Source organism: Zosterops lateralis, assembly GCF_965231275.1.
Source record: "Zosterops lateralis genome assembly, chromosome: 2".
Classification (NCBI taxonomy): Eukaryota; Metazoa; Chordata; class Aves; order Passeriformes; family Zosteropidae; genus Zosterops; species Zosterops lateralis.
Window position 1 is genome coordinate 63,200,597 of NC_139763.1, and position 69,079 is coordinate 63,269,675.

The following is a 69,079-nucleotide window of genomic DNA, read 5'->3' on the forward strand; positions in this document are numbered from 1 at the left end:
TTCAATGCAATCATCCTCTCTTCACAAATGTGAAGCTAAAGTTAGACCCAGGACAGACCAAGGCATTACCTTGCTCCCTCTTCACCGGGATGTCTTCTGTAAAGAGAACACACATCACAACTATTTGGAGCAGTTACCCACCAGCAAGGGAGGCCAGGTGGGATTTTAGGTGGGACAGCACTTCAGAAAGCGGAGTGACCTGGCTTCAGCTTTAATTTTAAGAAAGGACAAGGAAGTGGTTGATAAACAAGCAAAGGGTAGCTGGGAGATGCCTTGACTTGTGAAGATGAATGCTAAAAATTGAAGAAAAGTTATCTGCAATGAAATGTGAAGAGAGCAGGAGCAGCTAAAAGAAGGGCTGGGAAGAAGGCACTGTATTTCTTTTATTGTCCCCCATCACTCCACAGCATATGTATCTTTTGCTCCCCCTTTATTCTAGTTGAATTGGAAATAAATGAGCAGGAACTATGTATCCTCATCTGTGTGCTATGGTTAAGCAATACAGATCCCTGATTCCAGCCAGGACACCCAAGCAACTTCATCACAAAGATATGAAAGAAATGAATATGCGATGGTGAGGTCAAGCATATGAAAAAGAAGATAAAAAACACTCATGGTACCACACCATCTAGCAGAAAACTCAAGCACACACTGAGAGGGACAGGTCATGTTCAACTGTGGGTCAATTGCTATAAAAATAAGCAATTCAGATCTCAATGGCCCAGTCTGTGCCAAGTCTTAGGTCAGGGAAGTTAAGTAATCATTTTCCCTTGAAACACAGCCTGTGACTTCAAGAACAAATAGACAGCACTAGTGTCTAGCAGCTTAGCTACTTACAAAAAGCTTGTTGGGAAACTGGCATCTTTCTTTTGACCTGAGGATTACACCAACAACTGCTGTGTAACCTAACAACTTAAAAAAAAAAAAAAAAAAAAAAAAAAAAAAAAAAAAAAAAAAAAAAGTCAAACTAGGAACCTTTACTTTAAGACACAGCCGTACATATTTAGGCGAAAGACTTTTTTAACTTAAAAGAATCTTCACAACATACCTATTCCAAATGACCTTTGAATAAACAGTCTTTCTAATGGGTAGAGCAACACATTTCAAGGCGATCTCTCCACAGCTACACAAGCATCCATACAGCTGCTCAGGCCTCCTCCCCAGAGGGAAGGAAGAAAGAGTGGGGTGAACAAAAGCAAAAGATTTCATGAGTCAACATAGAGACAGTTTAATAAGTACTGCAAAGGCAGTCTCTCACCACCTCCCACAAGCAGACTGATGCCCAGTCATGGAACAACAGTCAGCTTGGAAGACAGAATCTTGACAGAGAGATGTGGGGGGAAAGCAATCAATCGACAAAGCAACACAGAGGATCCATAGAGGAAAGCTGCCAGAAAGCAGCAGGGAAGTCAAAGGAAAAGGACAAGCAAAGGAGAGTAGTGTGCTTTAAACACATAGAACATACAGTGGAGCTTCTATAAATGCAAGGAACTAACACCAGAAAACTATAATATGGGAGAGGTTGGGGGTAGAGAGGTTTTTCCTGGTTTTCTTTTTTAAAGTAGAATAGTATCAAGCTGTCACAGTGTCTAACAGAGAGCTCTGCTGTACTGGCATTAGTTTCCTTACAAGAGTACCAAGAACAGGAGCCACTTTAAATCCATTTTCTTTGAAATGGATTTGCTCCAAGTGATTTTGTTTCAAGGACCCAGCCTGATTAGAGGTCATGGCTGCAATTCTCTTGGAGGAAAGGAAATGGCAGGTGTCAGAGGTAATCATGTGTGATCTGCAGACACTGTTCATGGGGCTGCTCCAAACTGCAATAGAACTGTCATGACAATGATAGGTTGAGGTCATGCCAGGGAGACCAGGAGGGCAAAGGGTACATCAGTCTTGTGACATAAATGAAGGCACCATTCAGTATCCCACAGTTGCATGTTGCATCCAATATAGCTCTTTTTATTTTTTTTCTTATTTTTCTTGCTTCTATTGCAAGGACAATCCAGCAGCTCACTTACCTTTGGGATCACAGTAAATTAAAGGGAATATAAGGAAAACATCAGAAGCACACCTGCTATTTTCCTGAACAAGTTATACGATTAGTTCAGAGAAAAGGAATAAGCAGCTAGTAAATACTGAAAATCACTGCTGGAGTTTGCCCACCAGAAAGCAGCTTTAGGCCTTCCATTAACAGCCAACTTTGCAAGGACCATGAATGCTGCCCACCACCCAGCCATAGTGGGTAGATCCAGCCAACCCAAGCAATCAGGTCACAACCCATACCTGGTGTGACTCCTTTTATTAAAAAGACTTGATGTTGCCTAGTTCAGGAACGGTCAAAAGTGTAGAAAAAGAAGAGGAGAGCTCTCTCACTGCTAACTCATGGGACTGAGGAGCCCCAAATCTGGCTTTGTCTTTCATGAATGATGTTATATTCCAGTGAACTCCATTCTCACTACAGCCTGAACTTCCCAAGCGCTGAGAGCACACTCAATGCTACCAACAGCTCTGCCAACCCACGCCTGCTGCAGGCAGCACTTAATTGGGTAACAGTATTAGTAGGAGCAGAGAGATACAGCATGCAAATAGATAAACTATTCGCAAATTCCTATGTATTAATCTCAGCACGTTTATACATACATATGCATAGACATATATGCACACACACAGTTATGAAACTACTGGCATGTTCTCACTCTCATAATTTGGATGAAGTATAAAAACAACAGTACAAATACAAATAGTAGTTTCACGTTATTTGCAGGTTGTACCCACTCAGATCCCTTCTGATTTCCCTTGAATGTTGCAGAAACTGGCCATCTTCTTTTGCAAAGAAAAGGACAGACTAGTGAATATTTCTATCATCAGCAGCAGAAGCTACAGCAGGAGAGAAACTGCAGGAACGCAGATAAGGCCCGTCAGTGTTTTTGAACTTGAGTGCAGATGGAGACCAAACAAGATCATTTAAGTCCAGAGCACAAGTCCAGAAGAAAGTGAGAGTAAGGAGAGAAAAAAACCTTTAAAAATAATTTTTAAAAAATCCCAAAACAAACAAACAAAAAAAAAAGCTGTGAATTTCCCTTAAGGAAACTGAATTATCAGAAATGTTGGAAAGTTCAGCACACAGTGCCTTAGGCTCTCTTCCTGCACTCTGAATTTCTGCTTTCCTAGAGCCAAGGAGCTAATTACTGCCTGTGAAACCCAAGACACTGTCCTGAAATAACCTGTTCTGCAGACAGGTAAGACCACAACTCTTTGTCAGGGAACAACTATCCCCATTGCTGTACATCTATCACTTGCACATTTGCTCTGTCTCTTAGACAACTGTAAAATTTCTTCTATTTTAACACATGAAATTTGGAGTAAGGTAAAAACAATTAAACAAAAAAACCCTTCCTCAAAAATCAATTCTCAGTAACTTCTGTCCTTTAGATTTTATTCTTGTGAGTAAAATTTTTACTGGCCTCATATCAGCCACTACAACTAAGCAGCTTTACTCCTCTGTTCCCTGTTCCTTATGGTAAAAAACAGAAGTGCCCCAGGATTTCCTGCTCATGAAAGTAAGTTGCTCAGTTGTAAATGGAAGAGGGGAAAAAAGTCACAAACCAAGCAATAGAATTATGTGCATGGGCCCTTCACTAGGTTCTTGCACTTTAACATATGCTTGAAGAAAATATTCCACTATTTTCACTATAATTTATAGTGAAATATTTTCACTATAATTAAGCAATTTAAAATTGCTTAATTATGACATACCATATCTTACAAAATTAATGATCTCAACTGTGTTTTAAAAATGTCATTTGGTTTGCAGGGTGTTTCAGCTTTTCACCTGAACTGAAAATAAACGTGCCTAATGCAGAACACAAACTCCAGGGTACAGCTACTGCCAGTTTTGAGTGGGTTTTGTCTCATTTATGACTACCTCTGACTAACAATACTCCAAACCCCAAACCACTGCTGAACAGGAGAGTGTATTTGTGAGGCATCATTTTTATTTATCTGTATCTAACACCTTTCTGAGGCATCCCTTACTATGTCAGCATTTCACCTGACCTTGAAGTCAGGCCCTGTTATGCAGAACAGCAGTAACTGAATTTCAGTGATATTTACAATTCATTTTAAGTTTTGCAGCCAGTATGCACCAAGGCTACCGATGTCTATCCAGGCAGGCTGGAACAGCCAAGCTTCAAATTAAATCTAGTGATGAACTCCTCCTTTCTCAGGTGTTTAGTACTTCAAGTGCCAGGCAACTTGCTGGGTAGAACAGTTGGTGTCTCCTCCTCCTCCTCGGCCCCAGCCTCTGTTCACTAGGGAGGTCAAGCTGCACCTTTTTCTTTTTCCTATCTGCCCTCACAAGATGAAAACCATGTAACACATACTTCTCCAAACACTGGCCAGTACTGACATTTTCTTACACTGCAGCTTCCCTCAGCTGGGGTACAGCAGTTGAAGACAGCACCTGCAGTGATAGCCTCTGTTAGGCAAAGAAGTTCATCAGGCAGACTGAAAGCAGGATTTAGAAGCAAGCCTCGGTAGACTGAGGCACAGGTTCCTCACTACAGAATAGCAGCAATTCACCACCTTCTGCCTGCAGCCCCTACAAGCTTAAAAGTAAGCTGCTGCTTCATGCACATCCTACACTGACTTTCTCCTTTGTTTGTATCAGCTTGACACTTAAATTTAAGTACTTATTTTTCAATAGGGTAGTCTTAGCTTGCAATTAAGCTTCCATTAAAGCCAGGGCAACACTTTAATCTGCACATGGTAAGAAGCCAGCTAGCTATTTGAAGTTCAGCAGTTTCACTTCCATGAATCGGAGTTTTCCTCCTTGCCACAGGGAGTTTTTCCAAGGTGTTAATATACAGGCCTTCCCCCATATTAAATGCATTAGATCCATTAGTAGTTTGAAACACAGCTTTATTCCCAACTCCTCCTGAGCTTCCATTTTTTACACTTTTCTTCACAGCTGTTCAACAGTGGAATATAGCATAAGAATTGTTTTAACCAAATTTGACTGCATCCCCCAACAGTATCAATACTACCACTACTTAAAATTCTACTGTGTTTTTCCATGAAGGTCAACTATTTCACCAAAGCATCACAGTAGAAAGTGGATGAATACAGTAAATAGAATTGGTGGAGGAGAAAAGACATTTTGAAAAATGTACACAATATTTTAGGAAGCAATTTAATACTTAATATTTAAGAAGTAAGTTTGACCCTCGCCAGAGCTGTCTTCAAGCACATTAGCCACAAAGTGCCCTGAGTCCAACACTCGGAGTTGCTGTGGAACACAGGACCAGCTAATTTTTGAATTTCAAGACTGGTACATTACATTACTCTTTATGAAAAGACATTTGCTTTCATGATATTTCAAAAACAGTTACAAAAGTCTGCACTGGTAACAACTGCATAAAAAGACAGCAAATCATCTAATATAAACTAATGTTATTAAAATTCCTGCTCCTCTGAAGCTCTCATCTGTAGGAAGTTGTTCACACATTTTTCATGTTGTGATTACATTGTTAGGAATTTTGCTTCTGGCTGTACAGATTATTTTTAGCAAGTCTCCGTTCCTACAGACCTTTTGATTATTAACATTGCAACATAGTATGGGTAAGGAGGTTGTCTATAAGGCTTTAAACAGATTCCAATACATTAACTTTGGGCCTTGAAATTATCAATTAAATACCAAATGAACTAACATTCCTTGTTTGCAACATGCTTTGCTTTAGGCAAAACAGTCTGAAGAATGTTTAAAACATACAGGTAATTAAAAGGTCCCATAGCACTCTTATACCTTAACTAAAGCAATCTCCATATGCCTAGCTAGTTTCAAGATACTTACCACAAATGAGTCAATCCTTAATGCTGTTTATTCACTGAAATAAATGTGAAATAAAGAAGAATGTTTTGAGACCCATCACTGGAAAGGGCCATGCCTGACACCTATACCCCATATGCTGTCCTGGTCACAATCTTCCTTCCTTATTACTGGTCACACACTTCCCATGTCTCTCATCCTGTCTGTAACACCACCTGCAGCCCCTCACCACCAGTTCCAAAGGGAAATTCCACTTTTTCCAGTTAGGAAGTATTTGGACTACAAATATCCCCCACCTATTCCACATCCATTGTTAAAGGAATGCTATGGACTTTAGAAATGCCCTAATTGCAAAATACTGCTTTGACAAGTCTGCTACCTCTAAATATATTACTGAGAACATCTGTATTTTACACTCCTCTCAAAGATGGGCATGACTTGGCCTTGGCTCCCTCTCCCCTACTCAACTACATTTCACAATTCAAACAGGGTATAAGCAAATTCTGGATCAACAGCAGGATCTAGTTTTGCCTCCATTCCACTACAGATTTGAGTGAAAAGATAATTTCCATTTAACATTAGCAATTCAGAAAGATTTCAAAGTAAATAGAAAAAAGCTAGAAGCAAACCTACATGCTAAAATTTAATTATATTCTCTAAATTATTCAATGCTTAACAGATGTATTCAAACTAGTCATCTCTGTAATTCAATTCAAGGCTACTGAATAAAAGCAATTCCAAGCACATCCACAAGCCTAATTTAGCATGCTGGATCAACAGCACACAGTATTCAGCTGTGAGAGAACGGCTAGGATCAAAAATAATCCAGTTTAAATTTGCAGAGAGTTTAACTTCTGCTGATTTTCTTTACTACTGCCAAAAAGATTATTGAAATACACTATGCTAGTATAAAGTTTTTTGATTTAATACCCCACTTCTTCATAAGCATACTATTGGTTTTCTTACATTTCATACAATCCTTTGAAGTCCTTAGTTCATAACTGTATGATTTCCTACTCTGAATTCCCACCACAGAGGTGGCTTCATTATTTCCAGATAAAACTACAATAACATTTCAAACAAAAAAGCCTACGAAATACAAACAAAAAATGAATGCTCATTTGGAAACTAAACAGTAAATGGATCATCATCCAAGTTCCAAGTTCAGTGTAATGTGAAAATCAAGTAAAGTGACAAAAATTAATGGTTATTTGTTAGTAGAAGCAGTATTTCCCCAAGAAGCAATTTCCTGCATATTTATTTGTGCAGAGATGAGGTATATTTTAGCAAGATATTATATGATGATATCTGTCCAAGCTTTTCAACAAGAGTTCACCTGGTTTTAATCATACAGTGCATTTCAGGGAGGAAAAAAATTAACATGTGTGGCACTACAACTTTATTCCTAAAAAGGTTTTAGTTTGCTGTCTTAAATTACAGCTGTATCCCTGACTAAATGCAATTTATCAAAATGGTAACATATAAAAGAAAGACAGTAAAAGTTTGGGGAGATATTTTATTAATGTACAATTTTATTAGCGATGTACAATAGACATTTTAATTCTCTATTTATCCTGTCTCCTTGAAGCTCGGTAAATGCTTGTTTGTATATAAAACTACACAATGCTCTTTCGTGAGGACCAGAAATTGTGAAAATCTAAGTGCTACAGTATATTTTGTAGTGATTTAACACGTTGTCCAGAAGAGTTACCAGCCACTTCAATGAAGGACTTCTAAAAATATTTCTGATCAAGTTCAAATGCATCTGTTCATAAATAATGATTGGTTTGCTCATGTCCATTATACTGCTAAGTACAAGTGTCTCCAACATAAAATACCGTTTCAATACATTCTTCCACATGGACAACTAGATAATCCAGTCATATTTACTTTTAACCAAGGCTAATACAAATTTACAAGTAAAGTAACTTCAAAATTTATTCAGAATAATTATTTTTTTCAACCAGAAGCTTTGCTTTGGACAACGCAGAAGTATATTGCAAGTGACATTCTGCAGCAGAAGCTGGAGGCTTGAGAATAACAACTAAGAAAGACTAAATATCAGCAATACACACTTTTACAAGAATTCTGACCATTCTGAATGTTAACATTAAAGACCAGATGCTTCAGTTTGTGCGCCTGTCAATCAAAACCTCCACACAGAAGAAAAATTAAAAATTTCCCACAGAACACAGTATTTCAGAGAACTTGTTAGACACTGGCATGACATTCCCCAGATCAAATTGGCAACTGAAATTTAACATCCACCTGAGCTTGTTTTGCTAAGTTTACTATTTCAGACAGCTTCACCACCTGAAAAACAGAAAACAAAAACTTAATTTCAAAACAATCCTAACTTGACTGAGCTGGACCAATCTTTTTAAACGAAATTAATACCAGGGAATCATCAGTAAAGTATTAGAGGGGATTAGGAGTGGGATTACAATTTAGCTCAGTACTTCTTAACTTTTGAATCTCATGGAGCTAAAAAAGTCTGCTCATTTATAACAAAGTATCTTGATAAAATGCTAAGCTTTAAATTTTATGTGCCACCTTGTTATTTTGCAAGGTGTTGAGGTGGCCACTCACAAGAAATTCTTTATATCTAGAAGCTATTTCTCCTCTGAGTTTTTGTTGCAAGCACTTCTGGATCTTATTTTGATACCTTAAAGAGCCTCGTCTTCTCCTGCGTAACTACTCTAAATCGCTCTGAATTATTTCCTGCTTAGAATGAAATATTATAACTGAGTAACGGCTTCTTGGGGGGAGGAGGGAAATTAAGTTTTCCCATGACACAAAATCCACCAGGTATCTTCTAATTTTTTTGCTATGTATTTCTAGTACAACTTTCTTTTCCACAAAGCAATGCAACGCACACACAAATCAAGTGTATCTGAACATCTGAATATCTAATTCTCTGATGAGGCCACATGATGATCAACTATAGTTCTAATCATGCACATTGAAATACAGTGGTTGATAAAAGGAAGTGTTACATTGCATTTTTCAGCCATCTCAATTTAAGTATTTTCTCCCAATTAATAAAGCCAAGCTCTTAACCATTCCCCCACCAAGGGGAGTGGCTGACCTGATCATTGATCTGGTTTTGGTTTGTGGGGTTTAATAGCTTCTGACTGCACAGCTGTTCCCCTGACAAATCATGCACTTACTAACTTGTAAAATATTCACTTCAGGCACCGGTAGCAATTGGCACTGGGATTTATCCCAAGCTACCTGTAGTTGACTGAATGGAGTTTTCACTTTTCAGTACTCTGCAACAGATGCTATGTTCTGAAAAGAATATTCATAACCAACTATCTTACCATTTTTGCAGCTTCATCCAAGTCATCACATGCAAGGATTTTGAGGCCACTCGCTGTTATTAAAGCTTTGGCATCATCAACTCGTGTACCTTCAGAAACAGACAGAATGCCACTCTTATTGACAGATTACTACTACTACTACCCACTAGTCTCGTATTTTTGGAAGCCTGCTCCAAAAGTTAGTGAATAAATCTAGAAAATAACATTAATAGTTAAAAAGCAGGAAGTCTTTTTATATTAACTTGCCGATCTTCACCATCTAAATTCAAGGTTTGCTTTATTTCTCCATTGATTTCAACTCACAGGCAGTTTGCTACACAATATACAAGCTCAATAAGACCTGTCAATTAGAGAGAAATATATTCAAACATATATGAAGCACACTCACCTTGCAACCGTACCACAATAGGGATTTTTAGCTCCAAATCCTTCACTGCCATAACGATGCCTTGCGCTATAACATCACATCTCATAATGCCACCAAAAATATTTACCAGAATAGCCAGTACCTACAGAATCAATGACAATATTCACATTAAAAACGGCCAGAGACACATCAGATGAAAGCAGCACATAGCCTTCAGCCTAAGGATAATTCAAGCTCTTTAACTGTACTAAGGGACTCTGCAAAAGACAGAACATTTCTGTTCTACAGAACATCAGCAAACAAAGTACAGTTCTATAGAGCCACATACAGCAGAGCAGTTACTTCAGAATACTGTCAACTATTTATCTCTCCATTGCTAACAGTACTGCAGCAGAGGTACCCCCATACCAGTAAAATCACATACTGAAAACAGGAAATTTTAAAAACTCATACACAAGATCCAGTTTACACAGTTTACTTAAAAGCTAGCATGCTTAGACAAAGCATTCCTGTGCAACTGGTTCCTAAAGAGTAACTTGGCTCCCATGCAATTGGATCAGGTCATCTGTGTGGCATTGTTCTTGCTCCTGCAATTAATGGGCAACTTAGGCTGGCACCTCAGAAGGCTGTTCCAAACAAGTCCTGAACTGAGCCCCGAGCACAGTCCATGCCACCAATGGGCTGCACTGCCCTTTGAGTTTAAGCACCAGGAATCCCAACTAGAGTCACTGTTTTTTGAGAAAACAGTGAGCAACTGAAAGAAAGCAGAAAGGAAAAGCTGTCTTAAGAAGTCTATTTGGACACCCTCTGTCGACACATCGGCAGAGAATTTGCATTGCAAAAACTTTTCCCAAATCAGCAACCCTTAGATTCTTCCATGTTTCCTCTTCTCTTCTCTTTGTAATTCAGGTGCTCTGCGACTGTGTCCCTCATTGTTCCCTCAATTTGCATGAAGAAAGAACAAGTCTTATGAGGATGGGCTGATGGAGCTAGGGGTGTTTAGCCAGGAGAAAAGGAGGGTCAGGGGCACCTTATCACTCTCTAAAACTGCCTGTAATGATGTAGCAAGGTGGGGTTCTCTCTCCTCCCAAGTAAAAAGCAGTAAGAGGAAATGGCTTCAAGTTGCACCAGGGGAATTTTAGATTGGATATTGGGAAAAATTTCTTCCCCAGAAGGGTTGTTAATCATTGGCACAGGCTGCCAAGGAAGTGGTTGAGTCACCAACCCTAAAGGCATTTAAGACTTGTAGATGTGGTACTTAAGAGACATGGTTTAGTGCAGGACTGGGCAGTGTTAGATTTATGGCTGGACTAAATTTTAAAGGTTTTTTCGAATCTAAATGATTAAATGATTCTGTAACACTCTTGGAGCATGCTGCAGACCCTGCATTTCGTAATAAGTGTTTCCAACAAGAAAGAGACCAAGCTCCTCTGGAATATCACTCACTATTTGTTTCTGGCCCTTTCCAAAGATGAGCAAGTCATACATAAAATTGTGGTGCAAAAGTAGCATACCATTAGCAGGTCTCACAAATCATTCCCACCTTTTACAGTTACTCCTTTTAAAATAATTTTCTTTATTTTTAAAAAGCCCCAAACTGCCAAGTTCCACCTGAGATAAGCATTTCTGTGCAGACCATCAATCCAGCCTTCATGTTATTTTTGGAGAAAAGCTCTTCCTCTAGTTTCAATCAATTTATTATTTTAATAATATTCAAGCACTTCTGATTAATTTTTAACAGGATAAACATTAAAGCCCTTTCAAGCCCCTTACAAAGTTATTTTTATCTTACATTACATATAGTCAGTACCTTAGAAACTTGTTTGTGCACAACACTGCAAATATTCATCTCTACGACTCTATGCAAAACACAGACCCAGCTGCAAAACTGGTCCAAAAGAAAAAAAAGTGGAAAACCAACTGAACATTGCTTTGTGATTAAACAGAAGACAGTGGGAATTTCGGACTCCAAGGTTTCTGGAAAGACTCATATACAGATGTAGCTTGAACCAGAAGACACAAAACTGTTTATTCAGTACACAGCCAAAACCCCTATTATTTAAAGATGTTTAAGAATTCAGTAAGATTATTAGGCCTCCTTCACCTGCACCAAGATTAAGCTAAGATTTCCATCTTCTTTCTTTCTAGTTCTGTGCTTATAAAAAACCATGTTTATGGAGAACATGCACTAAGCATTGTCATCCAAATCACAGTCTGTTTTACCACTGTGTAGGACCTTGATAACCCAACTCTTCCCTCACCTTTTTATCAGAGGTAATAAGCTTAAAGGCTTCTGTCACTTGCTGTACTGTCGCACCACCACCAACATCAAGGAAGTTTGCTGGAGTTCCGCCGTGAAGTTTAATTATATCCATTGTGGCCATAGCTAAACCAGCACCATTGACTATATGAGAACAAAGATAACATTTAGGAATTCAGTTTATAAATCCATTAGGTCATTTAAAATTCTTTAAATAGTACATACCTAAGCATCCTATGTTTCCATCCAACCCTATATAGTTGAGATCTGCTTTTGCAGCATCCTTGTCTCTTTGGTCTTCCTGTGTCCAATCCTGCAGATCAAAGATCTTCTTCTGACGATAAGCTGAATTGCTATCAAAGTTTATCTTTGCATCCATACACATCACTGAAAGGGAAAAATCCCCACCATTATCAACCATCATTTAGTAGAATAACAGCTCAACTGCTACATGAATGTGTTAAAGTATGTTGAGTCAAACATGGCAGCGAGGTCATGCAGTCCAAACACAAAGTTTTGCTAAAAAGACACACGTACCACTGTCAAAAAATACAAGATTCTCTCCAGTTTCTCCATATACTCAGTTATGCACAAAAAGGGAAGATAACAATTTCTTGAGACACTCTAAACTCAAAAAAGCTTACAACAAGCTGTTTGATAAATCTGGGCAAATTGTGTTTTCTCGGATCACACTGCAGCCTGGAAAAGAAGCGGGGGGAACACACCACCACAAGTAATTACCATAAAACTAATCCTTACAGACGGTCTAAACCTGATTTGAGGTTTTTTAATACATCTTAGTTTTTGCTTTTAGAATAAACACATATAATGTGTGCATGACTCTAAGCACACAGAAACACAATGAAAAAGTGTCTGAGTTGGAAGAAAATGTTAGGAAAAAACACACAGAAGTAAATTTACTTAAGATGTAACAAGCAGAAAACCTATTCTTTACAAAGTATTCTTTACAACAGAATTAAGTTTCTGTCTGTATAAGTGTATCACTTCATTTCTATGCCTCAGTGAAAATGATATAAAAATAACAAGGCACAAGAAACAGATGGAAAAGACTGCTCTATACTGATCATTTAAGCATTATGGAAAAAAAAAAAAAAAAAGCGTAACAGTAATTACACACTTTGATGAAAGAGCTACATTCATATTTAAATTTCAAACTGTTGTATCTGAGTTCAAGTACAAATACTCTCAATAGGCTTATTTTTTGTAGAGTGGAATTGGTTGTGATTGAACATTAAACAACCATTCTGCAATTGGATATGCTAAAACCTGATAAACATCATGATATTACTTAAACCCCTACAGTCTTTCAATACACCACACTCCATCAGTTACCCTAATGCCTGAGTCATAAAGGCAGGAAATTTCTAGTTGTTGCTACTATTCTGGTTACTGTCACAGAACCAATTTTCGACACATGAGATGGCTCAAGTTGCAATTTATGAATTTTGAAAAGACCTAATTTCCAGGAATGCCTTATCCTGGGCAGATGTGTTCTTTATTAAAGAATTTTAAAAATAAAAAAGGAAGTTACTTACATGTAAGATCATACTTAGCAATTAAGAGCAGATTTCTACTCTATTTAGATTCTCAAATTTATCTGCTTTATTAAATTTGTCTTTCAACATACCATACTAACTCCTCTTGCTGCAGACAGCTGAAGTTTTATCAGTGCAAAGCAACCAAGATTTACAAAAAATGTCAAGGTGTTACATGAAGAGTACGAATAAGAAACATTACCAACTCCTGATGCATCTTCCACCATAGGATTTATTTCTATCATGGTAGCATCATATTTCAGAAATAGATTATATAATTTGATCATATTTTCAGCTGCTTCATCCACTAGATTAGGAGGAAATCCCATTTTCTGGGCAAGCTGAAAGTAAAAGCACAGTTATTGTTAACTCATGTTAGGGTGCCTCAGTTGAGCTATTATTTCAATGTCATTTGAACTTGCAGATATAGAACCTGCCCTGTCTACTAGAGGAAAAAAACCAAACTCACTCTTTGGTTTGAACAGATTGTTTTCTATACAGAATACTGCACTTATCCTTAAAAAGAGCTAATAAAAAATTATCATGATATGCCTTAGCACAGCCGTATAAAAACAAGACAAAGTACAGCCATGCAGTTTGATTTACACTGATTTACCTGAAAATACTTGAGTATCTAGTTCAAATCTGTTTCAAACAAGGGTTTAAGACAAGTCAGCAGGTTGAACGCACACACCCTTTACAAAAATTAGAAGCAACCCTCCCGTCCTCAGTAATGTGCACCTTCCCACATTAACAATTACCCTAACAGCCTGCTCCTTTTTTATGCCTTCCATTATATCGATGGGTTCCTTAATTATTGCCTCAGGATTCTCTGCAGCAACATCTTCAATATTAACACCACCCTGAGAACTGCCTATTAGCACAGGACCCTAGAACAAAAGGAAAAAAATACATAAGTAATTTTATATCATACAATTGAAATTTAGTTCTTCCCATAAGATACTTCACAACAATAAAACCTTTCTGGTTGGAAATTTTTTTATTTGAGCATTTTTCTCCTGTGCTCTGAAGAGAGTGTTACTATCTACTCAATGCCTCCATATAAAATCTTTTAATAATACTTTCCAAACATTGAGGTGTATGTCAGGTCCACTTCCTTCTAACAAGGAAAAATTTCCTCTGTAAAGCAGCAGCAAAACAATTAACACAAACATAATATTTTTAAAATCTTGATAGAAAGATTCAACTTCATAATCACATACATTTTATCTTTTAGGTGTCACCAGAGGAAGTGTCACTACCTTCTCACCTCTACCTTCTCCGCTCACTCCTACACAAACACAGATCAAATGCCAGGCACTCATTTATTCATTCTGCCATGCTCCGACTCCAAGGACAAATGGAGGTCTGCAGAACTTAGTGATAAATTACTGCAAACCATACCTGTTCAGTAGGATCGCAACGTTCAATAACTAAAGCCCTCACTGAAAGTAAGTCATAGCAAAACAAAACAACACTCAATAATTCATTAACAAAAGAAATTAAGAAACATAAATTGACAGCATTTGCAAATAAGTTTATTTTTAAAAAAGCCAAATCTCAACAAAAACAGGAAGGACTCGCTACCATGGAACTAAAGATCTCTCCCACAGTTCACAATAAAGACGTACTTGGATCCCTTCAACCAACCTTCCCTTATCACCACCCATGCAGGGATTATGAACATGGGTGTACTAAGGCAGCATTTCCTATCAGCAGAACTCAAATATTAAACAGCCTTATAATTGTTGACAATTCATTATAGAAAATGTGACCCTGGTTCAGAGAACATGCTTAATAACCACACCACTCTCCTCCCATTACCATCCTTCCAAATAGAAATACATTGCTGGCAAATTATCCTGCATCTAATAGCAAGGTTCAACTCACTGAACATTTCTGGATATTCTTATCTTGAATTGTCAGTAAGCTACAAACTGATCATAAAATAACTCATCATTCGATAGAATTGACCAAAGTGAACAGTTTTGCTTAAAACACAAACCCCTGCTGGCAAATAATATCCAAGTCATAAAGCTCCAGTTTCAGCTGACTATTTTAATAATTTTTCCCCTCCTTAAAGGAAGAGGTTTGAAATACCAGGAATAAATACTGTGTGCTACTCAACTTTCACACTTCCTTCTTTTGAAATGCATTTCCTCATCCTAAGCATTCTATACAAGCTACAGTAATTACAAGCACATCTAAAAACACGACTTATAAAGTCAGCAGGAAAAACAAAGGACACACCTATGAAAAGGCAACAACCCACACAATATGATCAATATATGTTAATAAGATTTATCTTTTATACAAGAGCAAGTCATGAAAACATGTTCCCCTTCTTTATCTAATTTGCTTCAATCAGCCAGAGTTTTATTTCCATAAGCATCCTTGCTTATTGCTGACACAATTTTAAGTCTAAAATCTGTTAATTTACAGCATTTTAACGCCACCTTGTGGTGCACATGGTAACATTTGAATCTTCCCTGCTCCATCCTAGCACACACAATGGAAGTGCCCAAGTCACATAATTCAACACAACTGATACTTTCATATCAAAAAGAACACTACAGAGGAAGAAAAAGGAACGAATATTTAATTCCTAATACGGCTACCAAAAAAAAAAAAAAAAAAAAAAAAAGTGTAAGACTTAGTTTTCTCATTCCTCCACAGAACATTATTTCATTCATACTTAAATATCCCCTAATTACTACAACCAGTGCCCCTGCAAATTCTTAAGCATCCAAACAGACCAAACCCAGTTTTTCTGAGCTTCAGCAAATAAAGTTTCAAGATCTGCTCCAAATCCTGGCTTTGTTAAAGTTACTTAGCAATTCATGTTCTATGCTCCAAATAGAACACTTGTCTGTCAGAAAACACTGACATATTTCAGTAACCACATTTGAATTGTGACTTAAAAAACTACATACCCACGCATACAGCCCATACATGCAGAAAACACTGGCTTTCATTTTCCTGACAGCTCTGAAGACAGACTTCTAGGCCCAAATCTTCCTACCCATTTCCTGGAGAGCATTAGTATAAGAAAGCTACTAGCACGCTCAAAATCAAGGGACACACCAGCGCACCTCTAGAACTGTCACACATTGGAGAAAAAGGATGTTGGATTATGCTGGATCATTTGCTCTTCCACAACACTGTCACTTACCTTGTTTCTGACACTCAAAGTAGGGTGTACATTTACATGCACACATATAGCTGTGTTTTTAAACCAGATTGCATAATCTGGTAGGCAAATGCAAATTAAAACCAAAATAAAAATTACCTCCTTATTCTACCCATCTCTCCTTTGGCCATGTGACTCTGAACTTCAGCTGGGGCTACCAATACTCATTTATTATTCTGTAAATTCAAATTGTAGCATTTCATCTTTAAAGCATTTAAAAACAAAGTCAATCATTTAATCAGATATACTGGAAAACAAAATTTATCTTGTATACTTCTGAGTTTCAAAAGCAAGTGAACAGTACAGTAAACAGTTTCATTGATTTTTTTTTTTAATTCAGTCATAACAGGTTAATTAGCTTACTTCTATTTCTAATACTACTCACTTGAAAAGACCTTTCCATTGTTATTGCAAAATAGTATTCTCTCCTGGGATATCTGCGCTCACAGATAAATACTTGATTGCATATCCTGCCCTTCTCTCCTGTCTGCTTGGTAAACAACTTCTTTCCAATCATTTGGGAGGAGACAGCTTTTGCTTCTTCTGGACTAGAATAAAAGAAGCTCAGAATGTAACAAAGAAACTGCTGTAAAAACAGAAGCGCATTTAAAAAGTCTTATCTAATTTTTGTTATTTTAAAGTTAATAATTAAAACACTGGTTTTAAAGAATGTAATAGGTTCAATCCATAATGTGAAACATTGGAATTTTTCCACTTGGTTGGATAATTTAGAAAGAACTTACGAAAAGACTATTTTCACTCCTCCTTTGAGGCCACCTTCAAATGTTCCTTTTCCTCTACCACCAGCTAAAACCTGTGCTTTTACCACAAGATCCTTTGAACCTAGAACAAAAGAAAACCCAAAATTTTGTCATCTGTGACTACTAAAACAAATTGCTTCAGGTAGAATAACAAAGGCTGCTTTAATTTTATCCGCCCTTCTCCGTGCCCACCATTCAAAACACATACATGTGAATCGAAGACTATATTGTAATTCACACAATTCACTAGATTGTTCCAAGAGTCTCAAACAATTTGCAGCTTTAGGCTGTTCTGTGAACAAACTTTGGCAAGTTAGTATCCAAACACGCTGCTGTCCTGATCATCTTTAAAAGTGTTGGAGTCTCAGATAATTAAGTACCCCGTAAGAAATAGCACCTCACAGATTATTAACAAAATGAAATTGAATATCTGACACACCATATGCAAAGTTTTCCTCAAACAAACCTTGTACCTGTAAACCATTACCTTCCAAACAGCAATAAGTAATTATTGCACTTACCCAAGTCAGCCTGCCAGGTACACTCTGGCTTCCATCCAGCAGAGCACTAATGCAAAAGCTTGAGTGCCTTGCAGAAGTCAGAGGCCTAAACAAATCTACTATTCTTCCCAGAGTAGGCAAAGTAAGCCCTTTAGTTGGCTTCAAATGTTTAAAAATCCTTTACAAGATATTCTTCTAGGTTTGGGAAACTGGGCATTTTAATTTAAAAACTAAAGTGTGAGAATATAACAAAAATCAACTGGGATATTCTGAATTGACATTGAAAGACAAAAAGCAAAGAAGAAGAGTTCATCAAGTCATTTAAGGTGATAAAAGAAAAAATCTGAAGTTCTGAGTTATTATTCAAGTTCACTTACACAGAGTACAGACAGCACCTAGACTGCAAGATGTTAAGACCTGCCCCACTGACATTTGTCCATCACATCCCATTTTTTCTAATGCCACCATCAGCTGAGCCACTCTTATCTTTCCAAGTCAAAAAAGAACTTGCTCTTCTTTTGGATGTTAAAATAGAACCATGGAAAATGCTTAAAAAAATTACAGTACTCAAGCAAAACTAGCCACAGCATAAACTGAGAAGGTTATGACAGATGTGAAAGTTGTGTTGGTTCCTATTTTGACCTGTGTCCTGCCTGGGCAGGTGAAACTAAACTCAAACCATACCACAAGCTAGGGTGGCTATAAGCAGAAGACTCAAGTCACTCATCCCAATCAGCTATCTGTTGATTTTACTTCTTGAATGTCTACCTAACAACAGATCTCGGAATTCACACATGATTTTAAAGCTCTTTTGCAGAAGAGGCATGAAGGTTACAAACATACAGGTATATACTGATTTACTACAGTCTATGATCCTAATATTTAATTCAGTTCCTGAAGGTAACTATTTTTTACTGGACAGCAATCAAGTCAACATACTTAATAGAAATCACACATGCCAGCTTTTATGCAATTACTTTAAGTACAAAGCTTGCTTTCCATTTCCTACACTAAGTCCAGAAAATAAAAAGCTGCAACTACAGAGAACAGGCAGGCACCACAGGCACCTTCTTTGTGGCAATTATTCCTCCTAGCAACAAAGAGCAGAACCTGAACAATTCGAATGAGATCCCAATTAAAGCTGTAGTAGGATCTCGGCTGGAACATATTTAGCTCTGGGCATAAAAGTAGATTGGTAACTAAGATGATCACTGAAATTAAGAGATTCCCTTACAAGAAATGAGCTTAGCACATCCTTAAATCGAGCAAAGGAGAAGAAAGCAAGAACATGATTACAGTCTTCAGCCATACCTGTGATGGACAGAGCAAGAACACACAACTGCATGTGTATCTTTCAATCTGGTTTCTGCTCTACACCAGCCAAAAACAAAGGCCATTGACCAAGGAAGTCAGTTTTTAAAAGTGTAAGAAAAAAAGACCCTTCTTTACACAAAATATAAGGAACCCTGCCAAGAGATAGGAAGGAAGAATAGAAGAGTCAAAAGGAACTGGGCAGAGGTATTCTCTCTGATATTTTTAAGAGAAAATGTGAATGCTGAAGGGAAATGAGGAGTAATGGACTGCAGAAAATAGTCAGGCTAAGAATTGCCCTAAATAGCATGTTCTTTTGTTCTCAGGCACAGTAGTGGGCTAAATGTGACACTGCCCTGATCCTGGTAGATATTTCTTTAAAATGTTGTTATTATTATGATTATATTTTATCAACATATAGACATCAAAAAGAGTGTGAGAAAAACAACTTTTAATTTTTCACAATCAGTTTTGGCCGTAACATCATTGGACTAACCCTTATGCAACAACTGAGTCATTAAATTAGCAGATTACTAATGATCTGTAAATTGTTTTCCTCTAGCACTGCAAACTAGCTGCTTGATTGCATAAACAAGTTCAATGTTTATTTGAGCAGCTATGCTTACAAGCAATTAAGCTGCACAGATGTAACAAACAAATTTAAGATAGTTCATCCCAAGAAAACCATAACCCATCATGCAGAAAGTTCACTGTTCAATAAACTTTTTCCCAGAGCTCCTCTTGAAAATGACTCTAAAACAAGAGGAAGTGTTTGGTCACACACCTCATCTGCAGTATTCCAACAGCAGCACTGTCACACAATCTGACACAACAAAGAACTGCTGATACACAGTAACCCAAGAAAAAAATTTGGAAATCAGCAGCTACCATAGCTTTCTACTCAGTATCAACAGTTGTGCCCTTGTTTTTTGCTTCCGTGGCATTGAAATACTGCTAGGCTTGTGTTTCAATGAAAAATAGCAGTTTCTGCCCTAGAGCAGATATTCACATGCAGTTTATGCCAGCAAACACACCACCATGGGAGTCACATCTGGCCTCCAGCCTTCAGCTTTTCACTTCAGCCTTGTTCCTTGTGCCAGTAGAAGCTCACTTGTGCTATCATGCCTTGAAGCATGCCATAGCAGTGATTCTCTGAAGGCAAAAGCTCATCCAGCAGACAGACTGTGCTTCTGCAGAGTCGTGCACCATGAGACAGGCACATGCGCACAGGAACTTCACTGAGCAGAACTTCAGCTTTCAGCAGCAGGAACAAATTGTAAAGCCTTATTAACACAGGGCACTAGAACACCAGTGCAATTCATGTGGGCGAGCAAACTAAAGGCCAATGCACAAATCTCAGAACTAGCATTTGGTAAACATCACAATTCCATGTTAATGGCAGTCAGCCCTGTAAGCACATGTAAGTACAACAGCCTGAAAAAACTAGGAAATGCTTAAAAAATTAAGAGTAGGTACCAATGAGAACTGGTGTCTGAAATCAGAACACTGACTTAGCACTTATCTGTTCAGGACAACAAAAATCTTTACATTTACTAACACCACAGGTTTCACCTTCAACAATCATTTATTAACCAGACAGTGAAAGAGTTACACAGTCAGCAAACAAAACCATCTTCACTTCTATCAATACTAACATCTATTTTTGGAAGGAATAGTTTCTGATTTTGTAACTTAAGCTTTCCAACTGGGAGAAAGATCAATGCATGCAGGCAAGCAGCAAGACATCCATGTACAATACAATCTTCTAATAAGCTTATTAAGAGGTAAGAAGGGTCATTGTTCCACTGTATCTCTGAAGTTTTCTGTGCAAGTGGAAAGTTCAATGATTACAGCAGACAGGCATGATTAAAAAGCTCTGCTTTATAAGCTTCCATTTTGACTTTTGTAAATCACATTAACTGCCACTTCTCTGCCCAACACTATCTGTAGCAGAGGTACTGGCTTCCACGTATTACAGACCCCTTCCAAACAACTGTGCAAACCTGATCTATTCCAACAAGATAACAACAGTAAAGGGCAGTGACAGGTTAGTAACACAAGCGTCAATCAAGTTCTCAACTACCATTCGACTGCAAAATTATCCTGGGAGAGACAGAGATCTTTAAGTTTTGCTTCAGTTTGCATTTCAAAGTTCTTGCACCAGAAAAAGTAACCCTCCATTTATAACACAAGCTAATTTTTCTCTTGTTGTACCAATACAAAAAAAACACAAAGTTTAAACAATACAGGTGTATTTACTGTCCTTAGGAAGAGAATGGGTTTGTAACTAACAGGAATGTCAACATAAATAATAATCTGACCCTAATTCTGTCAACAGAGCAGAGAATCTCTTCAGAGTACACTGTCTGCAATTCATTAGTAAATATAGCTATTGGGAATTTTAACTTCAAAATCATGTTATTCAGGATTTGAAATTTTTGAGTGTTAGAAGACTCATTGCATGCAAATCAAAAGTGTAACTATTTAAATAATTATGTGCCAGGAATCATACTTTCATTGAAAGGACCATACTAGTCAGGAGACTTAACAAGATGCTTTGCCATTATGAAATATCTTCTACACAAATATTTCCTGACATTAATCAACTGCAACAAGTTTGTCATCAGCTCACAAGACCAATTTGGTTTTGGCAACAGCTTAAGTCGAGTAATTAAAATACAGAGGTCAAAATTTAAATGTGCTGGTTATACAAGTTTATTTTAATTAGTGAATTATCATCAACAATATGTTTTGATATTTTAACTTCAAATGAGTGAAGTGCTACAGAAGAAAGCAAAGGCTGAAGCAAAATGTAAGATTGAAATGCCAAAGAAAATAACATTTGCTAGAATGCAAGTAAATGTTTTGTTTCTAAACTACTACTGCTGTTTATCTAGAGATTTTGACCAGGTAAGTAAGAACAAAACTGCACGATTTTTTTAACACCTGGGGCATTTCTTGCCACCTTAGATCATCATCTATGTCCTAGAGCAACTGAATAAACCCTCTGGAGTTTCAGACAACCTAGAACACATCAGGAACATAGATAACTGCCCAACAAGGAACACTAATAATGGCAAAACAACCAAAAAATACTATAAATAAAAGCGTGGCAGACATGAGTTTTCACTATGACATAGACTAGAAAACCCCAAAAACTTAAATCAGACAACCAAGGTGGGTGTGACATACATGAAGGAAAAAACCATCCCAGTTTTTTGCCACAGTGCCTGGAGTATGTCATTTGAAGAGCTAATAAAGAAAAAACTAGCACTTTACCTAGAAAATAATTGCACACATGGTACTAAGTTTTGATTTCTGACTAAAGCAAGCCTGGGATCAAAATTTCTATTTATAAATCTACCCAGGTTTACTCATTACTTTTAAAAACTTTTTTAACAGACACAAGTTGTATGTTTAAGCAACATACAGAAAAATAAGTAACACTGAAAAGTACTTAAAAGATCTTAGTAACATTGAAAAAAATCTAAAAGGTCTGAAAAAAACCATCTATTAATCACATCACTGTCAGCAGGAATGCAGTCAAACCAATTACCAGAGCCATTCTGTAGAAAGCATACCAAACCAGAACATTCTTTATAAGCCACACAGGCATGGAGCTGCACTGGACCTCTTAAAATGTAACAGCAAAAGCACCAGACTCAATTCCAGGAGCTTTCAGACTCCTTTAAAGAATTCTGATGTAGAAAGGTGAAATGTTTTGCACTCACTCTCTCAACATCTTCTATTTCATACAGCTTTATACTTTACTAAAACTTCAGAGTCTGCTGTGCATAAAGCTGTGGGATTCATTACCTGAAAATCCAACAAAACCACCAGCACACAAAAGCGTGTGCTGGTATTCAAGATATTAATGTATTAAAAAGTCTCACTTCTCAAATCATCATGAACAGAAATAGATGCTATTAAAAAAACCCCAGACAAGTACACAATATTGTGCCTTCCACTCAACTGTTACCAGAGGAAGGTATCAGGAAGCATCAAAACTTGAGTTACAACAATACATTGCCCCTATGGAAGTGTCTCTTAACAAACAGCAATGTTCATTTCGAATAGTGCACTGAGCTGAGCTATCTGCCATCACACTGATCAAGCATCTGTTCACTGAACAGTCTTTAGGTTCATTATTCATGTTCTTGATAACACAGACATATCAGCTTCTCAACCAGAACTGGTCACAGTGCTAGATGGAATGCACACATGGCTAAGAGCAAGCCATAAACTTGAAGGCAATCAAGTCATGCTGCAGTCTCTTATCAAAGCTTTGGAACAGAACTCACTCAGCTCATTTTTTTCAAAATTTAAGCGAGATGCTTATGTAACGCTGATTTAGCTACAGCCACAGCTAACCTATGATATTCTCTGTTAATGAGAAGTTTGCATTTGCTATACATTGGGATAAAAACTGACCCATTTCTAAGTGAAATATTTGCAAAAGGGCAGAAATTCAATGCCAAACTCAACCTTTAGTCAGAAAGTCTGCCCTGTGTAAATTTACCATGAACATGAGAATCAGCACTAGGGAAACAGAGCAGAGTACTACCAACTGTCTTTGTAATGGTCTAGACAAATGTTTATAAAGTGTATGAAGAGAAACAAAAAATAATTTCATATCTACTGGCAACTACTCCCACTGAACAAAAATCAACAAGTGAGTGGACCAAAAAAAGTGAATTTTTCATTCTGATAGAAATTTGGTTTGGTTTGGTTTGTGTTTTGCTGATTCTTTTTTAAGTACAAAATGAAAGCTAGCAGCTAAATGTCTACAAAAATAAAGAAATCCAAAACATTGTAGCAAAGAATATATGTCAGCATTCAGAATGAGTTCTGGACATGTTTGAGCAATGCCCCAAACCTCAAGCTCCTTCAGTGTGCGTTCTCCCTTTCTCATCTCAAGTACCAAAGAAAGCCACAGCACTGACCACACACCGACTCCAACAAAATATTTGGCTGACAATCAGAAGCCCTGAAATCCTTTACTAAAAGATGCCAACTCACACACTTCACAACTTTATACTTCTGATCCCCAAAAAATTGCCCAGAGTCCCACACTCCAGATAAGAGGCATACCTATGATGTCACAGGGATGACAGAGAGCTATAAACCAGCAGCCAGACATACCCACACTGCTGCAGGAACCCTCTGAGCAAGAACAAAACAAAGGAATCCTGACCTACAGGTTTCTGGGCTGTTGATTAAAGAACCATAAACAAATATTCTCTCATTTTCCTCCAGCAGTATCTGAAGATATTAAAGTAGAGAAAAGGAGTATGCCTGATTTGGGAAGTTTTGATCATGCTACAAATTCACCCTTAACAGAAGGCAAGGGTCTGAAATTTAAACCATTCTCAGAAGTATTTTAGCAATTTCCTTTCATATTAATTAAATTATTATAATTTCATATCACTTACTCTCTAAGTGAAACAAGATAAAGAAGGTATCTGACAATACTTGAATTTCTGGGACATCATGTCTGAAGGAAAAGCAGCTTTTCCATTCTTTTCTACATTACAAAGCAGCATAACTTGCTCTGGAAGAAAAATTATCATTTTTTTCAGATCTCATTTCTCACATTAAATCTACATACAAAACTGAAACGAATCCAACAAAACCTTCAATCTCAGGAATCACTATGAATGTATTCATTTGGAGCTGAACAGAGATTTGAGCATTTGCACAGAAGAAGGGGCTATGACAACAAATGTCTTTCACTAAAACTTTGTGACAAGCCTAATATATTTGGGGAGGAAAAAAAATTCCCAGACTTTAAACCTAGAAAAGCCCCCAAACAAATCAATCAACCAAAAAAAACCCCACCTTCTAATGCCTGACACAATACAAGCTGGCTTCCATATTAAACCCAAATTAAATAAGATTTTACTAGGACACATCATAGGTAAAGTGGCAAATTAATAGGCACAGTCAAATCCAAAATTAAAGCTCAATCCTAAATTAAGTATTTAAGCACCCAGCAAATGAGACTGGATACTTTTTCAAGCCAAGAATTTAGCATATAACAACAAGCCATCAAAGTCTTCCCATCCTGTATGAAGTAGCAGCATTCTGCCAGAAAAGCACACTCACAAAGGAATGGGATTTTACTCTTCTCTTGTAGCCTAAAGAGAAGTATAGTTTGCATCTTCCGTTCTCTATATGGTGAGCTGTCACCACCACTGAAACTCTTCACACAAGACTTCCTCTAAACTTGCTGAAAGTAGAAAGAAATCCAGGATTTGAGTCTATTACTCATCTCAAAGAAGTTTAAGTAGTTATATTAGTCTAAGCTAATACGCTGTATACCTGACCTACTGTTTCTTAACGAGAAGGTTGCTTCACAGGGAAGGCTCTCTTAAAGAGAAGATATATTCAGAACTCCAAGCAACATCTTACCAAGAAAGACAGAAAAAGGAGGTACACCTTGTATCAATCCCATGCCTATTTGTATATTTTCTCTTTAATATTATACCTATTTCTTTTGCTATTTTGTAAGCTTCATCTGGCGAATTGGCGACCACTCCGTGTGGAACAGAAATGCCAGCCTCCTTCAACAGTCCCATGCTCAGGTATTCATGGAGTGACAGCCTCCTCTGTTGCTGTTGTTGCACTTGAAACCCATGGTTACTGAGTATTCCTGGACTTCCAGCAAGCACCTGAAAGATAAAAACAAAAACAAAAGGAAAAAAAATAAAAATGAGACTGTTATAAATAATTCCCCTTTTTTTAGGTTAAAAAAAAAGTCTACATATTAAACAAGGCCACCTTGGTGTAGCAGTGCAAACACCTGGACATTTAATCTTACCCTTCCACATTAGTCATTCATATCAGGTTTGGTATTTGATTTTGTGAGGTTTTATTGGGCAGGGGGAATGAGTTGGTGAAGCTGCCTGCACTGACAAGGACTGCAGCACAAAAATTAACAACAAACGCAAAATAATTTGCTGCATTTTTCATATTTCACTATATGCAAACAAGACCTTAACTTTATACACACACAAAGCAGGAATCATACAGAATTCAGCTAATCCATGAACACAAAAAAGCACCAAAAGACTCATGGCAAAAAGATTACAAAAGAAACTTACATACAAAACAAACTTTTGCATTTGTTTTTATTTTTCTAGCATGTACCATTGGCACAAGCACTGCAAAAAAACAGCCTGTATCAGGAAGTTTCTGGTAAGCTGGATTTTTAAGGCTTCATTTTACTTCAAATACAGCAAACAAGCAGACGACACATGAACTTTACTACAGCATTCCAAGCTAGCGAATCGGCAGGGCCTGTGTAGCCTCCAAAGGAATCCTTCTCCAAGCAGGACGTCCTTTCCTTGGCACAACCCCAAGGGAGAGGAGCCGAGCGACCCGGCGGTCCCGGGAGACTCCGTGTAACTCGAGAGAGGCACTCACTCACTGGGGCGACCTTCCCCAGGCCGTGGCAGGAGGAGAAGGCGGCACTGAGCCGTGTCACACGGCGTGTCACACACACCCTGCCGCCTCCCCAGCTCCTCCGTGTCACTGCTTCCCGGCCAAAACAAGCCCGCACCCCCGAATGGCATCCGCAACAACCGAGAGCAGAGGCCGGCGAGGTGCGAGCTGGAAGAAGAGTTTAACTGGCACAGCCCGACCTCTCCTAGGAACAAGGTGACGGCGGAGAGGCAAATACAGAGATTCCCAAACAAGACAGGGGACGGGGGCGCTGAAAAGGAAGGGAAAAGGCACCACGCAGGGAAGACCTGCCGGAAGCGAGAACAGCGGCTGCGGGGGCCGTACATGCAAGGTGAGCACAGGGCTGCCGGCCCCGCCGCAGGGCAGGGCAGGGCAGGACAGGGCAGGACTGGGCTGGGCTGAGACGGCCGCTCCTCTCGCCGGCGCTCCGCAGGGAGCGACCTCCACCGCCACCCCAGCCGCCCCGGCCCCGCTTGAGCCCCGGCCCAGCTCAGCCCAGCCCACCCCCGCTCCCGAGCGGCCGCTACCTTCCCCGCGGTGGAGCCCAGCGAGGCGCGGAGGCCGCTGCCCCTCAGCCCGGCCGCCACCCGGCTGCAGATCATGGACGCCGCCATGGCCGAGCCCCTTCGCCCTCGGGTGCCCCTGGCAGCGCGCACGCGCCGCTCGCGCGCCGGGGGCGGGGCCAGGAAGCGCCTCGCGCGGCCCCGGCCCCGCCCCCCGCAGTGACGCCGGGAGGGGCGGCCGGGAGGGGCCTTTCCTCGCCTCTCTTTCTTCCGAGCCTTTTGGGTTTAATAAAGGTTATTTTTGTTCCGCAAGGATCCTAAATGGGTTGTAATCCGCCCACAACCTTCGGTTGGCATCACTGTTAAACCGGAGGAAAGGGTCCCAGCTCCCTTACGCCACGCCCACACTCCCTCCCCGTTCAGCCTCAGAATGGAAGAACTTTCAGTATTTTCACCCCTGAGGATTACTTTTTTTGGTTTCGTATTTCAGGGTGTTTCCGTGCAACAACGCAAACACACCCATTCTTGCATAAGACAAGGGGGAATGGTTTTAAAGTGAAAGAGGGCAGGTTTAGATTAGATATTGATAAGAAATGCTCTGTTGTGAGGGTGGGAGGCAGTGGAACAGGTTTCTCAGAGAAGCTCTGGATGCCCCATCCCTGACAGTGTTCCAGGCCAGGCTGGATGCGGCTTTTTAGTAACCTGGTCTCGTGGAAGGTGTCCCTGCCCATGGCAGAGGGGTGGAATTAGACAATCTTTAATGTCCTTTCCAACCCAAACCATTCAGTGGCTCTATGACTGAACTGAGGGCTAGTATTTCTAGGTATTTTGCAGCTCCTTCCCCCACTCATCGCAGGCCCCTGCCCCATGGCACAATCCCATTTCTGCCTCCCACAGCTCCACACTGCAATTCGGTGTCTGTACTTTTACTTCGGTGGCCTTGACTCAGGTCATTAAGGAACTGAAGCAGGGGACAGGTGTCCCTGCAGAAACTAGTGACCAGACGTTGTGCTTCACATGGAGGCAAAGCTTTTTCCTTTAAAACAAAATGGTAATTAGGAAAATAGCACTGGCCTGGGTGGAACAAGAATGTCCTCTACCATTAATAAGAGAAAATGCAGTTATTTTTATACAGTATGAACATCAAAGCAAGATGCGATGTGAGGCAAAACCGCATCAGACCTGTAATTCTTCTTGAGTCTTGTAATTTAAATTATCCAATAAATAATTGGATGAGTTCCCTCTTTTTGTTCTGAAACTGAAAATGCATTTTCGTAACTTCTCCTTGGGCGAATATTACAAAAGATGGAGTCATTCTGGTTCAGTTATTTTGCTCCTGGTCCTCTGATAGTGTTATTGTCACTTGTTAGCACTGCAGTGAGCTCTGCAGAGTGCTTAGCTCTGCACCTCTGTGTTCAGACACACAAGGTAGCCGTATGTGTCACTGAACCTGTAAGCAGCTGCAAAATTCTGATAGACCATCCAAGGTTTCCCACCAGAGCTGATAAAATATTTCTTCCGGCCAAGGGGAAGAAAAAGCACCTGAACTCTGTTCTCTCTCTGCTCTCTGTATACACAGTGGCTCTTCACTAGTCACAGGACCTGCTGCAGTTCCGTCACAGGGCAGTTGTGGATGCCATTTCCACATGCAAAGAAATCTCCTAACTCCAGGAGACTCCTCAAAATGACCTCTGCCCAGGAAAGGATTTGCAACAACATTTGCAAGAGGATGTAATGGATCTTGGCAAAACGTCAAACCTTAACCTTAAAAGCCCAAAGCTACTGTTCAGAGATAAATACTGGCTGCAGGTCAGGAAATCAGACTTAAATCCTGATTCAGTTGCTTGCTGGAAGTAAAATTAGACAACTCTCTATGGGCTTATAATTAATTCTTGCCTTAGCAAATGGCTGTAAAACATCCAGATTACAACTACTACTGTATATTCTTCTCACTAGAAGTAACTTATCCTTCCAGTTTGAAGATGAAGATGGTTTTTACCTTATACATCAAAAGAAGAAATGTCACATGGCTGGCAATATTGAAGGACTTCTAGAAAGACTGAGGCAGCTGCTGCCATTATCTAGAGTTTGATACACAGCTGTATGGAGAACTTTATCTGAATGTTTTATTGTCTGAGATCCTCTTGGCTGTGAAAACTCGTCTAACTGGGATGGACTGTAAAAATGTCTTGATTTCTGTCTGATCACCAGTGCCACCCCCTGGCTCTGATTGTCAGCACAAGGTGGTCTTTTGAGCCCAACTCAAAACCTTAAAAACAACATTTCTTGGAAATGACACATTCACCTCTTCTTTACTTTACTTCTCTGGTGTTAGACACAACAGAAAAGATAACACTCTTCGCTACAACCAGACTGCATTGTAGGATTTCAGCAGATATCCAGAGGTTTTGCTAAATCTCCAGGAATAGATTCCATCCTATTCAAAGTTTAAAATTGTGAGATTTCTTGCTAAAGTCAGAATAAGACTTTTAACCCAGGATCGAGGCCTCTCTGAAAAGCTGTATTTAAAACTATAAAAAAGCAGGGAAAAGGTACATTACATATGAGATAGAAGGAGCCAAGAAGTTTTAACAGACAAGCAGGACAAATAAAGCATCCTGTTTGAGACCAAAGAAAGCATCCTGGAAGGCTCAGGCACTATGAATAGACAAGAATTTATGACATTCACATAGTGACGGTGGTGCAATCTGATTTATTTCCCAGATCTCGTAAGCTCCACTGCTTGATACTTCATAGTTGAAAAACATGAGGAGGGAGGGTCTTGCCAAGAACATCAGAGTGAAAAAGTGAAAGCCTCTGCCAAGGCCATGAGCTCAGAGGGTAGTAGATTTCCAAGAAGAGATTTATCAGGGGCTTAAAAAGCATCCCAGTACCTGTGGAGAAAATCACCCTGAGCTTTCCACAACACTTTTAGTTGAAGACAGGAGGGAAAAGCCAACTTTTTGGTATGGTAGATGAGTAAACAGGTTTAGCTGAAGAATCAGCCAAGGTTAGAGCAAAAAAACTGACTTTGAAGCAAAGTGAGAATAATCTTTCAGTGGTGTCTACATTACCTTACATTGCACGTCTTACAGAGGGTGAATTCTCTCTGCATCTCTTGTCTGCAGGAGTACCATCATGGTTGTCTCCATACAAACTGTAGGTTGCTAAGGGGATCCTCAGGCATATCTAAAAACACTGCATCCATTTGCAAATATGAACAGGTTATTCCATATCTCCTCCCAGTCATACAGAAAAGACAATCCAGGGTCCTTCCCTGAAGGTGCTCCGGTGTATCTCCTGCAAGTATTCTGACATCTGTCCTAGCAAACAGGCCTTTAATATGTGCACTCTCAGGTCTGGATAGGTGCAGTTTTCTCAAGAATACAGTATGAACATTAATCACTAACTCACCATCTCTACCCAGCCAGGGAAGGCTGGTAGGTGAAAGGCTCAATGAAAGCAAAAGGATTTGCTTTGCAAAAATGATCTTTCACATAGCTAAGCTGTGGAGCACCTTGCCACAGATGCTGCAAATGATGAAAATTTACATGGTCTCAAGAGGAGTCTTGGTAGGTTAAAGAAGAGAAACACAAAGAGGATTAGTAAATACACCTCTGCCTTGAGAAGTCACTGAGCCATAGATGGCTGTAGAATAGCAGTCAAAAACCCTGTCATGATTTCTTGCCTATTGTATTCCAGTCATCCATTCTGGACCTCCAGGTACTATCCTAGATGGGTAAGGAACAGACACTTTTATATTCTTCTGATTCAGGGGCCCCCGAGATTGAGTACACCCAGAAGTTTCATCAAAGCTGAAGCACAATTCATCTTCACTCACCTATGTGTTGCCCAAGGTCACCTAAAGTGTTAATGACAATGCTACAAATAAAACAGAATTGTCTCAGCCCCTTCATTCATTCCAATGACTCAGTCCTGTCTGTACACACCAAAGAAATAATTAAGAAGCAATGAAGACAGCACACCTGTAATACAGCTCTAATAGGAATGTAGTACAGTCCTATTGCTCTTGCACATATCATTATTCTTTCTATATGTAAATGTGATCAGAGGTTATTTACATTTCAACACAAAAACTATATATAACACTTTGCCTTATTTGCACTATTAATGCTTATGAAGCCATAATATTACAGCAAGCAATGATTTATGGTAAAAGTTAGCCATTTAATGGAAGCATGTGGTTTCAAGGAAATCATTCTCCTAAAATAAAAGCAAGGAAACAGTTAACAATGTTACATTTTCAGTATCAGCGTTCAGGATAACAACCAGCTGCTTGAATGCAAGGGAAGAAAAATCTTTCAAGTTCAAGTTTCAGCCAGGTTGCTGGCAGGACTTGGTGTCATGCACTGCTGTCACATTCCACCCAGCTTCTGAATGCCAGCTTTGCAATGTAGAATATTTAAATATAATCCTTACATCTTCCAGTTCATATTTCTGCTAAGCAAATGCAAATATACTGTAAATTCCACAGCCAGGGAACCATGTGTATGAAATTCTCAGAAAGATGGATGTTTTCTGCTTGTGTAGCTGCTTTTCAATAAGCTGTTATACACTGTGTTTTTCTAACCTGCTTTCCCTATGTGTGCTTTTCTTAGGAACAGTTGTGTAGTTATTTAAATCTAACATAAATCTGTCCTGTCTCTAACATGGTTAGTCCCATCATTCTTGTTCCCAGCTGTTCTGACTCACTGCCTCCCTGGCACTTATGTACCTGAGCTGTAAACTGCATCAGGGAACACAGCTTGCTTGACAAAGTAATCTCTCTCCCAGTTTGCTGAGTCAGGTTTGGCTTTATGCTGTGTTCAATCTGATTGAACTCTGTCCCATCCCCTCCCTGTGCCACTCATAGCATACTAGAGAACAGATTTATGAAAAAAAAAAAAAAAATAGAAAAGGGTTTTTTTAATCTGCTTTTTTTAGATCAGCTCAGACATACAGTTCATTCAATAACACTTTAATCAATAACAGTATTAGCATAAGGAACAAGGGATTTGGCCTGAAAAACAGCTGCCTCTTTTCCAGTAGCTGCTGGACACATGCTGGTTTTAATACATTATTTTGGCTGTTTGTCTCACAGAAGTACTTTCTCAGATAAAATAGTAATAAATAAGTTTACAATAACTTGCTTGTTAATATTTGCATTTACTAATTAATAATACCTATTATTATTTAATATAACAATTGATAACAATATTTATGTATTATTTTATATATCACAGATAATGATCAGTTATTATTTTCATTTAGTAACGTTTACTATTTAACATTTAATTAAATTATTAGTATTTGACTATTGATAGTAATAATAAATATTTATTTATTTACTTCTGAATTAATGTTTTTTAGTTTACAAGTGCACATAAATCATAATCTTGCAAGCTTTTCAATATATTACTCTGGCAGAGAATTTTGCTACTTTCTCATTCTTGGTTTATTCCCTATCTTTCTTCTGTGAATGTCTGCTCACCATCAAACTCAGAAAATGAGCCTATATTTACTTCATGACCTGCAAAACCTGGCTGCATAGGTATGTCCTAAGTAAATCCTAGAATGAAACCAACTGGAACAGATTCAGTCAACAAAATGCTTATTTTCATACAGGATTTTTTATATTAATGATCGCAGATGTAAAGTGAAAAAAACTGAAACAAATCTAAACATCTGTATACAACCAGATTTTAAAACTTTAACAAAAAAATAGCCATTTTAAAGTTTTGTAAAAGGGTAATACTTCTCATCTTTGTTGTGATCAAGAGGATGGTAGAGAGGAAGGGAAAATCTTAGTGTACTGACAAAATAAAAATGTATTGTTTATAAAAATATACTTTTTATACTGTACATAGTCGTCTTCATATAACATTTTCATTTAATTGTATCCTGCTAATGTAGTAAACAACATAATGACCATATGAATATTCTCTTTTTTTGTATTTAGAAATAAATCAGTAGAATGACAGTGGCTCACTCTCAAGACTTGTTACTAAATGCTGTTTGGTAAAAGGTACAGGAAAATGGTGTACATAGAAAGTAGAATATTTGCATTGTTCAGGTAAAGGACTTTGTGGTGTTTTAACAGATTGGACCAAAATGAGCTTCCTGGGTGAGGAGGAGTCTTTGACCTGGCTTTTGTAAGATCATTGTCTTATTTAAATGTAAATACACAAGTGATATAACTGATATGTCTGGTGTTTCATCTGGAGATTAGGATACTCCAGCTGTACTGGGGAGACATATACAAATGAATGAGCTTGGTTTATGAAAAACCTTGTTAGCTTGGCAATTTGCCCAAGATTATTTCATACTGTTATTATTGCTATTATTTACTGTCATTAATTCAGGGTATGGGCTGACATCACAGTTACACAGCACAGCCAGACACTGTCAAAGGGCAACCTTGCTTCTTCCACACCCAGACATTCACTCCTGACGTGCCCTTCGTGCCAACACTGGGACCCATCTGATGCTGCATTGAGGCACTTCAGGCAGTTAAACCCCAGAAACCTGACCGCAGAAAATGTGATTAAGCTTCAGCCAGTTTGACCCTACGACCTTCATATGTAAATAAAACCATTTGTACATAGATATTTTAAAACCTTTCCAATAAAAAAAAAACAAAGTCAACCAAATAAAAACCCCAAACCAATCTGAAAGGTCTGCAAATAAAAAACTTCTCTGTTGTGATCAATAGGCTGAAGAAGGGGAAAATCCGACAAACTTTACAGTTTATAAAGTTTGTCAGTTTACAATTGTTTATAATGAAAATGAAAGGTTGTATCTTGTATTCTACATATCTCTGTAATGTGCAAAAATGTGAGAATGAAGGTATTTGCCAGCAGAAACTTTTATTTCTTCTTTATCAGTCAGGAACTGTTATTCCGCCTGTGGAGCTCTGCTCAGCTAAAATCTTGTAGTTTCCTTTTTAAATAATTCCAACGTGACGCTTCAGAGTTAGATTTCACAGACCACAAACAGCGGGCTAACCAAAGAAGGGCCACTTTTTAAAATTCTGAACAAATCGGCAGTCAGTGCCGACCGGCTCCCTGACCTTCTGTTCCCGGTGACGTCCCAAGCCCCTGCACATTCAGAGGCGAGGAAGCCAGGCCAAGCAGGAGGAGAGGGCACCTCTCCCCGAGCCTGCCTGGGAACCTCGCCCCCTTCCTCACCGGCGGCGTCAGCACCCGGCGCATCCCGCCCGCTCCGGGCACATCCCCTGCCAAGGGCCGCCCAAACCCGGGATCTCAGCTCCTGATTGGCGGCCCCGCGGCGGGAGGGAGCCTCGCCGAGCGCCCGGAGCGGAGCTGCCATGGGCGAGGAGGCGGCCCAGCCGCGGCGGCCCGGGGTCGGTGTGGGGGTGGTGGTGACCAGCGCCGCGCACCCCAACTGCGTCCTCCTGGGCAAGCGGAAAGGCGCGCTGGGCGCCGGCACCTACCAGCTCCCCGGGGGCCACCTGGAGTTCGGGTAGGAGCCCCACGCCCTCCCTCCCCGCCCTGCCCTTCCCTTGCCCCGCCGTGCCCTGAGGCGGCCGTGCCCGGCCCGGCCTGGCCTTTCCTTTCCTTGCCCGCCCGCAGGGAGAGCCTGGCGGAGTGCGCGGCGCGGGAGACGCTGGAGGAGGCGGCGCTGCGGCTGCGCCACGTGCGGTTCGCGTCGGCCGTGAACGCGGTGTGCGCCTCCCGGGGCTACCACTATGTCACCGTGCTCATGAAGGGCGAGGCCGAGCCGGGCGCCGAGCCGCGCAACCAGGAGCCCGACAAGAACGAGGGTGAGTCATCATCTGCTTCCAAGCCCCGTGCCATGGCCCATGTGTCCCACTAGATCAGGTGGCTCTGAGCTTCACGCAGCCTGGCCTTGAACACTCCCAGGGATGGGGCAGCCGCAGCTTCTCTGGGAAATAAAAAAGCTGCTCAGGCAAAATGACTCTGTATGCAACAGAGAGCGTGTCTTTGTATTGGTAGTTTCTATGTGATCCATCTAGACTCGCAGAGGAAGAATTGCTATATCACAGAAACAAACAATATCCTGAGTTGGAAGGGACCCCCAAGCATCATTAAACACCATTCCTGGCCCTGCACCGGGCAAGCCCAGCAATCCAGCCTTGTGCCTGGGAAGGCTGTCCAAACACTCCTTGAGCTGTCAGGCTGCACTATGGAGGCTATTCCAGTGCCCCAACACCTCTTCCTAACATCCAGCTTAAACTTCCCCTGCCACAGCTTTATGCTGTTTCCTTGGGTCCTGTCTTAACTCTATACTCTGATTTTTTTTTTTTCTTTTTTCTTTTTTTTCCCTACAGGCTGGGAATGGGTCAAATGGGATGAATTTCCTCCAGCAGATCAATTGTTCTGGGCCTTACGCTGTTTAAGAGAGCAAGGCTACAATCCCTTTACAGAGGAGTTTGATCATCTGAAGGGCTACACGGGAAGTCACCAACTAGACTAAAAGCAAATTGTATGTTATGTAACCAACTAAAGGACAGACCTGCTGGTTTTGGTGTAGAAGAAAAAAAGATATAAAGTGAAAATATTCTCTTTCCCAAAGAAGAACATGGTATCTTTCCCATATTTCACATGACATGTCTCTCATTCCCAACCCATTTCTAGGTTTAGTAGGTAACAATTAACATTTGCTTTTACAGAAAACTGTGTTTTACCTAGTTAATCTTTATATTGATGAACAGCCATTTGGAAGCACTAACCAGGGAAGCTTACTCACTTAATAGCAGTTGCAGCAAAACTTACTCATTTAAATCTGCTTTCCTGTAATTATTGGACCAATTTTAAAAGTTGTCTCTTAGCTTCAGTTATGACGCTACTGTCATGAACAAAAGTTACATTTAATAGACAATGCCTTTTTCCTGCAGATAGCAGTACACACTTGAAAATCAAGAGTATTATAAATGTGAAAAAATTGTCATGCCTTATTGCAGGGAATCAAAATTCCCTGGCCCTTCTTGCCAGTTGCTTTCATAACAGAGTTCTGTTCAGAGCCTCAGTTACATTGAATTTACCTGCAGAAATGTCTCAGATCTCTGCAATTGATCTGAATTTGTTACTGAACTCTTGGAATGGAGAGGTGCCTACACTCTACTATTTGTGAGAGGCTGACACAAATCTCATTTATAGGTGTAGCTCCATGGCAAAAATGTGGCTAAAAAGAGTTGTCAGTATTAAACAGCACAGATGGGTGTAATTCTGTCTGGCTGGCTATTGAGATTGGGTAAAATGGTGAATTCTCAGTTTGACTGATTAAATGACCAAGTTGTTAATGAATGAAATTACAGTACCCAACAGTACATACAAAACCAAGGAGTTAATATTTTCAGTTTTCCTAGAATCTATAACAAATTTTGATTATTTCCAGCGGTAGTCACTAAGAGATCAGCAATTAATTTTAGGATTTAATTTTAAAAGAAATCACTAATTGGATCTTTTTTTTTCTTGTCAGGGTTCTTTTATAGCACATCTCTTGTCTATTTCCTTTACATATACTCATTGTATATTTTGTACTCATTGTACAAAAATGTTGTAAGATATCTTTAATTTCTTTTGAATAAAACACAGGCACAATACTGAGGGATTAAAATCACCTGAAATTATGAATTGAATTCTCAGTTCTTTAGAGAAATCAGCTTGAGGGGTTTGAAGCTCTTTCTTACTTTGTACATACATTTTTTTAAATGGAGATGGCTCTTCTTGCTGAGAAACAGAGTGGTGAGCCATAAGGATGTTACTGCCCCTGGCAATCCTCCTGCTTAGAGTTTGAAGTATTAATTATGTGCAACTTTTCTTAGGACAGACACACGTTCTCTGAAGTAAAGAAAGAAGTAACATTACACATCAGTCTTGAAACAGGAAATATCACCAAAAATTCCTTTGCTACTGTACCTTTGTAAAAAGCTTATTTTTCTATTCAAAAGTGGAATTTTTGTGGAAAAAGTGCAGATTTGCTTCCTGAAAGCAACCTTATGTACACTGAAAATTATTCTGTTCAGCTGTCAACAAAGAAGCAGTAGAAGAGTTAACAGATGTCCTGCCCATCTGTCACAAAGAATAATGAAGAAAAAAAATTGAAATTATTTAGTACAATTTTAAATTTTAGAGAACATCTAGGTCCTGATGAGAGGACAGGGACTGCTGTAAAATGGTCTGTCATGCAATAAATACTTTCTTGGCATATTTTGTTAATGGTTATATTCATTCTATCTCTTGTAAATACACAAGTAGACACCAAAATGAGGACACAAACAGTATCTCCATATGTCAGCATTTCTGTATCCTTTCTAAATGGATCAATTAAAAGACTACAGTGCATTACTGCAACCAGCTATCAGCAATCCCCAACCTAAAAAACTTTGTCTGTATGTATCACACATTTATACTTCCCACCCCTCCAGAAAATGTGGTTCTCAGGCAATTTTAGCTGCCAAGACTCAGTCCTTTCAACTAGGTCTTTACTTTGACTTCTAGTACTTTGGCCAGATAGGAAAATCTATTATGTACATATCTAAGCCACTGAATAACAAAACACTGTTACCATATTTTGGTTCACAAAACTGCTTGTAACTGACAAAATTCACCTAAAATAGCATTATAGTTAGCCAGCATTGAGAAACATACTCCTGAACTGTACACAGTTTGGAGCACTCATGCAAGGAAACTAATTAGGATGCATCTAATATCCAGAGTTTGAGTTTATGCTAAGTGAACAGTGAGCAGAGCTGTTGCCTTACCTATTTCTTAAATGTAATACATTAGTCCCATTTAATCCTTTAATAGAGTAACTAGCAACACAGAAAAAGAAGTGGTCGTTGCTTCAGTTCCCTCTTATGTCTGGAAACAATCACCCACCTCCACAGGATTTCAGTTGGTGAATTACATGATACAGCCATAGATGAGTTTTGGGTAGACTGTTAACACTACACTTCTCATGAGTATTAATTATGTATTTTTGTATTTTGTTTCAAGAATGTCCTAAGTTAGAAGATAGAAGAGACTAGTGAACTGTGTCTGTGTGATGTGTTCAGAGAGGATCATTTAGAAAGAAAATACCAATCCCATTATACAAAGCATTAAGAAACTCCATTTTGCAATATTGTGTATGATTCTGATCACACATGTTTTGAGACAAAAACTAATGTGAGCTAGAAAAGGGGTAGGCAAGGTTAACTAGACAGGGCACATGTATTGGGATCAATGTGAATTAAAGAGGAAAGACATTGGAGATAAGCAGCCAAGAGGAAAATATGATACTGAATAAAGGTTACAATATGTATGTTTAGACTGTGGAAGAGGTGACAGTTTAATAACTGAAAATACTTCTAAAAGGAACATCTGAGACAAAACCAAATTCCCCGTATCTCTAAAAACAAACCCCACTGCCCCATATTATGTGACTGAATATGAAGTCCTTCTCCTTTCTACATCCTTATGGGATTTGTACATGTTGGTCACAGGTGGCAGCATTACTGGCAGCGATGTTTGAAAGATTACTTGAGCAAAGGTGGAATTACCTGATGCATAAGATAATTCCTGTGAGGAATCTACAAAATGGGAAGAGACTTGTGATCTGTGCTGCAGGAAACCATGCTGCAGGACAGAAACCTGTAACTGCCAGGAGCAACAGTTCACAGGAGTTTTATCAGAGGGTTACGTAAGAGAAAAGCAGCTGTCATAAAATGAATGACTCCTTAGGCAAAACAGAACAAGGAAAAGAAAGCCAAGGGAAGTGCCTTTAGAAAGACAACATTGCAGCTGATGCAGGAAATGCAACTGCTGAAGTAAACAAATTAGCAGATGAAAAAATTATAGATGACAAGGACAAAAAAGTCCTTGAGCACTTTGATCTGGAAGGAGCTAAACCAGCAGCATGCCCCAAAGTGTGTCACTTTCAGGTTCCCAGGACACTTAACCAAGTATTTGGGACAGCCTTGTGGGTGGGCACTCACTGCCTCAGGGTCTGCCCAACTTTGTGTATACCTGGAAGGGCTCACCTGAAAAGGAAGGACAGGCTTTCCACTTCTGACTCCTCCTCAGCTGCTTCTAATGCTGACTGGACATTTTGCATAGGGGAAAATGGAGTACAAACTTCTGAAACTCAATCAGAATTCAACCACATACTGGGATAAAATGTGCTGAGCATTGAAGTTACATGGCAACTCATCTAAGATTCAAGTTTAGAAAACTGAAGTTAGATCAAAGCTGAGTTTATTTATGACAAATCATTCATTATATATTACAATAATTACAAACTCTTTTATTACACCTTATTGCCGTATTTTTGTTCTTGATAAACAGATGATCAAGAACATGGATTTAGGCAGTAACAAAAAAAGATACTAAAATTACAAACTTCATGTTTCATTGCTGTGGCATAGAAAAGGCTATCCTCAAAAGAGAAAAGTTACTAACAAACACACAAGGGGATTCCCCTTACACCTTTTTTCCCAGGAACTTATGTCATCTAATGTATAGTAAATACATATATATAAATATATATTTACACATCTCTTGCAAACATACATTTACACAATCACTGAAAATCTGACATCTCTCCCCCAGCAGATAGCTCTCAGACATTTCTGCAGCTCCTAGAACATCTAATGGAAAAAAACAAGTCCGTAGTCCATGGTTTTAAATTAGTCACCCTATTTCTGAGCCAGCTGTTATCTTCTCCCTATACAGGGCTGCTGGTGTAACAAAAGGATATTGCAGTTTGTGACAAACAGCATCTAACCTACCTTCACCACAGGAAAGGTCTACTAGGGATACCCCCTCATACCTAGTCTGAGTCACTGCTGCTGCTTGAGGAGTCTGTTGACATAACTTCTACATCATCTTCATTCTCTTTATTGTGTCCTGGAGGCTCCAGCATGAAGTCATTACTATGATTAGGAGGTAGCATGTTCATTGACATATCACTTGACTGCCAAGGATACTGAGGAGCAAGCACATCTGGAGAAAAAGAGGCATGATCAAGAAAACTTTCAGTTTTGTATATTCACAAATCCAACAGCTCAACCAGAACTTTAATTTAAAATCAAAACAAATCTTGAAATCCTTTGGACAGATTAAACTCTCCAGTAACAGCTGGAAAACATCTCATGATGTTTTCCATACAGAGCAATTCTGTAATTGTGAAAGTCTGCTCTGCCAGAGAGGCCCATTTATGTAGGTGGCTCTTCATAATTCATATACTCAATACAGAGCTTTTAATCTTCAAAGCACAGTTTGAAATGATTTAGCATTCACAACTACTGGGAATAATAAAATTATCACAGTCTGTCAGTATGCAAAAATAGATTAAAATACTAGATTTTTTTTAAAAATCAGGCAGAGCATAAAAATTCAGAGAAGGAGGCTTTATCCAAATACACCTGAAAAGCCTTAATGTGAACAAGCTCCAAATGGAAGCCAGTGTTTTACATTGTGTGGCCATGCTTCAGTGCTAGAACCAGTCTGCTGTTACAGCAGGCTGAATGTGTGTGCTAAGCAGCCTCAAAGTTTGGAGTCTACCAAGCAGTCCAGCAACTGATCTGCACATTCACTAAGAACTCAGTAACTGGACATCTCTGCAGGAGTCTCCAAAAGGACTAGATCCCATAATTAGCATTCTCAGGACATGCCTCCACGCACCAACAGATTCAGCATCCCTACACAAAATACTCAGGCAGCTTCAACTGTCTTGTAAATCAATGTTTCCCTCTTACCTTAACAGTCTAGTTATGTGAGGGTTTAACCTGACAGAGGAGCCCAAGACTCAATTCAGAACTTCACCGGAGGAGTTTAAAACCTGCATTTTCCAGCTTCTCAAGGAAAATTCCTAAAATTCCTCAAAATTCCTTTCAGTTCTTATAGAGACAGCAGTCAAAAGCAAATGGATCAAGTTTACAGCCTCTAAGGCAAAGGAGCCAGCCACACTGGGCTCTACCAAAACATACACAAATAAATGCTCAAACTCCATTAGGAAGTCACAACCTTAACATTTCCTCTGACCATATTTCAAAAGAACAGAAAAGGTACATGGGCCAATCCTCAGCATTTCCCTGGTGAGATGCTATGGACAGTGGCCAGGGTCGTACTCCCATTCAGCTCATTGACCCGTTTTATCCAAGGCCAGAGGTTTACAAAGTGAGATGATGCAGAATTTCAAGTCACTTCCTAAGAGGTGACAACAGGATTAGACAGATGATCAGAAACACAAAATCCAAATTTACTATTTTCTCCAATGGAGTAGCAAGAGGGGTCTTTTTAAGAAATTCAGCATGATTTTTGAAATCAAGCTTTTATATATATATATATAATTCCTGATAGTGGCTTAACAGATACGTAAGAACTGTTCCAGATCTCCTATGAAGCCAGCATAAGACTTTTTCCACCATTTAGTCTAACCATGGTTTATCAATGCTGCAGAGGTACAGAGCAACTGAATCTTGATTCAATTCTCAATTCAATTTACTGCTCAATTCAATTTTTGCCTGAAGGAATGAATCCCACTGAAGTCAATGGAAGTACCCATTTCAAAAAGCAATTAAGGGACTAAAGCTTGATTCCTACACTTAGTAGGAATCAGCAGTTGTCCCCTGCCATGTCTTTTAAATCCAGAACTTCTAAGCACAGACTGAAAGAAAGGTAAGGAATGGCAATAAACCACCTTTCTTCCAAATACAGCTTTCACAATTCTATGCTTTGTCATCACCACTAAGCAAAAGCTGCTCTGAAAGTGCTTCTTTCTAATATGTCTGGAAATCATTTAATTATTTATTTAAAATATATGAAGGTAACTGAGTTTTGTTTTTATTGATTTAGCTGTAGTGTCCACAGTTTAGCATGAAATAAAAAAAATATTCAATTTCTAATTACCTTTCTTTACTAGTCTTCACTGCTAGGGAACAACATTAACCACAATTTTCATTGCTTTACCTCTGATTTGCCTTTGCTAAGGGAAATGTCTAACTGCTGTGAATCTATAAGCAATAAAGAAAAACAAAACAAAACTGAGTTTCACTTACCCGGCAGTCTGCCTGCTGCAAGTGCGTCCCCTGGTAAGTGTCCATTGACTCCATTGGTGGATGGGTTGTTCATCTGACCCAAGAGACCACTTCTCATTTCCAGATCTGTAGGATATGGCCTACGTGGGTCCCCTTTAAGAAAAAGAAGAGAATGTTTTGAAATATTTAACAATTGTCTTGCAGACATTAGCTTTAGCTTCAGAGCTTAGTTTAATCACCAAAAAACCCCATAATTCGGTTGCTTGGATGAGCAATGAGCATCACACCTGTTTTATTAAAATCCAAGTCTGTCTTTCACTTAGACTTTCTTTGTTCATTCAAACTTTGCAGAAAAAGCATATTAAAAAAACCCCAAACAACCCAAAGCAGCTAAAATAAAAATCCCATCCTGTTTAAAAGATATCTTTGCTCTTCCTTCTATTTCACAGCTAAACAGCAAGAACAGGAATTGAATCAAACATATTTTCATTTTGGACAAAGAGGGTAGTACCCAGAATTGAAACATCACAGTAAAAGTTCTGCTTCTGACTCTATTGTTTACTAACATTCTCTGAAAGAATATTGTAAGGGGCAAGAGGGAACACAAGCAAACACATAAAAAAGCCTTTAGCATACTTGGCTTTGACTTAGAATTGGGGTAAACATTAAGGGGAAAAAGGCAAATAATGGAAAACAGAGGAAGCCAGTCTGTTAATGAAAGCAGACGGTTTCATAACCTTTAGGAGATGTGTGTGAAGTCCACAGGCCTTTGGATTTTCCTTTTTGTTGAAATATTACATATAACAGCTGAAAACAATATTACACTAATAAACCCCAGTGGTTATCACCATATAAAAACATTGTAAGAACAGATATTAACCATGAATTATTATCTTTAAAAAAATCTAGTGTCATAAACACAGTATTTACCTGGTACCCATGTCAGAGGGGCACAAACAGCATTGCTAGCACTGATCCTATGGGCGTATTTAATTATTTCCTCAGAGGAAATGGCACCTGGAAAAATGGAAACAAAATGTTGCTGCATACTCAAGAGATTGCATCATTACAGAATATTGTCCACCAATATCTAAAAGACTGGGAATGTGATTTTGCCAAACATTAAGAGCCTGGTTCAAATGCAATGACTGTTTAGCAGATTCTCAGACTACGCAAAGATGAGCTTTGCAGTGAACTAATTTCACACACACAAAGTACTAAACATCTTCAGTATCAATGGTTCTCCAACCTCACAAAAAACACAGTCTCTTAAACAAGTGTTCTTGACAAGCACAAAAAAAAAATTTCTAAAACTTCAGGTCCTGCTTTATTATAAAATTTTCTGTAAAAAAAAAGAATTTCTTTTTCGTTTAGTAATTATAGACTGTACCTACAGAAGTCCTTCCAAATATGTGCTAGTACTAGCTTAATAGAAACTTTATTTAATTCCTTGATTTTATAGGCATAACAGAAAGAGCCATAACAGAATGATAAAAGACACTGCAAAAAAAAACCCAAACCACCCTGAAGAAGATGCCTTCACCGCCCTCCAAACAAAAAAGTTAGTTTAGCTTGGTAAGTGCCACAGAATGACAATTACAATCCAGCATCACCAGCCAGTCAGTCTTTCAAATACAGTGTATACACACACAAAAACATGCTCTTCCTTTCCTTAGCAAACCTCCTCAGGCAATTACTTAAGTAATCAGATATACTATTATCAAGAAGACTGCTGAGACACTTTCATGTTAAAATATGAAAACATTAAAATATGCCACTTAAAAAAAAAAAAAATCCTGCTGTTATTCTGCGGAAATGGTTGCAGTTTCATAATGAAATGGAAGTTTGTTTACACACAAAGCATCTGAAATTTGTGATAGCAGAATTTAAAAAAGGGCCCAATTTGAGCTCACTAACAACTTTCTTTAGAACTGCATCTATGTAGTATGTACAATCATGGATACTCACCTTTTCGTGCTTTTTCAATTGATTTCAGTTTTTCCTTTGCTTGATAAACAGCTGTTGCCTAGTTGTAAAAAATAAAAACCCACAAAGTAAACCAAACCTTCAATACATCTTTAATTTATAAACTTCTACATAAAGTCAGCTCTGTCAATAAATCCATTTAATTGCATTCTAAAAGAGAAACTTCCAGGAAGATTTTCAAAATACACAGAAATAAAGTAAGTTTAGAAGAAAATTAGCCTTACAAAAAAAACCCAAAACTTAGTACACCATGATAACTAATTGGTGTTTGACTACTGAGAAAAAACCCAAACCACTAAGCTCTTATGAAGTTTTAAATATTTAAATCTTCTCAAACTAACACAACACCATTTTGCCCAGAACCACCTTTTCTACAAGAAGATGCTCAAAAGCAAACACATCATTATGAACTTACCAGTATGTGCTCTGCTTCTTTTAGCTGTTTCTGCAGCTGCTGAATATCATTATCCCGCTTTTCTACCACCTTTTCTAAAAGCTGCATTTCATGATGGATTTTCCCCTGATCAACTGCCAGCTTCATTAGCTCTTGAAACTCTCCATCTCTCTGAATCAGCAGTTCCAGGATCTATTGAACAACAGTTTTGCAGAACTTTTAATTTGGCTAGAGTAACAACACACCCTCAGTGATGCTACAAAGAGCAAATGGCATCATAGGTGTATTTTTGTTTGAATGAAAAATGAAACAAAATTTATTCCTGTTTGCAGAAACAGCCTATGAGGCACATAAAAATGAATAAACAACAGGAGAACCAATAATGCCTTTGTAGCAAGTCCAAAGCCCCATCATGAATATTAGCTTGAATATCAGCAAGGACAAAGGGAGAAAACAAGAACAAACAAAAGAATGGAAAAAAATTAGAAGTTAAGCATTATGCTTGCCCAAAGAACCATAATTCAGAAAGTCAGCTTACCTGGCTCTCCTCTCCTGGTTGTGGAAGCTTTTGGTTTCTTGAAATTGCCAGAATTTCAATTAGTTCCCTGAAAGGAGAATTCAATTTGCAAAATTTTCTAAGGCATTATCACATCAAGGCACCCCAAAATTACCAGAGTACTGGTATCATTACAAAAGTGTTCATGGACCTGAGTATTTTATATTTTATAGTACAGTGCGGGCAGGGATTTTTCAACCAAGAAAGCACTTTTTTTTCTTTGTTATTTGAGTTCATGAAGCCCTCATGTATTTGAACTCAAGAAATGTGCTAAGTTCCTGTTAAACCATAAAAAACATAAGCAGAAGCTGAGAGAAGAAACAGCATAATGAAGTACACCCATACCCTTTTTCTACTACCTTTGTTTATTGCAAGAGGGTCTTCCCTGTTTTACTTCTCTACTTTTCTCCATTTTTTTCCCCAATATACTTGTAGTTTAGAGCAATTAAGTCTACACTTCCAAATACCTACAGAGTCTATTATGGAACTACTTTTACAAGTATTTCAACAATAGTGTGTATTAGCTGTGCAACAAGCATGCACACACCAAAACAAACAAACAAACAAAAAAAACCCACAACCAAATAAATAAAACCCAAAAAACTTACAAACAAACAAAAAAACACCCTGGTAATATTCTGGTGCTAGGCTAGAAATGCTTCTCAAACAGACCTCTTGATCACTCTTCCAGATATCCAGATACTCTGCCACTGTTCTGAAACAGTGGGTACCATGATGCAAAAAGGCATTTTCTGTAAATTCAGCAAAGTTATTTGGCTTCTAAAGCTATGAATGGCAGTTCAACCCTATGCAGGAATAACTGTCTATCTGGAGACTGTCCTTGGGACAGTGATTCTTTGCTTGGTCCAGTGTAAGTGGGGTGGGTGAGTAATACAGCAGTGGGGCCAGGAATGTCTTTAAAAAACCTCAGTAAAGGTCTAATCTTGGTCTATGTCTCTTGGTCACTCCTGAACCCTACTATGATTTTAAACAATTAGAGAATAAAGAAACTTGTAACTGTCATTAAAGCTTTATTCTCTACCTGACCAACACTGAGCAGTAGCAAATAAAATCCATTTGAAGTAGGTCAGCTACCACCATCAAGGGTGATGTCATGGAGTGCTGTAATTCTACCCTGTGTCAGCCAGATAATGCACAGATGTAGATTCAGAACTACAGAAAGGCTACAGATTAGACATGTGGACTAATTTTTGTCCCTACCACCAAACTAGTATTGTGACTGAGAAAGGCCTGGCCCCAGGGTGCTACAACACTTTGCTGATCAACAGGAAAATTCACTAAATGCTGCTGAGTGCTGCTCTGGGTTCATTATGGTAGAACACTAGTTCCAGCATCCAAAGAAAAATAATAATTTAGACAAAGAACAATTTTGTTTTCATTTTTCCATCAACACATGTTCTCTTTATGTCACAATAAAATCTGTGACTGAGGATAAAACTTAACCAGACACAAGAAGAGCAACTCACCAATAACTTGGTAATCGAGTGGGCAAGTGACATGGATAGCACAGGTTATTAGCTCTGAAAATGCTTTCCTAAGCTCCTGCTCTCCCTGAGGTGTGGAAAATAATTGGGAACTATCTGAACTTCACTGCAAGCTGTGCCTCCACGGCTTGGTTGACAACGTGGATGGAGATCACCAGCCTGGAGCCCAGATCGTGGAATAAGTATCTGAGCATTTTTACCACTCTGAAGACGAGCCCTGCAGCCTGCTTGGAGTGAATGTAGCACTAGTACAGGCAGTGACCAGAACAGCCTCTGTCATGCAACACCATCTACGTATTTCTGACTTAAGCATAATTTTTAGTGACTAATAAACTGCCTAAAATCGGCGTGTGAGTGTGCACTTCACAGGAAACGCGGGTGTCCAGCAAGTGAGAAAGGCAAGCGGGAGAAAAGGGAAGCGTTCCTTCTCTCCGCAAATGGGAGGCGGAGCACGGCCGATGCTTTCCCACAGGGATGAGCCGCGGGAAGCACCGCGCAGGGCCAGGCCCCAGGGCAGCACCGGCCCCTGTCCCGCACAGCCGGCCTGGGGAGGGCGAGAGAGCAGGAGAACGCGTACCCGGGCCGGCGGTTCAGCCGGGCCGGGCCCCTCCCATCCCATCCCAACCTCAGGGGCTCCCGCTCCGCCCGCCGGCCCCGCGCCGGGAGCCCTCACCCCGCCCCCGCCGCCACCTGGGCCGAGTGCGGTACCTGGCCAAGAGCTCCAGATCCTCCAGCGCCGCCAGGAGCCGATCCCGGGTGCTGCTCCGCTCTCCGCCTCCCCCGCCCGCCGTTACCCCGGCCCCGGGCCCGGCTCCTGCCGCCGCCGCCGCCGCCGCCGCCGCCGCCATGGCCATCCGGGCGCGGGCCCGAGCGGGAACCGCCCCCGGAGGCGCGGCAGGCGCGCGGCAGCGCCCCCGGCGGCGGAGCGGAGAACAGCAGCCGCCGGCAGAGCGGGGGGGCGGATCCCTGCCCGCCGGAGCCCGACGGGCGGCCGGGCCCGGGGCGAGTGCTCCCGGGTCTGAGGGGAAAGGGCCAAGGGCACGTCTGTCAGCGCCCTGTCGTGGGGCTGGGTCGCTCGGCGAGGATCTGCGCTTGCTGCTCTTTGAATCGCAGAATCCCTGAGGGTGGAAAAGACCTCTGAGGTCATGGAGTCTGAACAGCACCGTGTTAACTGGGCCGTGGCACTGAGGGCCACGTCCGGTCTTTCTTTAAGCAGCTCCAGGGATGGTGACTCCACCACCTCCCTGAGCAGTCCATTCCAGTGTTTAACCACCCTTTCTGTGAGGAAAACCTTCCTGATGTGCAACTTAAACCTTGCCTGGAGAAGCTGAAGGCTGTGACCTCTCGTCCTCCTATTGACAGTCGTCAGGGAGAAGAGGTCAGCCCACACCTGGATACAACTATTCCAACTGGAATGAACGCATTTGTGGAGTGCCTAGGTTTCCACAAGAGCCCCCAGATATATACTAAAGACACAGGAAACAGACTGTAGGTGAAGTGTGTGCAACTGTATTACATCTTAGGGGGGGTTAGCTCAATTTTTGAGTGTCTTGGTGTCCAAAAATCCCTCAGGTGCCTTTGATCAGATGGAGGATGAAATCACAGAATCACAGAAAAGGTCAGGCTGGGACCACACAGGGTCATCTGGTCCAAGCTCCCTGCTCAAGCAGGTTGTCCTAGAGCACACTGTACGGGATTGCATCCAGAGGGCTCTTGATATCTCTAGTGAGGGAGACTCCATAACCTCCCTAGGCAGCCTGTTCTAGTGTGTGGTCACCCACACAATGACAAACTTCTTCCTCATGTTCAGGTGGAGCTTCCTGTGCATCAGTTTCTGCCCATTGCCTTTTGTACTATTGCTCGACACTACTGAGGAGCACCAGCCTCCATCCTCTGACACCTCCCCTTTAGGCATTTATAAATGGCATTTACTGACAACCAAAGAAGGTTAAGTGCCTGATACTGAAAGCATAACAAAAACCTGAGCTTTAGATCAGACCAAGACCAGGGTGTTAGCTGGGCTGGCTGTCCCATACTTGACCAGCAGCAACACTGACCTCCTGACACAGCCTGTGCAGACTTGTGTGTCTGTGAAGGCTGAAGCAGTTTGATGTCCATCATAGACCTCTACACACAATGTTTGGAGCAGGTAATAGGTGCAAATCCTGCCCCCAACCCTGCCAGCAATTGAGCTATAATTAAAAAGTACTGCTGTGTTGGGTTTTTTGGGGTTTTTTTGTGTGTGTGTGTTGTTTTTTGTTTTTGTTTTTGTTTTTGGGTTTTTTTTGGGTTTTTTTTTAATGCTGCTCTATATGGGCTGGTGAAACGGGCCTCTCCTTCTGGGTGGAGTCACAGTGAAACCAGTGGAATTTTTTATATTCATGAAAGTTTCAGTAATGTTGAAAGACCCTGAGGGGCCAGGGTGGAGAGAAGATGAGGGAGTACAGCATGAGAGCTAATCTGGGGCCAGAGTTCATTAACTGGGGCAAGCACTGCCACAGAACAACAGGGAGCCCCAGACCCCGTGTCCTGCTGTCAGCAGGCAGCTGCCAGTAAATAGTGATTTTCTTCTCCCCTGAATAGAGAAAGGCCTACATGAACAATAACATCCCTGACTCCTCTGGTATTTACTCTGATTGTCTGTTACCTTCTGCAATAAGTATGTTCCTGAGAAATTTCCATTTATCTAAAGAAGAAAAAAAAAGGCAAGAAACTCATTAGTAATTCTTTGAACTGTGATTGAAATAAGCAATTCAACATTCTGAGATTTGTGATAAAGCAATGAGATTTGGCAACTCTGAGAAAAAAAACTTTTCCAACAGGAGTTATTTAAAATTCCTTTGCAATGCCCAACAACCCTCAACATTCTGATTGTAAATAATTTGGGAATTCTGTTTAAACTGCATAGCAGATAAAATCTCATCAAATGGTTCTGCCTTTTAAATAACTTTCTCTTGCTTCCCCCTCCCCCCTCTATTTCCTTGCTTTTGTTCAGGGAAAGATGTAATCAGTGATGGTGTCTGGTTGTGCATCCACTTCACTGATTTGTTAGTGTCTGTATGGGTGCATAAATACAAAGAAATAGCAACCTTGAAAACAAAGCAGTCCTTCCACTAAATCATTTTCTTCCTCATACTCATTTTGACATCTGAATTATTTGGACTTGAAGTACTTCTGCAATATTTCAGGGCAATAATGCTGGTTTCACCTGAGCTGAAAGCCTGCAGCATTAATAGGACACCAAGAGTTGACAGGTGTGAATATTGGTTATAGGAGATTTCTGTAGCCTGATCTTTCATTCTCCTTGTGCCCAGGAGCTTGTTCCCTCCCTTCCTCTAGACAGCAGTACTACTCCCACCCAACCAGGCCAATACCACCCATCTTTCACTGGAGCAGCCACCCTTCTCCCCCTGCTTCTCAAATGTCTGTCCCTCTTGCAGGCAACATGGACAACTGTCTGCTTTCTACTTCCCAGTACTTTCCTTCTCCTTGCCCTGGCAATGCAGCCATAGCTGGGGTGTGCAGTGGAATAGGCAGAGACTTAATTGTGCTCATGCCTCTGTGTGGGAGGACAGGGTGAGACCAGAGGTATCAGGGAATGCCTGCCTGTGCCAAGACACAGAAAGTCATTCAAACCATGTCAGAGGGGTCATCTCCTTCAGGACAAAGGGAAAGGCTGGGTGAAATGGGCTCGTGCCCCAAACTTGTCCCATGGGCTGATTACTTTAAGACTGACTGAATAATTTGCTGAATAGACTTCTGAAGCATTTGCCTATAAAAACAACAGAGCCTCTGTTCCCCCAGTGTTGGTTCCTCTGTTACCTCAGTTCTTCAGTGCTTTTCGCCTTCTTTCCCCTGGGGTAAACTTTTTCCATAGTTGTGTTGGTTTTGAGCCAGACCTGCTTCTTTAAAGATCATGCCCCTCCTGAATAACTAAGCATTGTTCCCAATTTTTTCCAGTAGTCTGAGAACATTTTCGTTTGTGTGACCATACATGGATCTTTGCACAGTGAGTTTATTAGACATTTCAGAGCTCTTTCATTTCAGATTGTCTATTCAATGGCATATTGAATGTATTGTTAAGAACCTGCTAGCACAAGCAAAAATTGCTTATTTTATCTTGTTCAGTTGAGTCTTTTCTCTTCCAGAATGGGCCTTGAAGTGATGATCTGCAGAGCAAACCAATTCCTCCTAGACAGGTCTAGGAGCAGCTGATCTGATCTCATAGTTCACCAAGGCCAAGAAGCTGAGATGTTGCTAATTCTCATGTCCCAACTGCAGATTTTCACCTGCCCTTAGCTCCTCCTGGTGTTTGCCATATGGTCCATGAGCCACTTCAACTCAATAACCAGACCGAAGAATATTCAATTTGGGAGAAGGTGTTAATTTCCTTCTGCATTAGAGAGTGAACTCTAACCTCATCATATGGAACCATGTCTTCAGAGCGTGGCTTTGGTTACAACTAATGTCATGGGACTAGTGCTGAAAAGTGAAGTCTTTCCCTTCTTTTATTCATAATTCAGAGAAATTCCGACCTAGGATTCCTCTAGTGCAAAACCTTTTCTTCCAACATAACATTGTGATTCCTTAACTTCAGGTATTCCTACTTTTCTTTCCATGAACTAGAGGATCACTTTAGAATGTGGAAGCTGAGTTGTAGAGAATTTCACCTAAAAAGCCCAAAGCAGGTCTGTGCTTCAGTTAAAATCTGTTTCTTTCTGGGCTACAGTGCTTTTCAGGTGTCTTCTAATTTATACGTTCCAGATACTAGACATCAAGTGTTCAGTTGGCAATGGGTGAGTTTATCACACCTTAAAATAATAAGGAAAAATACTGACTACAGAAGATACACAACTCCTGAAGGCTCTCAGGATCATGTGTAATAAAGCATTGCAAACACTACAAATAAAAAGGCAGGAGGATAAGCAAGGAGAGCAAGAAGGAAAAAGGGCAGAACAAATACTCATTTCCACTTCTCATAGATAATGTAAAAATAAATTCCTTTCTGTCAAATATCAACTAAAATAGAAATCAAACATCTTGAGCACTGTTTGGAGGGATTTCACAGCTGTACTTTGGTCTGTGAAGATGAGAATAATCATCCCTCATTTATCAGGATGTCTTTACACCATTAATATTTTGAAATGTGTCTGATAAATCATCCATTTCTCATTGCTCTTTAAAAAGAAATCTATGTTTCCCAGCTCATTTATGTTGCGTAGTGATTTTAGACCAATGAGATAAGAAAGGAAATGAAAAAGGTGGCTTTGCTTAACTGGTGTAATTTTAGAATAGGTTATAGATGAGATAAAAATAGATAATACTATGAGCCAAAACTTATTTTTTGGGGGGAAGGAGTTTGAAACACTAGTACATATGGCCAAAACCAGAGTTTGGTATGCCATTCCAGACTGTTTCAGCACAGAATTAGCTCTGCTTTGAGCTATATTAAACTTGAATTACACTGATTTCTTCTGGTGTAAATTTGGGCACAGAGCCCTTAAGACAGGAAGTCACCGAGGCAGAAAGCAGTCCTTGCTTTCAGTCTGCTGGAGGGCTTGTGGGGACCAGTGCTGCCTATGAAGTAGGAGGTGTTGAGTGGGAAAGAGAACCAAAATTGGCCATGGATAGTGAGGGGAGGGAAAAGAAAGAAAGGAGAATGTCCTTTGAAAAGGAAAAGCTTGTTTGACAGCTTGGCCACTAGAGATATTCACAATCCTGCCAAGTCTTCCCAGGAATAAAGGAAAATTTGGAGGCAATTAAATATGAGATTTTTTTCCTCACCAAGCTAAAAGTTAATGCTGAGTACTTCATGAAATAAAACATCCAATTAGAGATAATGAGACTCCTGGGGTAACCCCCCAACACATAGTAATTTTAAGCCTTCATTAACTTAAAGTTGTTTATTTGGAGGGAAAAAAATAATTTTTGTGGTGGCTCCTGCTGTAAACTGTTTACCAAAAACTATTGGGACACCCACACAAGCTTCTGTAGAAGCCAGGCTGAAATTCAGAGTTGTTTACTTCCCCTCACAAAAAAATCCAAGGGCAATGATGACAGCTGCAGTCCCTGCTCTCCCACATGCTGAATTCCAGCTAGGCTGATAGGAGTTGTAATTTACTTAGAATGAATCTCTTCCCACATCTCCCTCAGCCTTTTATTGTGCCCCATTGCCTGCTAAAGATAAAGCTGTCATCTCTTCCCATTTAGACTAGGTCACCTGTCTTTTAACTGGGTGAGTTCATCTTCTAATCTCCAAGATGCTACTCAGATTTTCACCTGCTTAATGAAACTTCCAGACAGGTTTTCAAATACCTGCAGCTGACATCAGCATCAGCTTCTGTCCTGAGATTCAGAAAGAGCAGAAAACCTGCCAGAAATAGAGGTACCTGGCTTAAATTAGTTGTGAGAACTGAGCTCTAAGGTAAAGATAAAACGGAAGATTTATTTAGAAACCTACATGGGCAAAAGTGAAAAAAGTGGTTTCTCTTCTAGCAGTTGGAGATGGGCAGAGGTAAAACCCCTTATGAAAGAAAAGTCTTGGGAGAACTGAGGAAGTTTTCACTGGCAGCTGAGAAAACAGTATGATACACTATTCCAAAAGCAATTACAGAATTGCTTATACTCAGCAGCCAAATAGGATCCCACGGGACATTCTGAAATCTAACAAACTACTGACAGTGCTGGTTCCATGTGAATTGAGGGGAGAGTTCATAGCTCTTAAGCCTGGGAAAGAATACAATCAGTAGTGATCTGTCCTTTGTGAAGCAGGCCTTGAGTGGATCTCTATTTCAGGCCTCTGCCATTTATTTGCATAATAATGTATCATGCAGAAAGAAACTCGGCTGTGATTTAAATGCTGGCAGAGTTATTCTGTCTGTAGATGAGTTGTTCAAGGGTTAGTGATAGGCCAAGTGAAGAGTTGTTTCTGTAGTTTTGATTATCCACAAGCATGGGTACTGAAAGCCCATTGAAAAGACATTCTTCAGTGAGTGACTCATGTGGATGCTTTCAGGTAGCCAACAGAGCTCTTTAGAGAGTCGCCTTATCTGCTTCCAAAAAGGATGAAGCATTGGCACTGAAGAGTCAGAGACCACGTCTCAAAGGCCAGGTTGGGTGGAGCCCAGAGCCACATGATCCAGTTGAAGGTGTCCTTGCCCATGGCAGGGGTTGAAACTGGATGGTCTCTAAGGTCCTGACCAACCATTCTGATTTCTAAGATGATTTCTACGCAAAATTCACACCAAACTCCCCTCCAGTGGAAAAATCTTAACTACAGTTTATGTTTACTCATATCATGTCTCCTTTTTAGCTCAAACTGCAACATAGTACTGACATAAAATCATCAAAAGCCATGCTGTCTTACCATGCCACCTTGTGTGAGATAGGTGGCAGTCAATGAAAGTAATCTGACAGGACTTCATACATTATTAAAATAAATGTATCCCTGATATCCAGGGTATTTTGAAATTATTCTGGGTTTTTTACCTGTTTAATATAAACTTGGGCTAGGACTTGCTTCTTGTGCCTTGTAAAGGCCCAGAACTTTGCTTATCTCCATGCTGCCTGTCAAAATTTCTAATGTTATACACATGACAATGCCAGCATAGGAAAATGCTTCATTAAATCTGCTGTGTAGGCATGAACTTGAGCATATAAGGCATATATGCTAAATGCACATTGGAATACAGAATACGAAAAGCAACCCGTACAATCTGTCACATCTTTGCAGACCTTGAAAAGTGTCATGACAGGAGAATAATTTACATGTTTCCATTTCTCTTAACCTCACTGAATCAGTTTCATAAGACCTGCCTTGCCCTCCCCCCATCCCAGTAAGAGCTGCGTAGTCACTACAGTAGGAGGGAATGTGGCCAGGCTGGGATTGCACATATTTGTTGTCCCCAGGTGCTTCATAAATGACACTTAGGTTATCTGGTAATAAAGTTGGCAATGAAAAGAATGTCATAGGAGTGAGTTATAAGCATTTGCAGGTAGTGTGGCAAGAAGTTCACCTCAGGCAACCCTCTTACTCAGTTGCTTGCGTCTTCTCTCACAGTATCCCTTGTGCTTCTAATTCTTGTCTCTGATTTTGCTCTGGTTACTCAGGGCCTGAGTCATACACCTTGAAATAACAGTCACCCTCATTTCCAAATTCAAGGCTCAAAGACACATGAACAATTATCGTATTTCAAGAAATTAAGGTCCAATTTTTCTTAAGGTCGACCTTGTGAAGTGCTGAGGGTTTTTCCTTTAGTTCAATACCTTGGTTTCCCTATGTTTAACTCTGGCCTTTGGGTTCATTGCTTGCAATTAAGAATGTATTTAAGCTGTTTGGTACATTATGGCCTGAGTATACAGTACCTGGCAGATTCCTCTGTCTTGCAGGACAGAGTACCCGAGAACACATTTGTGCTAGGACTGCTCAAGTACATTTATTCTGGATAGTGGTAACTCTCCCAAGTGCTTCTGCCTTCCTAGCTGTGATATTTTGTCCTTTAAAACACAGCATAGTTCTACTGTTCTTCGAGCATTTTCACAAGAATGGAAGTGCAGGTAGGATGTTTATAGAATTGTAGGCTGTTCTATGAACTATTTGGGTGTCTCTGATATGACCATTGCACTGGCACCTTAGAATATCCTTCCACAGTCACCCAACAGCTCCAGCTCCCTACCCGGCCAGTGTAGGTGACAAGGTAGTGCTGGAGATGGCACTATGCTGTGCTTTTCCTCACAGCACTAGCTGTACCTTTCTGCTATGTGCCAGCAAAATCAAACAATCTCATGGGGTAAACATCAGAACGCAGGAGTGCCTCTGCCATAGTCCCAAGTCCAAACATATATCTGCTATGTCAGGGTGAGCCTTGAGTGTACACCAGTCTATCCTCTTGCCTCACCCACTTCTTTGCACCTTTGATTCATGGGAAATACACTCAGGCCAAAAGACAACCATGACACATTCCTCCAGACCCCCCGAGCAAAGAACACAATGTTAGTATTCCAGACATGCATTCTGCTTGTAGTCACATGTCTTGTATTGGTTTAGGGACCTTAGGCTTTCTTTCTCTCTTAACTCACAGTACCTGTCTTTATATATTATATAAATATATATAATACAAATTTTAAGATTTATTTTTCAGGAAATAGATATTCCATAATCAGGCTTGCTTTTGTCTCTGTGAAAAGGCTATCCTATCTCTATGGGATTTCTACTTCTCTCAGGCTATCAAATGCCTGAAAAATTGTCCCTTGCTTATGAGAGACCCACACAAATCTGGATTGTGAATTCACATGTGCCATTGGTTCTGTCGTCTTCCTAGACAAACAGTTGCCTCTCTCTCACCAAAACAGACAATACAGGTGTAGGAGCATCCATGGGTGGCAGGGACAAGGAACTCTGCAGACCTGAGATATTCTAGAAACATGTGGCTTTATTACAAGGGTCATGGGTAAAGAGGGCCTGCCTTCAGCCACCAGCCTTGGCTGAAGCAAAGCCCCAAAAGAGAGACAGGGGAGAGAGAGAGAGAGAGGGTAGAAGTAGAAGCGGGGTAAGAGTAGGGGGAAGAGAGCAAACAAGGGCATGGGGGCAAGAGAGGGCAAGAGAGAGGGGAAGAGAGAGCTAGCACGTTGTTACAATACATTATATCTCTTTTTGTGTTGAATATTCTAATTTACAGTGACCAATTGGTGCAAGATACAAAACCTAAAAACTTTGCATGCAGCCTATAATAACTACTATATTACCATGTCATTTTATATTCTAAACCCTAAAGATTACTTTCTTTTGCACATGTTCCCTGATACCTTGGCAGAGTGGAAAGACTACATTCCTGAGTCCTTTTGTTTTCTTGTCCTTCAACCCATCTCCAGTTAATCACCGTTTTCCTGCCTCCCATGCCTACACCTCAAAGCTGGCTTTCATTTCTGTTTCACTCACAGGTTTTACATCTGCAGTATTTCTTATCATACAATCATATCCATAAGTCCTTCCTGTTCCATCTTTCCCAACAACAGGTACTAAGGTGCAGTCTCAAAACAAAAGACCATGCCAGACTCTGCAGAGATAAAATCATAAATCTATAATCCTCCCTTCTCACCAAGCTCCTCTTCCTGGCGTGAACACAGGTACCAAGAAAAAGGCAAGAAATGACCAACTAAATAGTAGCTCGATGCTACAGAACTTTATGAACAAGAGGAGGACTTGACACAGATTTTTGATTGTTTATGCGAGGAAATTATATTGAAAATCTGTTCAGACATAAGCAGTTAGAAAAGGTTTCAGTGTTTGATAAATTCTGCCATTAAAACTTAAAAATATTAAACCTTAAATTTCTTGAAGAGACTGTAGTTTTGCCCTTTTTCTACTATGATTTTAGTGTCTCTTAGTTTCACTCCTTATTACAAGTGCTTGCTGTTAATCTCATGTGCCTGATTACATCAAGGCTTGTTTTCATGAAAACAAAATGCTGTGGTTTGTTTCAACATCTGAACACCAGCAGTAGGTTAGCTGGAGAAGCCATGCAATGTCCCTAGTTTCAGACTGACCTCTGGCAATACTGCTGCTGCTGGAATAATGTCTTGTGTTCACTTCCAAACAGCTGGTGGGCACTAATTTTCCAGAAGTAACAGTATGTAGGGAAGGAATCTAACTCTCAGTCACGCCCCATTTCCTCTATCTTTTGGAGAGATGACAAGCTTCCATTAAAAGAAGGAGAATTGAAACAAGTCCTTTCCAATTTGAAATTTCACACATGTAGAAGAATACGCTAACCAACATTTCCTGAAAATAAAATGGAAAGTGATGTGGAAGCTGAAATAACTGCACGTGCTATATTCAAAGCCAGACTGTGAATGGATTTCTTGAAATATCAAATTTTAACTGTAGAAAAGCTGTCAGAATGCATCACATATGAACATAGAAAGACATTACACTCTGCAGACAGATGAATATCTATGATGAGAAAAACAACCCAACTGGCATGTAGAGAAATGCTTGAAGCTTCCTTTGTTATGACTACAGTAAAATACACATCTATTTTCCTAGAATAACAAAGCATTCATTCTTTCTCCTGCTTAGAGCTGTTGGGCATTTGCAGCATGTTATTAGTAACTGTACAAATGTCTTGAGCTTTAAAAAAATCAAAGAATTTAGTAAATAAGGAGAATTAATACCTTGCCTATAGCCCTGCCCCTGGAATTATGTGGCTTGCTTTAAAGAGTCACTGGATTAAAAAACTGCAAGCTGTGCTGAAAGCAAGGACTGGTACTCAAGACCTCCATTTTTCAGGTGAGCACATCTATAATTAAGGTACAGAGTTGAGCTTCCTATTATTGCTTATGCTTTTCTTGGTTTTGCAATTCTTCATTGGGTTTTTTTGTCTAGAAGTCTCTGCTGTAGGTGGGGATGGTCATGCACCTTAGCCTCCTGGCTCTGGCTTAAGAAGGTCTCCTTTTGGAAAGGGAACTCCAGGTTTGAACAGTGTCCCTCTGAGGAAAATCCTCTTTTTTCTTTGAGTGGGTTATTGGGTCTGACTGAGGTAGAGTTCATTTTTTTCCTTAGCAGCCCTCACTGCTGCTGTGGTTTGCATTTGTAGCTGGCCGGGTGTTGATACCACACCAGTGTTTTAGCTACTGCTGAGCTATGCTCTCCCTCTAACATTCCTTCCCCCATCAAGGGGCTGGGAGTGGGAAAGATCCTGAGAGGGGGCACAACCAGGCCAGTTGACCCAAATTAACCAAAGGGATATTCCACATCATATGGCATCAACTGAGATTAAAAAAGCTAAGGGAGAGAGGAAGAAGTTGGTCCATTTGTTATTCCAGAATGTTTGCCATCCAGAGAAACCAGTATGTGTGCTGAGGCAAAAACTTTCATGTGTTTGGTTTTCCTTTGCTTTAGTAAATTGCCTTATCTCAACCTACAAGATGTTTTCCATCCTTTTCTCTCATCTGTCTTACGAGGAAGGGGAGTGATAGAGCAGTTTAGTGGACATGTGCCACCCAGCCAAGATCTAAACACTACATTGTTATATTTCCTTTCCTATCTGTTAATTTACCTTCATTTCTTCGTATCTCGTTTGATTTCCTTTCACAAAAAAATAAATCATGAAAGGAAATGAAATCTCGAGGTTTCAGTGAAAATCATGTAATGAAGTTTCCACTCATTTCAATGAACTTCCTTTCTTTCAATTCCTTTTAATTAGTTTAGCTTCCTTTTTTTTTTTTTTTTTTTTTTTTTTTTTTTAATTTCCATTCCTTTTCATTAGTTTCACTTCATTTCAGAATTTTTGGTTTTTCCAATTTCATTTCATGTCATTATACTTCCTTCCCTGTCTTTCCATTACACTTCCTTCCTTGATTTCAAGATTTCATTTCCTTGCATGAAGTGAAAGATTTCATTTCATGCAAGGAAATAAAACCTTGAAATCAGAGAAGAAAGTGAAACAAACAAACTGGAAAGGGTATAGGATGAAATCAAAAGAAAGAAGAAGAAAGAAAAGAAATCAAAAGCAAAAAAAAGAAGAAAATTTGGAAACTGAGTGAATACAACAAAATGGAGTGGGATGAAATGAGGGGCAGTGAAAAGGAAAGAACCTTGCCAAAATTAGACACATTGAACTCTTGAAATCAGAGAACAAAGTGAAATGAAGAGACTGGAGAAGAAATTGACTAAATGAAACCTAAAAAAAAACATTTAAAGGGAAGGGGATGACATTAACTGCAGTGAAATGGCCCCAAAAATGCTGAATTGATCCTCGTTGAAATTACAATATTATATTTCCCTTCACAAAATGAAGAATTTCATTTCGTGAAGGCAAATGAATTCTTGAAATCAGAGAAATGAAGTGAAATGGAAATATGGAGAAGGAAATATAATGACATGAAATTGGAAAAACAGAAAATCCTGAAATGAAGTGAAACCATGAAAAGCAATGGAAATACAAAAATGCATAAAAATGAGCAAAAACTTCATGACACGATTTTCAATGAAACCTTGAGATTTCATTTCATGAAAGGAAATGAGAAATCAAGAAATGAATGGGAATGAAAAGACAGGAGAGGTAATACAACAACATGAAATGAAATTGGAAAATGCAAAAGTTCTGAATGGAAATTAAATCTCCAGGTTTCTTTGACAATTATTTCTTGAAGTTTCAGCTCAATTCGATTGTCTTCCTTTCTCTTCAATTCCGTTTTGTTGTTTTGACTTTACTTCAGAATTTTCCATGTTTGACATTTCATTTAATGTAATTTTAATTGGTTTCACATGGTTTGTGGCATTGAGGGGCCACAGAGGTGACTTTTGTGAGAAGCTGCTAGAAGTTTTAACCATGTTCTGCTGAGCCAGTCTCTGCTGGCTCCAAAGATGGACATGCTGGTGTTCAAATCTGGGCCAATTAGAAATGGCAGTAACACCTCTGTGACAACTTATTTAAGAAGAAATCTAAACGAGTGGTTGCACAGTTTTCGTTGTGACTAGAGTAGAGAGGAGAAAGAATATGTGAGAGGACAACTCTGCAGACACCAAGGTCAGTGAAGAAGGAAGGGCAGGAGGTGCTCCGGGTGCTGGAGCAGAGGTTCCCCTGCAGCCCCTGGTGCAGACCATGGTGGGGCATCTGTGTCCCTGCAGCCCTTGGAGGATCCATGGGAGGACACAGAGATCCATGTGCAGGCTGTGGAGGAGCACAGGCCAGAGTGCATGGATGGCTGGGAGAGGCTGTGGTCCAGTGGGAGACCTGTGGAGAGAGACACCCAGCTCCCATGCTGCAGCAGTGTGTACGTGGAGGACTGCAGCCCTGGAAGAGTGATGCACACCACAGCAGTTTGAGAGGGACTCTTGCCCATGGGAAGGACTCACATTGCAGCAGGTCACAGGGAGCTGCTGCTCATGAGATGGAGTCACGTCAGAGAAGTTCACGGAGAACTGTCTCCTGTGGGAGGGACCCACAATGCAGCAGGGGAACAACTCCTCTCCCTTAGCAGCGAGAGAAAAATCACAGATGGTGAACTGACCAAACTCCCTTCCCTATCTTCCTGCACAGTTGGTGGGAAAGAGGGATGGTTGAGGTAGCTAAGGTGTTTTTTTTTAAGAGCTTCTTTTACCTCTCATTATCTTGCTCTGATTTTATTGGTAACAAATTCACCTTATATCTCTAAGTCAAGCTTGTTTTGCCCTTCATGGTGTTTGATGAGTGACCTCTCCCAGTCCTTAAGTCATGAACCCTTGTTTAAATTTTCTCCCCTCTATCCAGCTGCAGAGGGCAGTAAATGAGCAGCATCCAGCCAGGGTCAACCCATGAAAACCGAATATTTAAACCATTGCCTATTTTTCCTTGGAGGCCACTTTTCAGCAGGACACATTTATTTCTTAGGGCGGAGCTAGTTGCCTAAATCAAGAAACAAATGAAAGGAAGGAGAGATCAAAAAATGTTCCAATCTTACACACAGAGAAGTCTAAATATGAGAAAAAGAATCTCAGCTCTTCTCTGCCTTGTCTTTCCTTCTGGCTGGTTTCAAAAGATGCTGTTCTCCCACAATCAGATGTTTTGTTTGTAGACAAAGGATGCATTACCTAACTTCCTCAGTTCCGGGAAGGGGAGACAGATGCCTAAATCAACCTCCTGAACTAAAGTCTTTGAGTACCTGCCTAGAAATGAAATACTCCATCTTTAGTCCCTTGTGAATCTTCCTGTTTTATTCTTAGTGCCTAAGTTTGAAAACTCTCCTACTATGCATGTTAAAAAACAACAGGCTGTTAAAAATACAAAGTAGCTTTCTTACTTTATTTACACCTTCAGCTAAATGTTTGTACCCCATCCCTTTAATGAGACGGACTTGTGCAGTGCTCTGATTCAGAAAACAAGATTCCCAAGGGAAAAACTTTCAGGACAGGTGAGATTTTATTTAGGTCAGCTCCCTAAGCATAGCTCATCTTCTGATTCTACTGGCACCAATGCTATGGAAAACATAAGACCAAAACATGCAGGAAAAGAAGAATTGTGGGAGTAAGGAGGGAGGGGAATCAGGCAGCAGTAGCCCAAATTTAGAGTAGCTTCTGCTGTGCTGGAATCGTACTCCAAAGTATAATTTGGCCTGTTATCTGCTCTGTTGGGTTGCCATCATCCATACCTCCTATAAAATAAATCTGTTTGAAATGCACACTGAGTCTCAAAATAAATTAGATATCACCCACTGTAGGGTTTTGGAATTAAAAAAAAAATAAAAAAAAAATAAACTTGGCAATGAGCAAGGCCCAAAGGTGGGGGTTCATGTGATCCTGAATGCAATTTAACAGTCTGCTGCTGCTGGAAGGGGGCTGCTCATCTTTTTTTTGTCCTGCATTTCCTCCCACACAGGCACATGCCATTAATGTTTGCCTTGCACCAATGCCAGCGTTAGTTTTGCACTTAGTTTTAAGACTGGGTCAGTTTATCTCACTATTCGCATCAGAAAACAAAGCCAGCAAAAAAGTGAGTGGTCTCCTGAGCTTAGGAGCTGAGTCAGCTTTCTTGGTCACCTGGCATGTTTGGCTGAGTTCCACACCAAGCAATTCCATAGAAGGAGCAGGAGGCTCTGATGGGAGCAGAAGGGTGAGATGGGAATAGGATCATAGACTGTTGGCAACACCAAGCTGTTAGATTGGTCCAGTTTCCTGCCAAATTGCAGCCCGGCTCTTCTTGGGCTCTGCTATCCAAAACTTATTATTAAATACATGCAACTCCTATGTCAGAGCCTTGCCAAACTTTTACTGCTATGCACTCTGGGGCAGCTGAGATTGCAGATCCTTGTGGATTTAAGAACCAGCCTTCTCTTTGGCTCTTACTGGCAGCTTAGGCAAGTTGTGGAAGAGTGCTGCAATGTGCTTCCCCTCCAGGAAATTCTGCTTACTAAGGGAGCTATCTAATTATGTGCTTGAAACTTCTGGAGAAGTATCACCAGCCCCTGAAGGGGAGCAGCAGGAATCCAGATGCTAGGCAACAATTGTAGGAAATGCTGCGATCAAGCCTGCATTCAGTAGGGAAGAGTGTCACTTAAATTACAAAATACCTACTTGAGAACTTCCTCTCTTTGAGCAGCAGTCTAGTGATTCCTTTGTTAAGAGGACTTGACATTTTGTTCACTGTCAGGTCACAGGTTTTACAGGCAGCTGTCATAAGGGGGCCAGCCTCTCACTGCTGGGATTTATAAACCAAGAGATTCACAGATCTGTTTCATAGGTCACAGCTCTGGCCTTTTCCTGTTCCCCAAACCAAAGTGATTTCAGTGGGCCAATAGTCAAGCAGAGGGGAGAGCTCTTTCACCCCTGAGGAGCAGCAGGATACAGCTTGAGTAATTATGATCTACAAAGTCATACACATTATTTTGAGATAAAAACAACTAACCCTGTCCCTGAACCCCAGACACCCAGTTAATCCACTCAGAGCAGCTGAGACCCACTGGGATTTTTGGAAGCTGTGATGGAGGCATAGGAACCTTTCTTCTCCTCCCACACATGAGCTTTCCAACATCCTTCACAGCAAAGTCGATTTGCTTCAGTGAAAATTCGTCTGTGCAGTACATAAACCGAGTTCCTACCAACAGCATCTGCTGCTGAGCTATTGTGGAGTATGTAACGGAGCTATAGGAACCTGAGACCCCAGACTGTTCCTCACAGAATCATTCGATTTATGCTGCCAAGGTCTGGAAAGAGGGTGTGCGCACCTTCTGACAGAATTTGGAAAGTGCAGGTATTTCAGTAACATGGCCAGGGATTTCTGAAGAGGGCATGTCCTGAATTTCTTGGCAGGGGTGAAAGAAGCAGGTCTGAGTCACCGATGGTGCAGCAGAGCTTCCATATTTTCATTTGTGAGGGTGGTTTTATTTTCTTCTTCCCACACTTATGCCACAGTGGGCATAGTCTTTTTACACTCTGTTTCAGGATCTAGATGTGCAAAGAAGATGATTTGTTGTGGCTGCATTCAGTGCCTGGTGTAGAGCCTACTTTCTGAGAACATGCTTGCCTTAGGCGTGCAGCATGAGTCTTCAGACATGCTTAGCATTAAAATGTGGTTAACTTGGTTTCTAGCCCAGCTGAACTTTGACAATTAAGAAAGACATTGTGCAGCAAAATCAGACTTCTGTGTTTATTTCTTTTTAGCTTCTATGGAAATGATGATGATGCAGTCTTGCTCTGAGCATATGCGTGCTCTTGTGTCTGTCCTCCCTCTGCAAACAACTTCTGGCCACTCTGAGCCCAGCTTTATTCAGAGACAGCTGTTTCAAACATACTGGGTCCATACATATATCAGGAAAACAGGTGAAGATAGCACAAGAAAAGCCTACTACCTTATATGGAAGAAAAGTATACCATCAACCCAAGCCATCTTAGGTAAAAGGAATCTACACAAGAGAGTAGTATTATACATCCCAACCTCATAAAGAGTTTTAATCAGAGGTTGCACCATTATCAGATGGTGGAAGATCCACCATAGATGAAAATTACTTGGAAACCAAGTTTCAATTGCTGCATGGCATATGGAAATACTTGATTACTTAGGTGAGTAAAAAATAAATACTATTTTTGTCTCCCACTCTTTCCTGCTCTGTTGCTTTGCTTCTTTTGCTGCAGGCCTGTAATCTAGAACCAGATCTTGTGTGACCAGGAAGTAAGGGTTGATAACTATGCATACAAGGCTTAATTTTCAGAGCGTTCATGCAGCTTATAAATTTGAACAAGGAATATTTTACTTCCCATGGTCTTGTACATCTCATCTTTTGTCCTACATTGGTTAGGTCTGAGCAAGTCACTGCATGTTTGGTATGTCCTTTGCTGAAACTCTAAGATACATTATCCACATATTATTTCCTATAGGTGAAGCCAAAAGCTCTGTTGGAATAAACACAATACAACTCTGCTAGCTTTGAAATTCTGGTAGGATTCTAGCTACTTTCAACTATTCATACATCTCCTGTTTTGTGGTGAGGGCCTTACCTTCCTCAAATCAAGTCATTTACAATACCGATTTTCTGAATCAGGACACAGTGAAGACCTAGCAGAAGTATAATATAGATTTCAGTTGTCAAAAGAAATAACCTGAATGTTGTAAAGTGCATTCCCAGTGGGTTTTACTGTCTGTCTGTGTCTTGAACACAGTGTGTTAAACCCTGAAGTATGCAGGTAACTCTGGGCGTATAAACAGCCACCAGATCTTCAGAAGTCTGTGGCTTCACAGAATAAATGCATATGACTATGCAAAGACTGCTGTTGTAATAATTCCTAATCATATTGTAGTTTTACATCAATGGTACAACATACTAGATCTATGCTTTCATCAGTATGAGTTATTCTGATGACTTCAGCACATTTATTTATGTTAGTAGCCAAATGCACTGCTCTCCCTGTACTGGTGAAGGAGATAGTAAATGTCCCTTGGAACTAGAACTTGAGCATCCAGACTGTTAAGCTGGAAGAAAGATCCCAGCAAGAGCTCCTGTGAGAAGGCTCTCCTGACACTTGTGCTAGGGTGTGCAACCCTTCCCCAGACAGCCCCTGGATGCTGTGTGACAATCAGTCACGGACCATTCGCGATGTGCAGTTTGGATGCAGCCACTCTGTTTGGGGAGATAAGAGAGTTTAACAAAATGGGTAGTCACAGTGGCCCTCAGTGGGATCATAAGCATATTTAATTTGCTAGCATAGGCATAGCCTTAATATCCCTCAATTGATAAAATGGATACAGCTAATGTAAATCAGTGAGTATAGAAAGAATCTATTTTAAAGCCTTGCTATTTGCTACCCTTGCTTATCCATTTTGTCCTTTGAAAGATGAGTTTAACGTCAGTTCCTTCTTCACCTTTGAGGCCCAGCTGTCAGCATTTCCCATTTCTACAGCTCACCCTTAAATTAAGGTAGACTCCTTATGCTCCCCTGAGCAGCAGTGGTGTCAGCACGCACTGCAGAAGCAATGCAGAGCCAGAAAGAAAGTTCTGAACTCATCTTTGGCAGATTTTAAAGCCTGTCATCCTTCAGTGCAAGAACAAGCCTCTGTAAGTGAGGATTATCTCAGAATTCATTTTACATTAAAATTCAAACACTGTCATAGGAGGAATATGCTTTTCTTATTTTCTTTTTGTTTCTTTCTGAGAGGAAAACATTCTAGTGCATATTTTGATTGCTGTTCATTCTGCTCCTGATAAAAATTTGTGGAGGAAGGCTCAAACTAACAAAATACTGTTTAAATGGGGGCAAAACTTGAGTAATTAGGAAATCACAATATGCTTTTTATTAGTCAAGGGTGTATGAATCAACAGCTTTAAATATGTTAAAACCTGCTGTTTAATCCTCAATTATTTTTCACTCCCTTTCCTTGTTGCTTTTGTTATATTGTCAAAGCCTAAAGGCCCAGTCCTGACTGTGGACTAGGGTCCTCATTGGGCTAACATAGAACTTATGCTTAATGGGTTTATTTTTCTTTCAAAATGTTTGCTCAACTATGGTTATTACTCAAATGATGCAAAACGATGACTATATACTTAGGATTATCCTGAACAGATGGTCTTGAATCAGTTCTCTGTGTTTTGTTGTTTTAATAAATTAAATGTTTTAATTAGCTAAAATTTCACACAGAGGTTTCCCTATCAATTTTCCATAGGCTTCCTTAGCCTTTTTAATTGTAACAGCAGCCATTTCACATTCAGACATTCATACTAAGAGCATCTTTCATGGATAATTCTGAAGCCACATGCAAATCAAGTGCTAACAGACAAATAATTATTCTCCTGGTGCAGTTATCTGATTATGAAAAAAAAAAAAAAAAGCTGACTTTGTCCACATTCCTTGCTTTGCTGTAAAATGTTATTCCTGTTTTACAGTGGAAGGCAGTAAGCAACACAGTTTAATCCCTAATTTTTGAAATCTGATATCAGACAACTTGTACCTTCCAGGTGTGTTTAAAATTGTGGGGCCAGAGACATCAGTTCCCAAAATGTATCCTGGCCACATTTTAAATACATATGAGGCTAAGGTTCAGATGTACCATTTTCTCCCCCCATCCTGCATCCTGTTTTTCACTGGAAGAAAATTCAGGTATATGGGAAAAGAAGGCTTGACAGTATGCTCCACTTGGTCTCCGTCTGAACAGGCACAGGATCACAACAGCAGCAAAGACATGGATGGGGAAGGACAGAGGAGGGACACATTCTGAAACCTTGCACATGGCCTCTGTTGAGTGACAGTAGATATCTAGAGTGAAAAACTTCCATTAGCATTGGGGTCTAGATAAAGGAATTTGCTGGCAAGTATGGGACTAAGGAATTTTTTTTTATTTAGCATTACAGTCTTACTCCAGCATCATTCTTTCCCTCATTACTGTTTGATTGCTGCTACAGAACCATTCTGGATACTATATTTGTATTACAGTTGCAAAATAATACTCTGTGCAATTTCAACTTTCATTTTTAGAAAGCACCTTGTGATATTAAATGTGAGAAACCAACAAATTTCCTTCCTATGATCATTTTATCTGTAACCTCTCTCTACAGCCACATTTTCACTGTACCTGATACTCACCTATAGATTACTCCTTTTTTTCAGATTGTGTGTTCATTATTAATCTTCCTTTATAAGAAATATTTCAGTTTCTCTGCAGCAGACAGGCATTTTTTCTGAGATGTTTCAAGGGAAGCTAATTTACATCAGGAAATTGCTTTAAGGTGATCTATCTAGGACAGTCAAAAAGTCTGCATACTCTGTATTTGCTTTGTGGACATATTTTCTACTTTAACACATCACTTCTGGCTCACAAGCATCTCACCTCCATGACCAGTCTTTGCCTTTTTCCTTGTGAGTGGGCTATAAATTTGTGATTTCCAGTTGTGGCATCCAAGAAAATTGGGAGGGAAGAGCCTTTACAAACTTAACAGCTGAAGACTAAAGGGGACTGCCATGGGCCAAGGCTGACCAACAGCTCTGAAGGAAAAGTGCTAAGGGACAAAAACAGGTCCCTTCTTTGCCTGGAGATACTGCAAAAGGACTGCTCAGAATGTCCTTCCTTCCTGGACAAGGTCAGTCTTTTTCTAAGTAGAAAACCTGTTTATTATCTGCCATGTCCCAAGCTGGAGATGCAAAATATTTCATTTACCACTGAGGTGGTCAGCATCAAGTCAAGGGACATCATGCACAACTTCAAGTGGACTGAACAAAAGCAGTTCCAGCAAAGAATTTACTGACACATCCTACTGAGACATCCTACTTTGTTGACCGACACTCAGATTCAGAGCTACATATGTGCCTGGACACAAGACAGGCAAAACATTGCATTTCTGCAAAAGTCCACTTCTCTCTTCCCGTCCAGCCTTGATCTCAGGCAGAGATTTAAAAAACAGGATTTCATCAAAGTGGGGAGTAGCATGTGCTTGAAATGCTGCCACATTTCCACCCAGCCTATGGCATGGCTCTCATTACACAGAGGATGTGGCTTTTGTTTTTTCTCTTTCCTCTCTTTTCTCTCTTCCCAATTACTTTTTTGATCATCTGGACAGATTAGGCTAACAAAAAGGCAGTTCAAGTGTTCCACGCAGCCATGTCAAACATAACCTCTGAATCTGCTAATGTAATCTCAGTTAGAGATCTCCAAACTTCCCACCCCTCACATCCCTCTCACAGGAAGGCTTTCTCCATAAACATCAGTAAGCTTGTCATTCTGTCCCTCAAGTACTTCATTACACTCCTCAAAACTGTCCTTTTTGGAGAAGAGCTGACAACAGTGAGGAGCTGCCATGCAGGTTTGTCAGGATGCCTGAGTTGTTGTCCTGTCACGATTTGTCTGTTTTGGTTTGTTGCCTTTGATTTTAAACTTAACTGCTCTGTCCTGAGAGGTAGAGACCTTGTGTCCTGTGTCTGCACAGCACATAGCACTATGGTGTCCTGTGTCCATTGTTTCAGGTTTCTAAAAATGGATGCACTGATTGATCCTAATTGCTCTTCTCCATTTCTAATGGTTTATCATATTTTGTGTAATCCTACTCTCCCTGCCTAAGTATGAAATTAGAGCAGCAAAATCTGCAAGGATGGAGAACAAAAAACTATTTCCTTCACTTCTCATTAATTTTGGGGACTACAGTGTGTTTCCTCAAGGGCTCCTACCAAGGACTTTGGTGCCCTAGGTCTATGAAAGTGCTATACCCACACTGTAACAGGCCACTCAACTTACCACTCCCAAGGATTTCTGCTGCATCACCCCAAAATGGGCAGTCTCTGTCTGTAGCACATACTGGTAGTAGAAGTTCCCAGCCAGGTCTGCTTTTCCTGTACGTGTTCCCAAACACCAGATAGACAGCTTGAGATGATACTGAGAGCATAGTCTTGCTCCAGTGCTGGTGCTTCCTGAGGCAGACATGAACCTGTCAGATGAAGTCAGCTATAACCACAGTGTTAAAAAAGGTTCCTGTGCTGCTATTTGGTAGCAGCTCTGGGTTGGAGAGAAAGCTGTCTGAAGCTGTGCAGTTCTGGATGTGTTTTAGTAAGAATGCAAGTATATACCCAAATTGAAAGTGTCAGATTAGAAAAATATACAAACTGTTATGTAACAATCA

At 40.1% G+C, this 69,079-nt stretch overlaps 3 protein-coding genes across 3 annotated transcripts; 1 reads left to right on the plus strand and 2 right to left on the minus strand.

The window, feature by feature from the left end:
* Nucleotides 1–7,325: 7,325 nt before the first annotated feature.
* SUCLA2 (succinate-CoA ligase ADP-forming subunit beta) lies at nt 7,326–27,200 on the minus strand. Its single transcript, XM_083884855.1, has 11 exons — nt 27,087–27,200; nt 25,583–25,766; nt 17,267–17,366; nt 16,909–17,071; nt 14,095–14,223; nt 13,536–13,674; nt 12,003–12,164; nt 11,779–11,921; nt 9,539–9,659; nt 9,151–9,239; nt 7,326–8,140 (listed from the first exon to the last, which is right to left on the minus strand). The coding sequence occupies exons 1-11, from the start codon at nt 27,171–27,173 to the stop codon at nt 8,066–8,068; spliced, it is 1,392 nt and encodes a 463-aa protein (XP_083740981.1). The 5' UTR covers nt 27,174–27,200; the 3' UTR covers nt 7,326–8,065.
* Nucleotides 27,201–34,389: 7,189 nt separating this feature from the next.
* Nucleotides 34,390–37,253, plus strand: NUDT15 (nudix hydrolase 15; the record flags this gene model as incomplete). Its single annotated transcript, XM_083855777.1, has 3 exons — nt 34,390–34,544; nt 34,655–34,845; nt 35,374–37,253. 3 exons carry the CDS (start codon nt 34,390–34,392, stop codon nt 35,517–35,519), a joined length of 492 nt encoding a protein of 163 aa, XP_083711903.1. The 3' UTR covers nt 35,520–37,253.
* Nucleotides 37,254–39,154: 1,901 nt separating this feature from the next.
* On the minus strand, nt 39,155–47,355 carry MED4 (mediator complex subunit 4; the record flags this gene model as incomplete). The annotated part of the gene is made up of 7 exons (XM_083855239.1): nt 39,155–40,030; nt 42,088–42,219; nt 42,997–43,083; nt 44,035–44,092; nt 44,468–44,638; nt 44,985–45,051; nt 47,216–47,355. 7 exons carry the CDS (start codon nt 47,353–47,355, stop codon nt 39,858–39,860), a joined length of 828 nt encoding a protein of 275 aa, XP_083711365.1. The 3' UTR covers nt 39,155–39,857.
* Between the last annotated feature and the right edge of the window lie 21,724 nt (nt 47,356–69,079).

What these genes read in the sequence shown, in the direction of transcription:
- SUCLA2 (XM_083884855.1), bottom strand. Translation starts at nt 27,173, where the DNA reads ATGGCGGCGTCCATGATCTGCAGCCGGGTGGCGGCCGGGCTGAGGGGC. An exon ending in GGAGTGAAAATAGTCTTTTC is followed by an intron (nt 17,072 to 17,266) that starts GTAAGTTCTTTC and finishes CTTTTATTCTAG; the next exon opens with TCCAGAAGAAGCAAAAGCTG. An exon ending in TATTGTGGTACGGTTGCAAG is followed by an intron (nt 9,240 to 9,538) that starts GTGAGTGTGCTT and finishes CTGTTTCTGAAG; the next exon opens with GTACACGAGTTGATGATGCC.